The 72,089-nt window shown below is 39.8% G+C and overlaps 1 protein-coding gene across 1 annotated transcript; it reads left to right on the top strand.

Moving 5' to 3' along the window:
- The first annotated feature begins 17,380 nt into the window (after positions 1 to 17,380).
- LOC127647918 (neuronal pentraxin-2-like) lies at positions 17,381 to 52,744 on the top strand. Its single transcript, XM_052132443.1, has 5 exons — positions 17,381 to 18,181; positions 38,228 to 38,444; positions 39,305 to 39,549; positions 48,204 to 48,383; positions 49,323 to 52,744. Exons 1-5 carry the CDS (start codon positions 17,759 to 17,761, stop codon positions 49,548 to 49,550), a joined length of 1,293 nt encoding a protein of 430 aa, XP_051988403.1. The 5' UTR covers positions 17,381 to 17,758; the 3' UTR covers positions 49,551 to 52,744.
- The last annotated feature ends 19,345 nt before the right edge of the window (positions 52,745 to 72,089 follow it).

Below are 72,089 nucleotides of genomic sequence, written 5' to 3'. Positions count from 1 at the left end.
ACCCACTCTGACAGCTTGGACACACCTGTCTGTCATCTACAACATTCCAGAAAAAGCACTCTGAGATTTTACTTTGTTATAGAAGTTACCAGTGTGATTACTGACATGTTCTTTTCATGTATTCTTTAATGTCGGTGTGTGTGTTCGTCTGGTTACAGGTAGGGCTGGGCGATAAAACGATAACGATAATTATCGCAATATAATTTTTACTCGTGATCTAAATGCATGATACTGGATGACCAATGGTTAATTTTAATAAAACTCTAAGTCAGAATATTACATTTTACCAAATAAAATTGAAGTTGTTAATTTTTTTTACATAAATTTAACTTAGTAAATCTGCATCCTAACTCAAGCTAATACTACTGTCAACTCACTGTGAAATATGCGTTTCGAGACAAAACATGTAATATTATTATTGCAGCCTGCACTGCAAACTTGTCAGGGATCAATCAAGCTCGTTTCAGCCCACCACTCAAAGATCACTCTCTCCAGAATATTAAACACACACACCTGGTCATCATCAATTACCTCATCAACCAGCTCATAAGAACACTCACTGCGATTCCAGTCTTTGTCAAGCCTCCAACAGGAACAGACCGTTTCTTCCCGTATCCTGAGAATCCTGTTAACTCTGAACTCCTGAGTATTCTGTTTCCTTACCTGACTCATACTAACCCTTTGCAATATTGTTCTGCCATCTCCAGATCTCCCATCCGATTCCTGAGAGCCCATGTTCGAGATCTGACCAAGTTGCTCCGATCATTCCTAGAAGAGAGAAAGGATTAACGAACTGAGACTGAGTAATTATACTACGATTGAAGTTATCTGGATTACCTGTTGTTCTCCGTGCATCAAGCGATCTTCACTAAATCTGCACCTGAAAATTCACCTTATACTCACCTTACACGATTGTCACCTCAATAAAACTGTATTCGAATCACTTACCTCCGATCTCCTGGTCTCTATCCTGACAAAACTGTGCTGAAGATACGTGCCATCACAGTCAGGCAACACAAACCTGTTTCAAGACTTGAAACAATATCCCCATTAGCACATGCAGAAACTAAGAAATATATTTTTCTATTAAGATATTTATTTTAAGGAAAAATGACAAATGTATTAATGTTCTACCTGAGATTTGTGAAATGTTCTGACAACAAAGAGTAGTTTAAAACCGCAATTAACGCTTTCTGGTTTCTACAACTTTCACTTAGGAGCAAACATCTGCCTTAAAACTTGAAAGAAATAAAAATGTGACATTTATTGTGATTAATTATCAATATCGACTGATATAAAAATAATTTTTTGGCCATATCGCCCAGCCCTAGTTACAGGTTAAGGAACCACTGGCATTATTGGAGATTGACTGAGTTGTCCGTCTATCTGTATATGTGTGGAAAATTACTGTGTTTATCTATTTCTTAGCCAATGAGAATCATTCAACCTGTAAGCAATGACCAAGCTTAGACCTTGGAGATGGTATAACTGCTGTGATCTTTGTAACTGTAAGGGGCGGCCTACTGAACTCCTGTGTGAGTCTTGAAGCTGACTTCTGCTGATGAAACTGCAAACTATCTTCAGTAAAACTTTTCTTTAATTAATTATAATTCTGACTCCGGGTCTTCATTCTTCATATCTGGTTCTGGGTCTTTGACTGTATACCCCTTACAGTACATAATCATTTTGAGTTTTGTAGCTGATTTTTATTTTTTTTTTTTTATTTGTGTAGTGTGTAACTCCAGTTAAAAAATGCTTCTTTATAATTCATTTTTATTTTATTTTTTATATTATTAAAAAAATATTCAATGCAGTGGGGGAAGGAAACCTCTGTATGGTCCTTCTTCAGGAAACTGATCCGTGTCACAACGCAAGAAGGTATGACCACCCGAACGTGTTGGCCAAGGTACCCCCAACACCACCTAACGACATTACGATATGCAAGGTGTCTGTCTATAAGCGCTGAAAGACAGGTAGTGCACATGTATGTTGAAGTGGAGGATACATTGGTTTTTAATCAATTATTCAATTTTTTTTATATACATTTATTTTTTTATATAAAATGTAACCTTTCTTCCTGGAACTAACCTGTTTGTAACTGTCTCTTCCATCTCACCATATAACTGTACGTAAGTGCCAAATACAGCTTGTAACACATATGGGTTTAGTGCTACAGGCTCAAAGCCTGGATGTGCCGTTACACAGCCCACTCCACCAATCTGGTCACACCTGTGTACTACCTACAACATGAGAATTGTTTATTACTACTTTGTTAGGATGATTTATTTAATATTTGGTATGTGGAGGTTGTGTTTTTTCAGGGTTCGTACAAGGTGCTTAAAATGCTTGAACTTGAATTTGACTTGAAATTTATGAAATGGAACTTAAAATATTGAAAGACAATATGTGAAATTAGTGTTTCATTTTATTGATAAAGCAATCTTTTCACACAAAATTATATCTTTATCAGATAGGCTGAAGCTTTAGAACCATTTTGCATGGCTATGAGTGTGATATTGTTCATAAATATCCAAGTATATGATACAGCTTTCATTCTTCAGGTCAACCATATTCATGAGGTGGAAATCTGTTTGAATGTGATATCTTTGTCATAGTAACCTTTCAATTGTTTAAATTTACACAGTCATCTGCTACACTTTATTTTGTACCTTTATTTTATTTTGTTTAATTTGTTTATTTCTGTTTACCTATTTATCTGTATGAACCCTGGTTTTGTGTATAGTACTTATTAACTGGATTTAACACTCTGGTCTTGTCATATTTCATAGCTATACCTTGGGTATCTCCCTACAACAGACATTCTCTACCAGGGAAAGTGGGCTGCAGTGCCCACAGGTGCACCTGTTGAGACAGAATAATTTGTAATTGTAGAGGGAGACTTGAAATAAATGGTTTTCGCTTAATTATTAACACAACATCATACCAAAATTAACCTAAATGCATGGGTTTTAATTTTTTGATAGTTCCGTTAGCATTTGCTATAAGCATTAGCCTAATATAGCCATAATGCTAATGTTTTACCATTCAGACACTGGCCCCATTCTCCCTTGCGCAGCTGCTTCGCTAGCATCGTCGGATGCCGATCGCGATGCGGGAGTTAAAACCGCAGTTTGAGCCAGCGGCTCGAATTGATATGGCTCCGGCCCTGTGTCCACAGACAATTCACCCTCCTCCACTTCAGGTGAAGGTGGGGGAGAAAAGTCCTGACTTCAAAAGACTGCTCCATGGCAAAGCTACTTGCATCACTCCAGTCACTCTCCATTTTAGAGTCTGACAGCAGCTGTCAATTAATCTGTCACTACGGGTCTCAGGTGCACCCTCGGTTCATCCCCAATATCGTCTGCCCACTTTTCCAGCATTGCTAGTGGGTGGAGTCAGACTCTGAGCAGGGGTTTAGTTACCCTTTAACACGTCATCCAAAGGACAGTGCCTTTTTACAGTATAGTGTCCTCATCACAATCCTGGGGCATTAGGACCCACACAGACCTTAGGGTGAGCACCCCCTACTGGCCTCCCTAATATCTCTTCCAGCAGCAACCTTGGTTTTCCCCAGGAGGTCTCCCATCCAGGTACTGGCCAGGCTAAACCCTGCTTAGCTTTTGTGGGCAACCAGTCAAGATCTGCAGGGGTGATATGGCTGCCTCTTCTTGTTTTGGTTGAATGGATCACATAACTGTGTCACATGAGAATAAATATGTTTTCAGATATAGCCATTTTTCCAGTCCAAACTACAATGCGAAGATGGCGTTTTCAAATGTATTTATTAAAGTCTATTAAAGGATTTTGCAAGGGACCCCATATGCTCAGAAACAGCCCTGATTGTTAGTTCATGATGTCTAACACCTTAACTAATACCTTAACCTAACTTGTCAAAAATAACCTTATTTTAAGTGTATGGTGATAGTGGCATGGCTGAGAAATGTCTGTGGAGAGCAAGGCCAGGAGAGGAAGAGCAGTAAGGACTGACACCTGTGGGAAATCACCTCTAACAGCTGTTTTGTGTTGCAGTGAGAGCTGGACAGGGATAAAGGGCCGGAGGAGAGAAAAAGAGAGACGCAGCAGAGTGTTCTGTGTGTTTTTTGTTGTGCTGAAAAGAAAACCTTTTGTAACTGAAAATTGGAGAAATAAAAGTCTTACATTGGATGTTTACCCGGCTCCCACTTCTTACAAAGAAAGCTAGAGACTTATCACAAAGTGTTACCATTATATCATTATAGAAAGCTGTGTCATTTAGGCTATTTTTTTTTCTTATCAATGATGAGCCAAATTAAAAAATTTCAGCCTAAAAACTGATTCACTGATTAACCCTTTTATTAACACATTCTTTTATTAGGCATCTGAGAGCTTTTTGAGTGCAAAACGAGATAGAGAGTGAGACTTGTGTTTTTCGGTTTGGGTGGAGTCACAGGAGAAGTGTTAGCCTCCCGCTGTGTGTCCAAACAAACATGGAAACTGTCACCAAGCATGTGGCCCAAGCCACCCCTCTCTGTATTACTCCCAGTAACAGGTCATTAACTCTAACTCTGCCACTGATACCAGGATGAAGACTGTTGCCACATATCAACAAGATGTGAAGGAAACAAGCCGCAGTTTCACTGTTTGTCCTGGGTGGAAAAAGACGTACATGCAATATTTTGAAAAGCCTCTGTGAACATACTGTTTTAGTTGTCTTTCCAGACCCGTTTTAACCTATTGCTTGCAAACTTTCTGTCATCAGTTTCCAAACATTTATTTATATATATAGTGGCTCCAAAAAGTATTTGGACACTTTGGTAACACTATTGAATCAAACCAAGTGAAATCACATTTCTTAGCCATTTTTAGCAATGACTTTAACCAAATGGTGTCAAGGGAATTTTTGGTGATGTCATTCACAAACAAATTAAATGAATCAGTCATCTCGGTCAGGAACAATCTGCTGACTATCTGAATGAGAGGAGGAACTGCATCTCGTTCAAAAAGAAAAGGGGCCGGATTAATCATGAATAAATGTAAGTGATGAACACACATTACAATGACATACAGACATTACTGAAACTCATAATTATTTTTTAGGCTAGTATTACATTTTTGTTTTTTGTATAGCTTAATATAAATTTGTGCTCAGAATATGATAGACATAATTTATTGTCATATGTGGGGAAAAACGTGTGATGCTTAAACACTCTGCATTGCTGAAGTCTCTAGAATAATTAGACTTGTTCTGGTCATGAATGACAGCTTTTGGTTCAGTGCAATTAATCAAATGATGACCATTTGGCACACTGGCATAACTTAAAGTGCAAAGGCATAACTTACAGAAATGTTTCATGAATGAAACGATGAATGAATCTGAAAAAAAAATTTTGGTAAATGGAATAAAAAATAATCCAGTCACTAAAATTATCCAAAATCACCACCACTACTTTTTTACTGAGCATAATTTTGTTTTAATAAACTTGACTTTCTTAGTTCATTCAACTTTTTTTTTTATTAAATTAAAACTGTACATAGAAATTAATTGACATATTTTCTTTTAATATTATTGACAATCAGAGATGTAGTGTGGGCTATTCTATTTTCAGAGGTCAAATAAGCTGCCATTTGATGGTAAGTGGCCAGTTAACATTCAGGGACCAATGTCTGATATTCAGATTTAAGCTTGTCGGCAAGGCACACATGGGCCTAAACACTTGACTCGCACATCACAACAATGGTGACAATCATCAAACACATCAATAAGTAAAAAGATGAGCTTTGAATAATGGCTATACATACAGTATATAGAGAGAGAGAACTACGAACATCACACTCACGTATTCGGATTCCAAGCATGCATTGCAACATGAATAAATTATGCTAATTGCTGTTATTGTCTTTTAATTCTTTTAGTGTTTGATGCTTTTTCTTATGCTGTTGGTTGTTGTGTTTGTTTTCACTTTCAATTGTTTTAAGTGTAGCCACGTATCAAATGTATCAAACTTTAAAACTTTTTTTTTATTATTGAATATTGATGGAGCAACAGACATAACATAGCAGAAAAGACATAATAACGGAAGATTACTCTCAAGAAAATTTTGCAGTGCGTTGTAACAAACAGATGTTTAGGAAAGATCCGTGGTAGTTTTTGTTGCTTTTTAGTGTTTGGGAGAAAATAAAATCAACGGAGCCTTTTATCCCACAGAGCTTTAAGCCTGTTGTACCCTAAACTGGTAAAAAAAAAAGATTTTATTGTGTTACATTGTATACCGAACAGTTAATTTTGCTGTTTTATTTATTTATTTCTTTTTTAAGGAAATAATCCGCAAATAAATATCTTAATTTACTACAGTTTTGAAATACAGAAAACAAGCATATTTGCATTGGGCCATTGAAACAAATCCTTGCAGTTACAACCTTGCCTTGTGACAACTTGGCCTGCCTCCTCTAACTGCTTGAAGCTCATATAGGATCAAAATCAGAATGAGCTTTATCGCCAAGTATGCTTACAAACACAAAGAATTTGTCATGGTGACAGAAGCTTCCAGTGCAAAGAGAATACAAAAAAATATACATATACAAATATACATATACATTTGAACTATACATATATACTTAAACAGTGAAATAAGAATAAAAAAATAAGATATAACAGATACATATATAGAGGTAACTACAGTAGGGCAATAATGTTGTTCAAATACAGATATACAGTCATGTGCAAGGTGATTTAATGTATAGTGCAGAAGAGGTAGGATATGTCAAATAAATATAAATGGAATATAAATATGAATGAATAGTTGAATATGCACATGATAATATTGCCACAATGGAGAGTACTGGAAGTAGTTTTACCTGTTCATGAGATGGATAGCCAGAGGGAAAAAACTGTTCTCATGCATGACGGTTCTGGTGCTCATTGATATGTAGAGTCGGCCAGAAGGCAACAGTTCAAAAAGGTAGTGGGCTGGGTGAGTGGAGTCCAGAGTGATTTTTAAAGCACTTTTCCGCACTCTGGAAGTGTACAGTTCTTGAAGGGATGGCAGGGAGCAACCAATAATCCGCTCAGCAGAACTGTCCTTTTTAGTTTTCTGACGTCCAATTTCGTAGCTGAACTAAACCAGACAGTTATTGAAGTGTAGAGGACAGACTCAATGACTGCTGAGTAGAACTGTATCAACAGCGCCTGTGGCAGGTTGAACTTCCTCAACTGGCGAAGGAAGTACAACCTCTGCTGGGCCTTTTTCACAATGGAGTCAATGTGGGTCTCCCACTTCAGGTCCTGTGAGATGGTAGTGCCCAGGTCCGGTTGCACCAGCTATACTTATGTTACAACTTGTGGCATAAATGGGCACTAAGTCACAATTTATGCACTACTAAATATTTGAGCGATTAAACTTAGGTAGGACATAACCCTACGGATAGTAAATATATTTACAGAAGCCTCTGACCAGCAAACAGATTAAATAAAAAAATAGACTAATTTAATGACATCAATGAGCTCATGTTTTGGTTGACAGGCATCAATCCTTTCGACATATATGATGATGTTGCATAACAGGCATTTAAATTTACAAGAGTAAACTTTGTGTAAAAAACATACTTCTTCAGCATGAAACCGATCAATAGTGCACTTTCCTGTGTACTCCGACCAGTGTCACGTTTCAACATACGAAATAGATATTAAAATGAATAAATGTCTATTCTTCCAGCCTGTTGAATTATTACTTATTTATTCATTGCCCCTTATTAATTTTAGATACAGTTATTAAATATTGTTATTTACATAGGCTAAATATACCATGAATTAAATATTGTTGTATTACGTATCGTATTTCAGTGGGGATATAATTTATTACAGCTGACAGTTACGTGAGCAAACAAGGTTTGAACATAAACCATAACAAGATCAAATTGAAGTTCACAGCTTTTTAACGCTTCTATGAACAAATTTGAAGGCTGTTTATTGGATCAATACAGGTAAACATCATATTATGCAACTACACATTACTTTACGGAGAGCTTACGACCTACTAGTTAAGCCTTGTCTTAAGATTAAGTGGTGCAACCAAATTAAGCACTGACTTAGTTACTTAGTTAAACTATCTAGTAGTTACAAAGCCCTTAGTGTGAACTTTACGTCCCAACTTATGTGAGACCTTACGCACAGCTGGTGCAATCCTGCCAAGGAACCTGAATGACTCCACTGCTGCCACAGTGCTGTTCAAAATGGTGAGCCGGGTCAATGTTGGGGTGTTCCTCCTGATGTCCACAATCATCTCCACTCTTGAGCATGTTCAGCTCCAGGTTGTTTTGACTGCACCAAACAGCCAGCTATTCAACCTCCCTTCAGTATTCAGACCAGCGCTCGAATTGAGGGGGGGCTGGGGGGATCCAGGACCCCCCCACAAGGCATTAGCTCCACTCGCAGTCGGGAAGAGAAAGCTTCTTTCTGACTTTTTTGAGGGGTAATACTCTCTCTCTCTCTCTCTCTCTCTCTCTCTCTCTATATATATATATATATATATATATATATATATATATATATATATATATATAGATATATTTCTACTATATCTATCCACTCCATGATGGGGCTTTTGAATTCCTTGCATAAATTGGAAATATTTAGGCATAGTCATTGTTCATTATTAATAGACCTGGTTCTATAGAGGCGCTAGAGATCACAATGAAGATAAGTGACAGCTTTTTAGTGATTATAAAGGGAGCGCTTGTTGTGCCCTTTCTATGCCATATATAACCCATTTGAATTTGTATAAACATTTTAGATATTTGTTTTTCCTGCTGCTAAGAGGAGGACCAACAGCCTGCAACGCACACTGCAAAGTTTCGGGAATTACATCCGCATATAAATGCAGGATTCACTCTTGAAATAGCAATGATTGATGTTTTGATAACCATAGCATTGTTTGTTTCTGAATAAAGCAGCTTATTTGAATGAAATGGTTGAATAGTCTACTGACTCACTCACTCATAACAGTCCTTTGCCGCCGCCTACTGACGTAACAATGTAACTGCACTGAAATGGTTGAAAAATCCCCACCAACACTAACACACAGACTGACTGCCTGACTTGTCACAATTTATATTTTAAATATCTAATTAACTAGTTTCATGCATTTAAACAAGTCTTTTGGAACAAAAATGATTATCACAAAGTGTCACATCAATCATCCAGTTGTTTTTAGGGTAGTAAATACAACATTGGTAAATAATGCTAGAATTATTCTGTTGGATGTACACTACTGTCCAAAAGCTCAAAAGTCTCTTCTGCTCACCAAGCCTGCGTTGATTTGATCCTAAATACAGTACGAATAGTAATATTGTGAAATCTTAGTGAGTCTGGAAGCCATCTGATTATTTTCTACTATTTTTAAGACATTTCAATGTATTTTGAAGTCACATGCTTTTACGGGTCTTCAAGTGCCTTATATGTAGTCCCCTGGTATATTTGCCATAGTTGCCCTTTTGGGTCTGCTGCTTTGTCACACTCTAAGTCCAGTATTACTTGGATTAAGCCATTTAAAAAAATAAAAGAGTAGTATCTTATCTCTCTTTGTTATATAACATTGGACTGAAAATGTATATATATATTTTTATATTTTTTGTAAGCCTGTTTTTAATAAATAGTATAGAGTTATGCATATTATGATCAAATAAATATATTGTATATTTTGTATACATTGTATATTGTGAGGCTAACCCCCCAAAACCACCAAAACAAAAAAAAGTCTTATGGTGGGGACCCCCCATAGGACTTGATACCTTTCAAGCACTGATACAGACTCATGAGGCCAATGACAGTAGTGTGGTCTGCAAACTTCAGGAGTTTGACAGAGGGGTCCTTGGCAGTGCAGTGATTTGTGTACAGAGAGAAGAGTAGTGGGGAGAGCACACATCCCTGGGGGGCACCAGTGCTCAGGCACGTGCAGGGGCGTTGGGTGCTTGAGCACCTGCCCCTTGGTGCCCAAAGTGCCCTTTTGTCAAAGAAAAAAATCCTCTCATTTTTTTTTATTTATTAAAGGCCCTTTTGTGAATGCATGCCTATGCCAAATCTAAATATTAGTAAAATGTATGATTCATAATTTAGCCTTAAATAAAATGATCCAGATGATGACCTTTCACCTGACGACGACCTCATCCGACCGGGACTATTCCTCACGCCGCACGGCCGCAGCACGCGCATTTTTTAATTACCGGAAGATATCTTCAACACCGCGACCGCGGCAGCTGGCAGGGCCGTGCAGAGACCTTTGGAGGGGCAGGTGCTCAAAGTATAAAAGGGGCACATGGAACAAGGCTTTAAATAGCGCGGTGCTCAAAATATCAATACAGTAATATATCGTGACACATTCCTTGCTGATTCGCGTATCGATACGGATGATTCTGTATTGATACAGCAGCAAATGAGTCAATATCACTATAAAGTGCCTTTGGTGTCCTCATCAGAATCGCTCAGTCATCATGATCATAATGCAAAATAATGAAATTCTAAGGTTTTATTATAAATGGCCAAACACTTACACACATACAAGTACAATGATAAGTCTCTTGAAATGTGTTTTTCTGATTTTATACCATTTTCTTTGATTGGATGTATGTGATTTTGGCATGTCCCACACGGTACTCAGCTAAATTCATTGAGTCTAAAAAGTGGTTAAATGACATAAAATTAAAATACTTTTTGAATGTTCTTATTGTCCTCATCAAATTATTTAATAAAACAAGTCATTCTGATTATTTATATTTTATTTCCATAATAATATTAAGCATTTTGCATGTGTCCCTGAAATTGCTGTCCACCCTGTCATTATTGGGTAAACGCCCCTTTAAGAAACCAACTGATGTACACAGTGACATCCCCTCCCCCATTTGGTCTTTCTTCAGTGGAGGTTAAAACATCTGCTGCACACACAGTAAGTATCTACACTTCTATTTCCTAATTTTCATCATATTGTGTTTGTAGTTGCGTGTTGTCAAGCTTAATATGTCCACACTGTCATTGTGAAATATTAATTAATATAAAAACATTTCAGAAATTCAAAATATATATTTTAAACATTGCACAGTCAGCTTCAGTCAGTGAATCACTTTGCTAACTGCTACACACCATGTGCTCATTAAGTGCTAACTTTAGCCAAAAATGTCCACCCTGTCATTTTCCACCCTGTCACCAAGCCTTCTAATGACAGGGTGGACATGGTTCATGACAGGGAGGACATTTACAGTTTTTGCCACATTTTGATTTTTATTTAACATATCAGAACAGTAATAACACGTTATAACACATATTATAACAGTAGATTATATACATGTTCCAGTCCATAATCCAACGTACTCCATAAGGGGCTTTTGCACCGCATAGCTCTAGCAGGGTGGTAGGGGTAGGGTTAGGGTTAGGTTAGGGTTAGAACTAATTTCCCCCTGGACCATATTTCTGGTTGCATTTGCACTGGCAGTAGGAATTAAGGGTTTCTTGTTGTTCCTGTTGTTTCTTTAATGTTCCTGTTCTCTTCTAGTTCACCCATTAAAGCATTTGTCCACCCTGTCATGCCAGGTTCCACCGTCATCTTGTTGTCCACCCTGTCATCTTGTTGTCCACCCTGTCATGTTCAACTTTTATGAAAATAAACAAATTATTTTAACTAATTAAGTTAACAAAACCTTGTGTGTAATTTCTTAATAAACAAATGAGGCCCAGTTAGTATTGTTTGAAAGTTTGACTAAATATCTTTGTTGTTAGATTTTATTTAGAAAAGAATGTGCAACTATCGCATATTTTATTGGGCAAAACATATTTAGGCAGTAACTTCATTATTATCAAAAGACTTTTACCATTAACTAAAATGTTTTGTTGGGAAAGGGACACATTATCTTTCTGCAGATCTACATTTTATAATCACTATGCAATGAAAATGTATTTATTCTACTTTGAATTTGTCCATGACAGGGTGGACATATTTTATGGTTTGGTTGTATATTGTCAGCTTGCAGTTCATTTATAAAAAGTGCTGGAGCTTGACCAATATGCATTTCTAACAGCCTAAGGTCTCCTTAATACAAAACATATAAAGTTAAATGGAAAATCTCAGATTTTTTTTGTGGAAATTGTGACGTCTCAAAGGCACTTTATGGTGATTTTGACCCAAATGCTGTGATGCAGTTTTGGAAAAGAAACAGAACAGAAAAGACAATTTTAAGTTTAAAAGTTAAAAAAATATTTTCTGTCCAGAATAATTAGAAACTGAAGTGTCTTAAGTTGTACCAACCTGATGGCTTTTTCTTCTCTGTTATACAGAATAATTAAGAACAGCCGTTATAGTAAAAACTATAGTAAACGTTATAGTAAAATCAACGTGGCCCATGTTTCGTACAGTAGAGTATAGTTTTATTTAATGCCATGTCAGCATTTGTGGCTATTTTGATGGCAAAAACTGAATTACAAAAATACAAGAGTTCCATTAATATAATAAAAACAAAGCAAACAGAAAAAATACAGCAATTTTATTTTACAGCAAATACAACAGATTTTTTACATTAATGTGATACCTGTTCTGGTAAAATCTTACTAAATTCCTTGAGTATGCTGCCTTTGCAGTTGTTGTTGCTGCTGCTAATACTGGAGTTGATCTGAGAGACTGTAGACATTAAAACAACAAACATATAGGAGATATATTAGCTGATTAAACAATTGTTATGTTACCATGACAAGATGTAAAGATTGCTGAGAGTGTTTGGAACTGGCTCACTGACCTGCCAAGGCTGACTGCTCCAAGAAAATAAGAGGGAGATGCTCACAGAGGCTGCTGCACACCAAGAGCTGCAGGTAGAGAAAATAAGATACCAGATTCAAAAAAGTAATATTATCTGAGAAAAAACAAAACATTAATGGGGATAGGATGATGGTGGCCATGGCAGGGGTGAGAGTGAGACACAAACATCTATATAGACAGAGGTGTGTGTGCTTGTCTGTCTACAGTACACAATACTGTGATCATGATTTCAAGTTGCATTGTGACTCTGAGATGTAGTTGGATTTTGATTATGTCTAATCAAAAATATAAATAAAGAAACTAAAATGTGTATGTGTGTGTTCATTCTGTTGGCACCTACTAAAAATCACAGTGTAGCATTAATCTTACCAATAAGTGGAGGATGAGTTGTTGTAGACTTTTATAACAGAAATTTCCTGTTTGCCATGTCCCTAAAAATGTTAATGACATTACTGTCATTTATTGGAATGTCCTTCTCAGTGGCCAACAGAAGAAGGTCAAACAATCTCTCCTCTTTGCAAAGGCTGCGAAGTTTGGTTTTACAAGTTTCAGTTTTGAGAAGGAATGTTCCACAGTTGCTGTGGACACCGGAAGTGTGCCATATGTCTTCAGCAGCAGAGTCATGTTGGGGAAAACTAGATGTGCATTGTTTTCCTTGACCACTGACAGAATAGAAGACACATTGGCTGGTGGTGGGCATGAGTATGACGTATGGAAGTCCGTCAATTCTGTCTGCAATTTGTCTTCATCTTCAATATTGTAGAACTGGCACAGTTTCTTCACAGCTTGGAGTGCTGCTGTTGGAATGCTAGCTGTTTTCCAGTTCTCTGGGACTGTCAGGCAATGGAAGGCATGCAATATTTCCCATTTGGAATTATCTCCTCCTTTAAAGCGTCTCTGAATAGTGGTCTTTGCTGTTGTAGAAAGAAAATATTTTTGTCATTTAAAATATATTTATATTTTAATCCTGTTCTGAATTGTTTTATTTTTATAATGATAATTCAGAGAATGAGAAAATCAGTATAAGCCTTATCAGTGTTGTTGTGATAATTATTTTAAGGCACCTGCCCCTTTGCCCCTTGGTGCCCAAAGTGCCCTTTTGTCAAAGAAAAAAATCCTCTCATTTTTTTTATTTATTAAAGGCCCTTTTGTGAATGCCTGCCTATGCCAAATCTAAGCAGGGGCGTAGCACCAAATTTTGGGCCCTAGGTACAAACCATCTTGCTGGGCCCCCGTACCAAATATGTATGTATAGAAAACTGACTTCTAAGGGGCCCCCCCTGCCTCGGGCCCTGGGTACTCGGTACCCTTTACCCCCCCCAGTCCGACGCCCCTGAATATTAGTAAAATATATGATTCATAATTTAGCCTTAAATAAAATGATCCAGATGATGACCTTTCACCTGACGACGATCTCATCCGACCGGGACTATTCCTCATGCCGCACGGCCGCAGCACGCACATTTTTTAATTACCGGAAGATATCTTCAACACCGCGACCGCGGCAGCTGGTAAGTGGAGATTCATTCCCAGTGAGGTGATTTTGATGTTTATTTACTTATTATTATTATTTTACAAGAACGACGTGAAGAGAGCATGCAGATATGTTGTATATATTGCTGTGTGTAGCCTGTAGAAGTAACGTTACGTTAGCTTGCTGTTTGAGGGAGAAAAGTTTCACAGAGTGACCTCTTTGTGCTTCTCACAACCTCCATAAGCTGCACTATGATTGCCACCACAATTACAACATTTTAATACAGCATCTTGTTCACATTTGCCATACTCATGTTCTCCTCCACATTTCGCACATCTAATTTTTCCTCGACATTGGCTAGCAGCATGACCATACCGTTGGCAATTAAAACATCTTAACGGTGGCGGGATATATTCTCTCACTAAATATGACATGTATCCCATTTGAACCCTGCTGGGTAGTTCTTTCTTGAAGCCTAATAAAATAGACAGGCTTTCTATTTTATCTTTACCTTTTGTCAACCGCTTAGCTTCCATTAAATCATACTCTTTTAAACTTTCCATGATCTCTTCTATTGAGACTGAAGTTGGGATTCCAGATATTACTCCTCTGACCTTAGATGCTGCACCCGGAATATGTGACGTTACCTTGAGTTTGTTGAGTGTGGTTTTCTTGAGAATATTACTTTGTTGTTCCTTGGAATTTGCAAAGATCAGTATTCTCCCATTACCCATGAAACGCGTGTGATTAATCTTGCCTATTTCCTTCTCTATTGCTTTCGTGATATGTATTGGATGTAAATCTGGTCCTCCGTTTTGATCAAACACCAAAATAACTTTCCAAACATCAATCTGAGGCCTCAAGGCCCTGTTACCATCTGTTTTGGTCTTTTTCGCCATAACTACTGATTCTATGGAGTCCCCTTCACTCTCTGATCTTTGTCATACATTCTGCTTGTTGCCATTAACAACCTCATCCCAAAACATTTTACCTTCATCAAGCATGTTATCTAGGTTTAACGATAATAAAGATCCACCAGATGTCTCAGCCATTGTCCAAATTACATTCACTGTGAGTAGTCCGCGATGTGTTTTGAAACAGCGCGCCAAACTTGTGTAACTCGCAAGTCGTGACCCACTAGCCACCGAAAAAAAATCCTCTCGTGACACCTTCCGAGTTGTCCTTCCGCCCTAGCTAGCATTCCAACAGCAGCACTCCAAGCTGTGAAGAAACTGTGACAGTTCTACAATATTGAAGATGAAGACAAATTGCAGACAGAATTGACGGTCTTCCATACGTCATACTCATGCCCACCACCAGCCAATGTGTCTTCTATTCTGTCAGTGGTCAAGGAAAACAATGCACATCTAGTTTTCCCCAACATGACTCTGCTGCTGAAGACATATGGCACACTTCCGGTGTCCACAGCAACTGTGGAACATTCCTTCTCAAAACTGAAACTTGTAAAACCAAACTTCGCAGCCTTTGCAAAGAGGAGAGATTGTTTGACCTTCTTCTGTTGGCCACTGAGAAGGACATTCCAATAAATGACAGTAATGTCATTAACATTTTTAGGGACATGGCAAACAGGAAATTTCTGTTATAAAAGTCTACAACAACTCATCCTCCACTTATTGGTAAGATTAATGCTACACTGTGATTTTTAGTAGGTGCCAACAGAATGAACACACACATACACATTTTAGTTTCTTTATTTATATTTTTGATTAGACATAATCAAAATCCAACTACATCTCAGAGTCACAATGCAACTTGAAATCATGATCACAGTATTGTGTACTGTAGACAGACAAGCACACACACCTCTGTCTATATAGATGTTTGTGTCTCACTCTCACCCCTGCCATGGCCACCATCATCCTATCCCCATTAATGTTTTGTTTTTTTCTCAGATAATATTACTTTTTTGAATCTGGTATCTTATTTTCTCTACCTGCAGCTGTTGGTGTGCAGCAGCCTCTGTGAGCATCTCCCTCTTATTTTCTTGGAGCAGTCAGCCTTGGCAGGTCAGTGAGCCAGTTCCAAACACTCTCAGCAATCTTTACATCTTGTCATGGTAACATAACAATTGTTTAATCAGCTAATATATCTCCTATATGTTTGTTGTTTTAATGTCTACAGTCTCTCAGATCAACTCCAGTATTAGCAGCAGCAACAACAACTGCAAAGGCAGCATACTCAAGGAATTTAGTAAGATTTTACCAGAACAGGTATCACATTAATGTAAAAAATCTGTTGTATTTGCTGTAAAATAAAATTGCTGTATTTTTTCTGTTTGCTTTGTTTTTATTATATTAATGGAACTCTTGTATTTTTGTAATTCAGTTTTTGCCATCAAAATAGCCACAAATGCTGACATGGCATTAAATAAAACTATACTCTACTGTACGAAACATGGGCCACGTTGATTTTACTATAAAGTTTACTATAGTTTTTACTATAACGGCTGTTCTTAATTATTCTGTATAACAGAGAAGAAAAAGCCATCAGGTTGGTACAACTTAAGACACTTCAGTTTCTAATTATTCTGGACAGAAAATATTTTTTTAACTTTTAAACTTAAAATTGTCTGTTCTGTTCTGTTTCTTTTCCAAAACTGCATCACAGCATTTGCTGCCGTATCAAAACAGAATCATCCGTATCGATACGCGAATCAGCAAGGAATGTGTCACGATATATTACTGTATTGATATTTTGAGCACCGCGCTATTTAAAGCCTTGTTCCATGTGCCCCTTTTATACTTTGAGCACCTGCCCCTCCAAAGGTCTCTGCACGGCCCTGCCAGTGCTGATTGTACATGTGCTGAGGTCAATTTAAATCGGCTGAAAATCAGTTTATTTAAGTTTATTAAAAAGCCCCACTCTATAGTCTGCCAAGCGTATTCGACATTCACGGGCGGCTTGTGTATTGTGTATATAATTGTGTGTATAATAGGCTACACAATACACAAGCGTGACTCGTATCAAACGGGAGTAAGTGACGTAGATGAAGCTCAGTCAATCCGCGCGCCCGAAATGCGCGCGCCGGAGTCTCTGTATTAATCCTTTCAGCACCACTGACTGTGTGAAGACAGTTGAAGCGCTCACACTCCTTGTTTGATGACAGAACGCATTGGATTTCCAACCATATTACAGCTAATCTCTCTTCATTTGGACTGCTAATTCTTTTGAGTGATTTTTATGAAAGTGCCCGTGAGTTAAATCCGTTGTGCGCATCTGTGAGAGGGGGATTCAACAGTTTTATTCTTTGAGGAACATTCAGTGACGGGGAGAAGATAGTAAAGTGCTCAGACTAGGTATTTGTCGACAGAAAGCTTGGGATTTCCAACCCAATTGCAGCCAATACACTCTCTACACTTGGACTGGTATTTAAACATATTCAGATGCATTTTATTGGGGAATTATATTCACACCACTTTGAGTGGCTTTTTAAATCAAACTAACTTCAGAACCTCAAGTTGTATGCGTTTTTAAGAAAGAAACGGCCGGTATGACAGCTCTGTTCGTGGCACTGTTGCTTATATTCACGTCAGGAAGCGGGAAAGTGGCTCGCGCGAGTGGCGCGAAAGGAAGCCGCTTCGTGTGCACGGCAGTGCCCGCTGGCACCGACCTCAACTGCCCGGTGGACACGAACAACCGGGTTCAGAGCACCAGCCCGCAGGAGGAAGAGTTGCGGAATACTATAATTCAACTGCGAGAGACCATCCTCCTACAAAAGGAAACTATAGTAAGTCAACAGGGCACTATTAAAGAGCTCAACTCCAAACTCGCGCGCTGCGAGGCTGACGCCAGGTCGCGAGGCAACGCGCGCAGGAAAAACACAATGGGCGACCTGCCGCGCGACCCCGCCGAGACTGTCGAGCAGCTGGGCAAAACCATGCAGAGTCTGAAAGACCGCCTGGGGAATCTGGAGGTGAGCGTGTATGTGTTTGAGTGATGCTGGATAAGAGAGATAACTGAATGCCCACTTAAGGTTTGTGTTGCATTAAAGGAAAATGGAGCTCTAATGATCTGTGAAATTGGCTTCATTCGAGCATGTCAAAACAAGGTCTTCAGCCATGGTAGATGGTGTGGGAGGGACTTTTCTGGATGCATTTTTTATTTTGAAACCAATTTTAATATTATGCCACATTTATTGCAGCGCGGGTCTATGGCTACTGCTGACAGTGCAAAGTACTTCTGTTCTTTTAATGTTTTATTGTTTGTTTGTTTGTTATTTATTTATGTATTTAAATGTCTCCTTAAGATGATTCGCCTATGTTTTCCTCTTTTGTAAGTCGATTTGGATAAAAGCGTCTGACAAATGAATAAATGTAAATGTAAATGGCTGATGTCCATACCAATACATGCAGGGTTTCGATATATCGATATTTACACAAAGCAATTTAAAGGGATATTTGACCCAATTATAAAAAATATTTACTCATTCCTCATGATGTTCCAAACTCTTTCTTCTGTGGAACACAAATGGAGATGTAAAGCAGAATGCAAGCTTCAGTCACCATCCTTTTTCATTGTATCTTGTAGGGATTGGAACATCCAGAGGTTGAGTTAATTATAACACAATTTTCATTTTTGTTGAACTATACTCATCTGGGATGGCGTGAGGGTGAGTACATCATGAGATAATTTTTCTCAGTTTCATTTTTGGATGAACTATTCCTTTAATAATACGAGATGTACACAAAATCGCTGAAATTAAATGAACACTTATTCTCACAATATTCATTTATTACATTTATGCATTTGGCAGACGCTTTTATCCAAAGCGACTTACAGTGCACTTATTACAGGGACAATTCCCCTGGAGCAATCTGGAGTTAAGTGTCTTGCTCAAGGACACAATGGTGGTGGCTGTGGGGATCGAACCAGCGACATTCTGATTATCAGTTATGTGCTTTAGTCCACTACGCCACCACCACTCTGTTTGTGTTGCAATATTCAAAATAATATTTAAGACAATAACAGAAATATGAAAAGAATGTGCATTAGCCTAAATTAGCAAAGCTAAAAACAATTTTTGATTTGGATTTGAAACTGTTACACAAGCAAAACACCAAGTCAGCATATTTTTAGGCTAATGCTGATCATCTCAAAATAGAACAAATATTGGCTGGTTAAACAGGCTGGCTGAAATACAACACAATTCATAATTGAATATAAACCCCATTATGAACAAGAAACAGAACTACAAACTGAACCATAACCCTTATATACAGTACAGTATACTAATATATATATATATATATATATATATGTAACGTTATAACTGCTCGGGGTTCGGTTTGCTTCACAGTTGTTGGGTCATGGTTTGGTATTTAAAAAATCCAAAGTAAAAATATTAAATTTGGTAACAAACACTTTAAGAGATTTCACCATGGTTTTACTACAGTATCCATAGTTTAACCAGGGTATTTGTAGTAAAATCAAAGTAAACACAAAATGAACATGGTTACTGTCATGGTTATAATATATAGTAAAATCATGGTTACTATGGAAAAACAACAGTTGACTGTAATAAAACGTCTAGGTTACTTATGTAACCTCCTTTCCCTGATGGAGGGAACGACATGTTGTGTTGAAGAAGCGACACTAGGGGTCTCTGTTGACAGCCAAATATGCCTCTGATCTATGAAAAAAAGCCATTGAGAATTAGACAGTATTTGCATACCCTGCCCCCGGACATATGGGTATAAAAGCGGGGAAATACATTGAGTTCATTCAGGATTTTTCTGAGGAGCCGGAAATGGTCCAGCTACCACAGTGGCTTGGCTCAGCGACGTGGCCGGGAGGACATAGCGTCTCGTTCCCTCCATCAGGGAACGGAGGTTACATACGTAACCTAGACGTTCCCCGTCTGTCGTTCACTTCAACGTTGTGTCGAAGAAGCGACACTAGGGGTCCAATTTAAATCATGCCATGCGCTTAGCCCCTGCCTAAGGGAGATGAAGGTCCACTCGTAAGGGGACCGTACCGCAGAAAATACACACAGGAGGAGTCCACACAAGAGTCCCGACCTGTGGAGCACCTATTCCAATACAGGGTAGATTTGAGTACCCGCAGTGGATTGGGTCGGCGAATTCCTCCGCTGAATTGCGGACCCATAGGGCTAGGGAGGAGTCATCCAGGGATCCGATTGTACGGGATCTCCTGGGAGAGAAAGCGCACAGTTTTACCTCGGACGAGGGAAAGGGTGCTAGGTGCAAGCGATCCACCGGGACAGTCCGTCAGCATGTTACCGAGTTCTACCGGCTCGGACCTGAGAAAACACGGGACGATACTGACTCAACCCTGAGATTGAAAAATCTCGCAAAGGTATTAGGTGTTGCCAAACCCGCTGCTCTACATATGTCTGCCAGGGAGGTGCCTCTGGCCAGTGCCCACAAGGACACAACACTCCTTGTTGAGTGTGCTTGGACCTGCAAGGGGGAGGGCACGGCCTGGGTGTGATAGGCCAATTAAATGGCGTCCACCACCCAGTGGGAAAGCCTCTGATTGGAGACAGTGTTCCCTTTACGCTATCCACCAAAGCAGACAAAGAGCTGCTCAGAACGTTTAAAGCTTTGCGTGCAGTCCAAGTACGCAAAGCACGTACCGGACACATTTCAGCACTGACTGAGGGACTCGTTGACTTGTTGGTGAGACGTGCTAACATTGAGACTGAGTCTAACTCCATGCCGAGAAAAGAGATGCTCTGAACCGGGGTGAGCTTGCTCTTTTCCCAGTTGACCTGAAGCCCCAAACAGCTGAGATCGGTCGTAAGCCGCTGCCTTTCTTGGGTATGATGAATTAAGGGCTTTAGAAACCCTTCTTCATCTCGGTTAGAGGGACAGGCTCTATCGTGTCTTTGAGTAAGAGAGTAGCGATTTCCATGTGTAGGGATTTGGCATGTTCGCCAACATAAAACATAAAAAGCGACAACATAAAAAGCGGACGCCCTAGAAGGGAGGCGAAGGCCTGGCAAATTGAATTGCGTAACCTAGTCGAATGGTCTGGGCCAGCCAGGGTGACTTTTTGGGACGTGAAAGCCACGCATCCATTCTCCGGGGGACGGGTGGTCCGAGGGGGCGTACCTGGCGGAGCTGCACCCGCTGCCGTCCCCTGATCCCCTTCAATTCTCATTGGCCTTTTTTCATAGATCAGAGGCATATTCGGCGCTAAAGAGAGTCCCCTAGTGTCGCTTCTTTGGTTCCTTGAAAGGAGGGAATGAAATTCTGCATAACATTTAGCTTGTAACAAAGATTTAGTACAGCGTGGTGCCATCTTCCAGGCATTTCCAGCTTGATGCTGTGGACTAGAGGTCGACCGATAAGATAGTTGGAAAGACAAGCCGATAACCAATTAATCGGCCGATAGTTTTTTTTACATTGTTGTGGGAAATACTTAAATATTGTTAGAAATTGTAAATAAATACTGACAATAATATATATATATATATATATATATATATATATATATATATATATATATATATATATATATTATTATTATTATTATTTTTTTTTTTAATACAACAGTAATAGACAACAGTAATACAACAGAGGGTTTAATAGATTAAACCCTCACGCTTTTATTTTGACATTCTAAACTCTCCAGGAAGTCCTGTAAGTGTCAGGCAAGTTAACAGTAGTTTAATTCACTTCATATTCAAATTCTGGTAAAATGCACCTCCGGTGCCGTTCTAAATGCATATTATAAGTGAACCGAACTATTGAGCATCTACATCTGAGATGTTGTTTGTGAGTAGCTGTCAGGATAGAGACCAGGAGATCAGAGGTAAGTGATTCGAATACAGTTTGCTTGATGCACGGAGAACAACAGGTAATCCAGATAAATTCAATCGTAGTATAATTACTCAGTCTCAGTTCGTTAATCCTTTCTCTCTTCTAGGAATGATCGGAGCAACTTGGTCAGATCTCGAACATGGGCTCTCAGGAATCGGATGGGAGATCTGGAGATGGCAGAACAATATTGCAAAGGGTTAGTATGAGTCAGGTAAGGAAACAGAATACTCAGGAGTTCAGAGTTAACAGGGTTCTCAGGATACGGGAAGAAACGGTCTGTTCCTGTTGGAGGCTTGACAAAGACTGGAATCGCAGTGAGTGTTCTTATGAGCTGGTTGATGAGGTAATTGATGATGACCAGGTGTGTGTGTGTTTAATATTCTGGAGAGAGTGATCTTTGAGTGGTGGGCTGAAACGAGCTTGATTGATCCCTGACATTACCCCCCCTCCAGAGTCCGCGCCAGCGGACCCAGTACCCTGACATCGTGGGGGCCTACCTCGAGGTCGTGGAGCAGGCCTTTCAGGATGTTGTTCATGGAATTCAGTGAGTAACATGGGGTCGAGGATGTCCTTTCGAGGTACCCAACACCTCTCCTCTGGTCCATAATCCTCCCAGTCTACCAGATATTCGAGTTGACCACCTCGACGTCGGGAGTCCAGGATCCCCCTTACAGTATATATGGGGTCGGCTTCAATGGGGGGTACTGGGGGATTGTCATCATGAACTAGGTCTGTAGAGGGAACAGGAACAGGTGGACGATGGGGTTTTAGAAGTGAGACGTGAAATGAGGGGTGGATGCGATACTGGGCCGGCAGACGGAGCTGGTAGGTAACTGGGTTAAGTTGTCTTACGATGGGAAATGGACCAATATATCTTGGACTTAGTTTGCGACAAGGTAGTCTTAAACGAATGTCTCTGGTCGAAAGCCAAACCAGTTGTCCAGGCTGATATTCGGGGGCCCTACGACGATGAACGTCTGCAAAGCGTTGTTGACGGTTCAGGGCTTGTAGGAGATGCTGATGAGCTTGGTTCCATACCCTCTCACTGTCTTGGAACCAGGTGTTAACTGCAGGGACTTCTGATGGTTCACCGGACCATGGGAACAATGGTGGTTGGTAACCCAGTACACACTGAAATGGCGTTAGATTAGTGGAGGTTTGTCGAAGGGAGTTTTGAGCATACTCTGCCCATACGAGATAGCGGCTCCAGAGATGTTGGTTAGAATGGCAGAAGGTACGGAGGAAACGACTGACATCTTCGATCTTCCGTTCCGCCTGACCATTCGCTTGTGGATGATACCCTGAAGTTAGACTCACTGTTACATTCATTAATGCAAAAAATGCTCGCCACACCTTGGAGATAAACTGCGGTCCCCTGTCCGACACAATATCCTCCGGAATGCCAAAATTCCGGAAGACGTGCTCCATCAGTAGTTCTGCGGTTTCAAAGGCTGTGGGTAAGTTCTTCAGGGGAATTAATTTTCAAGCTTTAGAAAAGCGATCAATGGTTACCAGGATACACGTATTCTCGTCTGAGGGAGGAAGGTCAGTTACAAAGTCGACTCCAATGTGCGACCAGGGTCGTTGCGGAACAGGTAAAGGCATGAGTTTCCCAGTGGGTAAGTGACGGGGGTTCTTGTTCATGGCACAAAGAATGCATCCTTGGATGAAGGCCTTGATATCTTGTATCATGTTGGACCACCAGTAGCGAGTTTGGAGAGTGGAACAGGTTTTGTTAATTCCAGGATGACCTGTGCCAACAGATGAATGTGCTGAGGAGATTAGAGAGGTACGAAACTCTTCGGGTACGTAAATCTTTTCGGCTGGACACTCTGGAGGACTGGGTTGGTGTTGGGATAATTCTAACAGTTGTTCATTTAAGTCCCACTGAATGGGATTGACAAACATCTTTTCGGGTAGGATATTCTCAGGTTCCTCGTGGGAAGTTTCGGGGGCATGGAGACGAGACAAGGCATCCGCTCGGACGTTCTTCGAACCAGGGCGATAGGAGATCTGAAAATGGAAGCGAGTAAAAAGGAGTGCCCATCTGGCCTGGCGTGGGTTAAGTCTCCTTGCCTCTTTCAAGTATTGAAGATTTTTGTGGTCTGTGAGAACCAGAAATGGATGTTTGGCTCCTTCTAACCAGTGTCTCCACTCTTCTAGAGCTAGTTTAACCGCCAGGAGTTCTCGATTGCCAATATCGTAATTTACCTCTGCAGGAGATAACTTGTGAGAGAAGAATGCGCAAGGCATAGGTTTGGGTGAAGAAGCCGAGTACTGTGACAACACAGCTCCTACTCCCGTAGTAGAAGCATCAACTTCAACAATGAACATTTTTTCAGGATTTGGATGTTGGAGTAATGGAGCTGTGGTGAACGCGGTCTTGAGAGACTGAAAAGCATGTTCAGCCTCAGTGGTCCAGTGTAGTGTCTTTGGTTTTCCCTTGAGTAGAGAGGTCAGAGGAGCAGTTAGCAGGCTGTACTGGTGAATAAACCTCCGATAGAAATTCGCAAATCCAAGAAATCGTTGTAATTCCTTAACAGACTGTGGAGCGGTCCAGGAGGTTATGGCTTTGGTTTTACGATCATCCATCTCTACTCCTTTTTCACTGAGGTGGTAACCGAGGAACTCGACTGAGGTTTGATGAAAGAAGCACTTCTCTGCTTTCAGGAACAGGGAGAATTCACGTAGTCGTTGGAGTACCTGAGAGACATGTCGCTGATGTTCCACCGAGTTTCTGGAGTAGATTAAGATATGGTCTATGTAGATTATTACAAATTGATTCAGGTAGTCTCGGAAAACTTCATCCATGAAACTTTGGAAGACTGAAGGGGCGTTTACCAGACCATATGGCATGACGAGATATTCGTAATGTCCTGCTGGGTTGATGAATGCGGTCTTCCATTCGTCGCCCTCTCGGATTCGAATGAGATTGTATGCACTTCTCAAATCCAGCTTGGTGACTATCTTGGCTTCTCGAAGTTGTTCAAGAGAAGAGGGAACCAATGGGAGCGGATAACTGAACTTCACGGTTATCTTGTTTAACGCTCTATAGTCTATACATGGACGTAGACCTCCATCTTTCTTAGGGACAAAGAAAAAGCTGGCAGCAGCAGGTGAAGTAGAGGCCCGAATATAACCTTGTTTTAACGCCTCTCCAATGTACTGTTGCATGGCTTCTTGTTCAGGGATAGCCAGAGAGTAGATTCGCCCCTTGGGGATGGATTCTTCGGGAATCAGATTGATGGCACAATCCCAGGGTCGATGAGGTGGTAACTTGGCAGCCTTGATGGGATTGAATACATCCGAATACTGAGAGTAGCATGAAGGGATGGACACCAACAGGTTTCTAAGGGGCTTTCAATGGAATTTGAGTTCACTGGGATGGCGTCGGGTAAGTTAGCGATGGACGAGACTGAGGGTTCAACATTCGTGGACGAGCACATGCAACCCCATTTCAATACCTTACCAGATTTCCAGTTGATGTTAGGTTGATGTCGTATAAGCCATGGACGGCCAAGGATAATATCAGTCTGGCTATTCTCAAGTACGAAAGGTTCAAACAGTTCATGGTGTGTGTCTTCAATACAGAGTAGAATGGGTTTAATCTGAGACGTGACGTACCCCTGATTGATGGTTTCACCAGTCATTGCATGGATGGAGTATGGCTTGGTGGTGGTGGATTTCTGGAGTTGGAGTTTCTGACAGAGCTGTCCTGAGATGAAATCTCCTGCCGACCCTGAGTCCACAATGGCTGTAGCAGAGACATGGAAACTCGTAGATTTTAGAATCACTGGTATCGTTAATGGAGCTGACACAGAGACAGACGTGCAGACAGAACTCACAAGCATTCTAGGAGGTCGTGTAGGGCATGAACGAAGAAAATGTCCTCCCATCCCACAATACAGGCACAATTTTAACTCTCGACGTCGAGAACGTTCAGCTTGAGACAGTCGATAGGTATCCACCTGCATCTTCTCTACTGCCACTTCGGAGGGACGTTTATCGGGATACTGAGGTGGTACAAAAGTGGGTTGCTGAGCTTCGCGATAGCAGCCCTGAGATCTTTGGTGCACACGGAGAGCTTGCTGTATGAATTTTTCAACCCCCAGGCTATCATCATAAATTGCGAGTTGAAGGCGAAGTGCAGGATTCAAACCACGTCGGTAGACGGAGATGAGCGCCTTCTCGTTCCACCCACTGGCGGAGGCTAGAGTGCGGAATTCCAGTGAATACTCAGAAACTGACTTCTTGCCTTGATGTAATTGTAATAGTTTATCACTGATGGATGAATCATCTACTGGACGCCCGAAAACTTCTTTGAAATGGTTTACAAACTCCTGTACAGAGGAAGTAACAGCAGATTCCTGCAGCCACAATGTTTCAGCCCATCTTAATGCAGCTCCTGATAGCTGTTGAATAATAAAAGCAACCCTCGACTTTTCAGTGGGATATAACTGGGCTTGTTGTTCTAAAGCGAGCGAACACTGTAACAGGAACCCGTTGCAATCCTCCGCCCGGCCGGAGAATGGCGCTGGACGGGAAGTTGGATTGGCGAAGCAAACCAGACAGGAAGCGGGGTTTGCGGAAGTACTGGGCGCTGGCTGACTGGGATTCACAGCGGCGGCTGTCGGTTGTGCAGGATTATCAACATTACGGGCAGATTCCATCGCGCTGTTTCTTCCTTTTTCAGGTCAAGCCTTCTGTCAGGATAGAGACCAGGAGATCGGAGGTAAGTGATTCGAATACAGTTTTATTCAGGTGACAATCGTGTAAGGTGAGTATAAGGTGAATTTCCAGGTGCAGATTTAGTGACGATCGCTTGATGCACGGAGAACAACAGGTAATCCAGATAACTTCAATCGTAGTATAATTACTCAGTCTCAGTTCGTTAATCCTTTCTCTCTTCTAGGAATGATCGGAGCAACTTGGTCAGATCTCGAACATGGGCTCTCAGGAATCGGATGGGAGATCTGGAGATGGCAGAACAATATTGCAAAGGGTTAGTATGAGTCAGGTAAGGAAACAGAATACTCAGGAGTTCAGAGTTAACAGGGTTCTCAGGATACGGGAAGAAACGGTCTGTTCCTGTTGGAGGCTTGACAAAGACTGGAATCGCAGTGAGTGTTCTTATGAGCTGGTTGATGAGGTAATTGATGATGACCAGGTGTGTGTGTTTAATATTCTGGAGAGAGTGATCTTTGAGTGGTGGGCTGAAACGAGCTTGATTGATCCCTAACAGTAGCGCACCGCCGTGAATGCTAAAAATAGCTGCGGGTGTGTGTGTAAACACAAAGCATTTTATTACTTATTAAACACAGCCTTTTGTGATTAACAGAGCTATTGCACGTCTTCAAGTGGCTGATCACATTCTGGTGATGGGTCTTTAATGTGAAACTAGGGCAAACTAGTGAATTGCAATGTCTTATGCTTTTTTAACGCTTCTATAAGATTCAGTGATATTTTTGTTTGTATTTTGCACTGTTACGCTCGTTTAAATTCTCCAAGAAACTCGTCTCACACACACACACACACACACACACACTGATCACTTGATTATCTAAACAAAATTAAAAAAAATACGTATTACTGTTATGATAAAAAATTTATTAAAATCAGATGCGTTTCTGATTTCTTTATACGTCTCGCTTGACTGCATGAAGATATTTTTCTCAAACCTCTCACTAACTTTAAATATACAACTTAGTTGGCTAAAGCATAAACGTAACTGAATATAAACTAATGCAAATAGATGGTAATACATTTTATTTAAACATTTGGGTAGGACTTGCATGTTTTTTTGTCACATTGTTCTAACCGCTTGAGGTAGAACAAGGGTATGTGTTACAGTTCTCAAGGCAGCTGCCTCAGTTCAACATCATTATTTCCTCCACCATAAGGGTGCAGGACCCACCGATTCTCTGCTCAGAGATATTGAATCTCCTAGCAAAAAATGTGATAGAGATGGTATATGCGGACAATGCCCACAGTGGATTCTACAGCCGCTATTTTCTAGTCACAAAAAGGACAGATGGTTACGTCCCATTTTGGATCTGAGATGCTTGAATGGGTATTATTTCTCAAAAGCAAATTCTGTCTCATGTTCGTCCTATGGAATGGTTTGTGTCAATTGACCAAAAAAAGACACTTACATTCATGTGCACATAGTCTCTCATCACAAGCCATTCCTGAGATTCGCCTTTGAGGGGACTGCTTACCAGTTCAAAGTCCTGCCATTCGGCTGATCCCTGGCTCCTCGTACATTCACAAAAAGTGACGATGCTGTGCTGAAAATGAATGGCGTTCAGGTCATGAATTACCTCGATGACTTGCAAATACAGAGACCTGTTACTTGCACATTTGGGGCATTTGGGAATGAAAGTCAACTGGACGAAGAGCGTGTTAATGCCCAGCCGTGAAAGTTCATTCATCGTCATGAATCTTGACTCAGTCGCCATGCTGGCGCCTGATGGAAAAACGCATTTATTCCATTCACAGAACACTTTCAAGCTAGGACATTTTTTTTAATTAGGCCCTGGGCTTCATGGCCTCTGCAACAGCAGTCACTCAGCTGAGATTAATTCAGTGCTGGCTCAAATCGAACTACCCCATCATTCATGGCGACATTTTTACTTATATCTTGTGGTATGATGCCGCTGTGTAGCTGTTCGTTTTTGTTCAATTTCATGTTTTATGTTTTGATTTCACGTCTTTTATTTTGAAATTTAGTTCCTGTTTCATGTGACTTCCTTGTCATGTGACACTAATGTTTCTTGTGATTTTGTTCTCATTGGTTTTTAATCATTGTCTTGATATCATGTTCATTAGTCTTGTCTATTCATTGGTTCATGTTTATGTGTCTTATCTTGTTTATTAGTTCTGTCTTGTCATTGGTTGTTTTGTTATCTTGTTTGCTCAGTCTCTGTATTTAAGCCCTCATGTTGCTGTTGTCCTTTATAGAGTGTTGTTGTTGAAATGTCGGTTCATGGTTGGTTCCTGTTTATGGTTTCTTAGTCTTAGTTACATCTAGTCATAGTCAAGTCATAGTTCATGTTTGTATTTTGTTTTGTATTATTGTTTTGCTACTTTCACGTTTGCAAGATACGCTTTTTAAATAAAACTGCACTTGGGTTCTACTTCATCTTTGTCATCTCGTCTTGTCTTCATCTGCCCATACGTTAAACTAGGCGGTTAATCCATTTGAAAATGCCCACATTTATTAGACGGATTGGCATTCAATCAAGTATCCAGATGCAAAGTGGTCAAGATGAATGCTTGACGGGTTTCACTTTCTGATCTGAACTGACAACATGTGGCTGTGGCTTACATAAATTGCCATGGGGAAGTTTGATCACGCCCATTGATGAACTTTGCACACCAGCTTCAGATACGTGCAACACATTATAGTCACCCATGTGCTTACTGTGAAGGGGAGCCAGAATGTGTATTCTGCTGATTACTACCAGCTTATTTATACATGATCATCCCATAAGCCACATCCAGTGGTCAACTTACGTGATATAAATATTCAATACCCATTTGGTTAGTGCCATATATTTATGGGTCAATGACGTATAAGGATTTTCAACAGGCCAATTTTAAAATGACCAAAATAAGGATATCTATTGCAATTGCTCAAACATTAAGAATGTTGTGTACACATAAATTCATATTAAAAATTTTAATTAAGTGATTTTAGTGTTTTTTCATCTAGATGAATTCGCCGTGGCCTAGAAAAATGTCATGTGGTGCGACCGTGATTTATCTTAAAATTCATACATTTTCCTTAACCTGAATAACATTTTTAACAAGTTCTCAGTAATATAAAGTGTTAAGAAATAAATGATTTGCATTTGTTGTGATTTTTTATAAATAATGATCTCATATTTTTGTTCTTTAATGTCACAGTCACCTTCTTAAATGTAAATAAAGCCTTATTTTTCCTGTAAATCACATAAAACTGATAAAAATGTTTAACAAATATCATTCACTTAAGCATACTGTATCAGTGATTAATATTTCAGTCACATAAATTAAATATTTTATTTTGAATTGAATACAGTAATTGCTAGGTTTGGTCGCACCACATGATGAGTGGTCGCTCCAAATGACACGAAGACCTCATATAGTCACAAATATATTTAAAGAGATCAATAAACGATAAATTCCATACAAAAAATAGATTTAAAACAGATTTTATTAAAATTTCACAGAATTTTCATGAACACAAACATTTAATAAACATTTTTTTTTTCTAAAACTCATCACAAACATTTATAAGTGCAGCACACATTCATGGCTTTGTTTTGAACATTTCATTTAACTTGACAATCATCATGTTGCTGATGGGTATTTGGAATGTCCACGTGAAAGTGAGGTACATGGTGTTAACTGCAAGCATTTAATAAACCCAGTTATTTCTGAACTTCTTTTGTTGACTGCCCAATCTTGACTGCTCAACTTAGAGTAGCATGATGTTGCTGGCTCAGGTTCTGAGATGACAGCATGAACATCTTTTTTACAGTAGAAAATGACATCTGGAGTTTGTGGCCACATGAATAAGTTCTTTTCACCCACCTGCCGCATGGAGCTAACCTGGACTTCCTCTCGCACAACCTCAAGGACCTGGCCTACATATGGAAGATCATCATAGGTTACGATCACAAACTTGCCACTCAAGTCTTGAAGACTAGCTTGTTCCCTTGGAGGCTCAGGTGCGCTTGAGGGATCCTCAGTGTGCCACATGGTGTCCCTCAGGTCTACTTTCACTGGCTGGTAACATAGGCATGTCTTCATTTCGGCATGCTTGCAGAAGAATGACACCTCCCTATGACTAATTTGTGCAGCTTGTGAAGACAAAACCTGGTGTATCTTTAAGGTGCCCCTCACAGCCATCAATTTGCCTGGAATCAGCTCATCATACTTTTGAATGCTCTCTTCGCTTATCCAATGGTGAGTAATAGTTGACCCTGATTTTTTGGCCAGCATCTCATACAAGTCCAGTGGAGTCTGCAGCTCGCCTCCTCGTTGAACGCAGAGATCTGCATCCCTCTTTACGGCACCGCCAATGCCATCCGGGGCACCCTTTCCATGGGTCTTTTCTGAATAATTCCATGTAACATGCTTGAACCCAGAAAGGAAAGGCACAGTACTGAGGTAAAAGTTTGCTTTGTTCCTGTACTGTGTAACGGGTCCATCACTGATTATGTGTAGAACTGTAATCTGTGGGCAGGTTCCCCGAAACTCTTTCAGTATGGGCTCCAGGATTGCCCACACTGCCCGCTCATGATGGCGGAGGCTGTCTGACAGTGTTGCATTTGGTGCCATGGACTGTGTAGAGGACAGAAGTGTGTATTGTGGCCTGCTTTCGGCTGCCTCCAAAATGATAAGCTTGTATTTCTGTACTCACCTTGCAGGCATAGTTTTCCAAAAAATCAACGTGAAGAACAGTTTCAAATTCAGTTAGATTTTGTTTTAGGTCACAAAACTGTTCTGTTTGGTGGATCCAGTTGAATTGATGTATGGCTAAAGCTTCTAGCTTTTTGTTGAACAGCTCTTTTAAGTTTTAAGTATGTTTTAACATACCTTTCTCTTATCATAGCAAGGTACTCCGCTCTTGCTGCAGGGTCAGAATTAATATGGCGTAGCTTTTTACTTTGCTTGGCAGTGCAAATCTTCTGGTAAAATAGATGAAAACAGTTATAAATATATAAATACATAAATAAACAATGAATGCATAATTACCAAATTGAAATTACATTCTCTAAATTACATTTTTGTATTTTTCTCATGATATTGTACAAAGATAAAACATAAACCATTGTGTCTTAAATATTAGAAAAAATTACTAAAATGACTGCATAAATATCTATTCCAAATAATACTAAAATAAAGTACTTTACGTATATAAATCATTAATTGAATATAAAAGCACAAAAACTGCCAATCTAGGACATATATCTATCATGGAAAACACTGATACCATGGTCGCACCACATGATATTTGGTCGCACCACATGATATTTTCAAGTTCAGTTCAAATTTACAGGCACAGAATTATCCACCTAAATTAAACAAGCTAGCTTCCCACAAAAAGTCACTATGAAATTTATAATCAAAATATATATTTGTAGAAAAAGAATAATATTCAATGTTTTTTTTGAGGTCATACCACATGATATCCAAATGTGGCAACTACATACCAGCCGTTAAAAATGAACTTTTTTTTCCAAATTTGTGAGAGAGTTACAAACCTGCTTGCTGTTTCCATGGGTCCTTGGCAAACTGGTACATCATGCAACTTCCAGTCTTTGAATGGATTTCAACATAAAAGTCCCAAAGTGGTCGTTTCTTGATGGTCGCACCACATGATATTTCATAAAACCGACACCATCGGACAAAGTTTGTTTGTATATTATGATGGAAATATAAATACAAATGCTTTGCAATTTTGTTCAGGACTACAAAACACTTTGGAAATAATGCCGAATAGGGCATAAAATAAATTTGAATAAATTTAGTCATTTCAAAGATGTTTTCAAAACCGCAGTCATGGCCGGACGGTCGCACCACATGATATTTTGACACTTTAAATAACAGAACAATTACAAATAAATAAAGGTTTTTGAAAAGTTAAAGTGAGTACATAAAATAGAGAGGTGCTACATATGGTATCTTTTTATGCATTTAAACCTTTTTTTAACTGAAAAAAATGCAGTTGGACAGAAAATTTAGGCGTCACATCATTGACCCATATATATATATATATATATATATATATATATTCACACATGTCAGTGATTTAAATCATCCTGCAATTCTGCCATGTATATCCATCTACTTATAAATTTGCTTCTCTCGTCTTATTATGACACGAAGTGGAGACTCTGTTAGTGTCTTTTACTACCCCTTTTGGTATTAGGCATTGTTGCACGTGCAAATCAATAGCATGGCGAGATGGGATACATTCCACTAGCATCAGCTAAGTGATGCAGCATTGAAATTACCAACTTGTAATGGAATGATAACGTTACAACTTTAACCACGGTTCCCTGAAAGGATGAAATACTGTGTAAGCTGACCACACTACTGAATCTACAAGGGTTGAGAATCACTGTGTACACTTCAGTCAAATATTCTGAGGAAATAGCGTTGTGTGCCACCATACATACACTTGTTGACGTGCGCGAGGGATGCAGAGCACAATGTGTAACGAGGCAGATGAGGAATGAGTATCTAGAGGCAGCTTTAATAACACAAAAATAAACAAATTAACTCAGAATAAAACAAAACAAAATACAGGGAATTCAAGTACAGAACATGACAGAATAATACATGTAAAGACTGACAAAGAAACCAGGAGATACAAGGACTTAAATACACAAGGGAAAATAAGGAACACCTGTTTAAACAATCAGGGAATAAGGAACACCTGGTGAACCAATCAGGGTGAAACAATCATGAAATAAAACTATGAAGTACTACAAAACTAACAGGAAACTAAACAAAAATTACTACATAAAAGTCAGGACAAAAACAGGGAAATATATGACAGAGCCCCCCATATAAGGAGTGGATTCCAGATGCTCAACAAGAAGAAAATAAAATTGTCCATGGGATGAGGAAGAGGGGGAAACAGGCAGTTCAGGGGGGCACATGGGGAAAGAGGAGCAGAGGAACATGGCAAAGTCCGAGAGACTTGAGGCTGAGGCGGAGCCGGTGGAATGGAGAGCCAGGGCGACACTGTAGGCTCAGAGGACATAACTGGAGCCAGAGGGCTGAGGTGGAGTTTGAGACCAAACAGGCCAGAGCAGATCAGGCAGATAGCCAGGAGACCAGGGAGACCAGAGCAGATCAGGCGGGTGGCCAGGAGACCAAGGAGACCACCTCAGGTTAGGGACTAGGTCAGGAGACCTGGTAGGCGGCCACAGGGTCAAGACAGGGTCAGGAGGTCTGGGAGGCGGCCGCAGGGCCAAGACAGGGTCAGGAGGCCTGGAAGGTGGCCTCAGGGTCGAGTCAGGGTCAGGAGGCCCGGGAGGTGGCCGCAGGGCCGAGACAGGGTCAGGAGGTGGAGCTGCTGGAGGAAGAGTCTCTGGAGGAGAAGGCTTGGACAAGGGAGCAGTAACTTAGAATAAATCAAAACAAAACACAGGGAATCCAAGTACAGAACATGACAGAATAATACATGTAAAGACTGACAAAGAAACCAGGGGAAACAAGGACTTAAATATACAAGGGAAAAATGGAACACCTGTGGAAACAATCAGGGAATGAGGAACACCTGGGAAAACGATCAGGGTGAAATAATCATGAAATAAAACTATGAAGGACTACAAAACTAACAGGAAACAGGAACAGGGAACTAAACATGAATTACAACATAAAAGTCAGGACAAAAACAGGGAAATATATGACACAAAGCACTATCTGCCAATTAAAATAGACAACATACGTATTGCAAATCTAAAACAAATACGTTATATAAAGAAAATACAGTATGTCATGTACAGTGCAAAAATTTTTTTTTTCCTTTGTATGTAATGGCAGAAGAGGATATGTTAGATAATATAATGCACATAATTATTGCTCATTGGGGTGGCTTTAACTGTTTATGAGATGGATAGCCTGAGGGAAAAAACTGTTCCTGTGCCTGACGGTTCTGGTGCTCATAGCTCTGAAGCGTCAGCCAGAAGGCAACAGTTCAAAAAGCTAATAGGCTGGGTGAGTGGGATCCAGAGTGATTTTTACAGCCTTTTTCCTCACTCTGGAAGTGAATAGTTATTGAAGGGGGGGCAGGGGGCAACCAATAATCTGCTCAGCAGTCCGAACTATCCTTTGTAGTCTTCTGATGTCTGATTTCGTAGCTGCACCAAACCAGACAGTTATTGAAGTGCAGAGGACAGACTCAATGACTGCTGAATAGAACTGTATCAACAGCGTCTGTGGCAGGTTGAACTTCCTCAGCTGGCGAAGATAACCCCTAGTGTCAGCTAAAAGTAGCGCAGCATTAAATGACCCACTTGAAAGGGAACCATGGTGACTACAATTACTATAGTAAAACCATGGTTACTATATGGATACAACTGTTCTATTGAATAAAACCATGGTTAATTGTATCAAAACATGATTTCTGCTAAGAAAACCAGGTGATAGTAGTTACAGTCATGGTTACTACAATATTACATAGTAAAACCATGGTAAAGTTTCGTGAGGGTTCTTAACTAAAAAACGTTTTCTCTAATTACTAAATCAACATTTTAACTTAATACATGTATTAACATAAATTGCATTTCAAATTCAACTCAATGTTAAAACAAAGTCACTTTATTTATTTGCAAATGTGAAAAGTCCGGAGTGGTCTTATAAGGAACATGTGTACATGTGTTTCACATGTGTTCTTAATAAGCCCACTATGCTTTTAAAATGGCATTTTTTTTTTTTTTTTATATATATTTTATTAAATGAACACCTCTTTATAATTTTTAAATGAAATAATCAGTTAATGAAATACTTAAGTTCTGAATCCAGAAAGCTTTAATCATATTTGCACAGTCCTTATCATTTATTGTCTGCCTATTCATTTTCACCCTGCGTTGAAATTAGATTCAGTATGAGTTAGAGTTGACAATAAATTATATTAACAGTTTTTTTATATGAGGTTCAATGGGTTTTTTGCTCAGTGGGTTTATTAGGAACAATAGGGGTCAATGGAAAATAAACCTCAATAATTCATAGTCAAGATAAACACATAATATTTTTTAATGATTAAAAAACACAATATATTACAATGTAGAGCATGTTTGTTATTGATAAATAAAATAATTATACTGCTTTTAAGCTTTGCGGAAACAGTCAATTCGAAAGCACTGTTCCTTATAAACCCACATGAAAGAAAGTTATATTTCTGTATTATAATTACAGACAGAAAACAATATCTTGTTTGAGCTCAAGAAGCTTCTTAAATATTTTTATTTAATGTGATTATCAGCAGTTTGCATCTATTTTGTGAACAGCGCTCGACAGTGTCTTGCATTTGATTTATGAATCTCTTAATTTTAACATTTTCCTCACTCCTTACCCAGTTTGAATATCTGACTCTACAAAAATAGTTTTTTTAGGTCTTCAAAAACAGTGCAAGTTTTGGAGCAACTTACAAAATTGCCACTGAACAGCGGTAGCACATGTTCCCAAAACATTTCAAACAAGAACGAAACATTTAATTGGCTTCATATAAAAAGTACAATTATACCAACAAATATGTGCATTTCCTCTGTAACAACTATATTTTCTCTTGCTTTCTGTCTTTTTTATATTTCAAAATAAACAGTAAGTGGGATTATATGGATCGTAGGGCCAGTCGGGTCACTTCCCCTAGATACTGTACATATATGCCCGAGTTATAAATAAGTTATTTACATACATTTTATACAAACATGCATGCTGTACCTAAACAAGGCTCAACGCTAAGGATTTTTCTACTGGCCTGACTGGACAGTTCTAAATTGTAGTGTGCAAGATAGCTGTAAATACAGCTTTTTGCCTTATGTAACCCCATATAAGCGCTTTACAGACATCAATTCATAAATACATGATATAACCTCAGCCGTCCTGCCATTTACACATGTTTTTTCCGCAAAGAGATCAGTGTAGCTGGGGATGGGTTTTTGGTCATCCGCTTAGTCATACTGTCAACTTTTGGGCCACGTGTAATGTTTTCACAACCAGGATCAAAGATTTAGTCACTGATATAAAGATTTGGTTGTTGGCTGAATGTAAAGAACATATGAATTCCTGAGAGAGTAGACCATGCTACTAAATTGGTTGTGACGTGTAATATACATTAGGTAGACGTTTGGCCTAATCTATGAATTAAGAATGTTCATATAAACATGAAAATAGGCAACCCAAATGAGACCAAAACTGACAGATACACAAAATACCTTTACAGTGCAAAAATTAGACATGTAACCGTTGTGTTATGAGGATGATATAAAGTAGACCTTCGAGCTGAACAGCCTTGATAATAGTAATAATAGCCATCGTGATATTGCTTCTTTTCTTATCAGATGCCATTAACATGTCGAATTAATGTTTAAGTTTTGTACTTACATTTAGAATACCGAGCTGCTCAGATTTCCAGCCACGTGTATAACCGGGATTTAACAAAGTTTATTATTTTTCATCAAACGCTTCATATCTATGGGTAAAAAATATGCTTTTTTATCTTGGGAACAGTACTAGCGCTCTGTGCCTTTATGAGTGCTCATTCACTTCAAACAGCATCTAATCTGCACTGAGAGAGAAGCACGGAGAGACATGGATTTACAGTCTGATAGAAAGAAGCTATTGATTTCTTCTGTTCTTATGTGTGGATTAATAATTATCACCAACATGGTAAAATGAAAAAATTGGGGTATTTCCCACACTGTGAACATGGAATGTGCAGAGATCATTAAAATGTTGAGTAAGACATGAAATCACATTCTGAAATTCAAGAAGTGGGTTTTTTCCCCCTACAATTTTCAACACGTTAGTAATAGATGATGCAAAGACACTTGGAGCAGAATGAGGACGGTTCTCGGAGAGCGTGCTCAATGTCTGAACACTCTTGTGTGCTCACGCGACTGTGCCTTGCCACGTCCAGGATATTACGTGCGTGCTCAATATAATAATCTTGCTCACTTGTCTCCGAGTGCTCGGGTAGAAGACTGTGTTCACTCTTGTCATTTTTGCACTAATGTTAAGCACAGCACTGGCCCAATCGAGCAAGTGGTAGTTCTAGCAACTTGCCCGAATCTCTCTCACAGAGGCCCTGGGTCATCGGGCAGTCCTTATTGATGAGCCCTGCTAAATTATATTATTTTCTCTCCCATCTTCTGATGCAGGGATTCCCATTACCTGTTAGTTCTAGTTTGATTGATTTATAAATGTATTATTTTAAAATGTAATTAAACAGTAGATATATCTTTAAAAGACTATCTTTGTGATTTAATAATTAATGCATCAGAGTGATAATTCAACATTGACATTTCTATAACACTCTCACAAACCCCCTGCAGTTGAATGGGAAGCCACCAGTTGGGAAACCTTGCTCTAATGTATAGCTATTATCTGTAACAGCAATAGCTGCTAGCAAGTCAAAGCAGACTGAAGTTTTGGCATCTCTCATCCTGCAGCAGCAGTTGCGTACAAATGCATCAGGTGGACCATTTCCCAACGAGCTGAAAGACCTGTTGAAGCGCCGTCTGAGTGACCTGGAGGGCCAGCTGCTGACCAGAGTGGCTGAACTTGAGGAGGAAAAGAGCCAGCTGTACAACGAGACTGCCGCTCACCGCCAACGCACCGAGAACACCCTCAAGTCATTGCTGGAAAGGATCACTGAGCTGGAGAAAAGTATGGCACCTCTCAGAGGTTAATTATTCGATCAGTCCTTCAAGTCCTGTTTGTTTATAAAAGTCATGACACATGAGACCGAATGTATCACTTTTTCTTATGTGGTGCCTTCTCAGATGAAAAGGCCAGATTAGACCAGCATTAAAATCAAAAGCATCACAAGCTTTAATTGATCACAGAGACCATTGGTGCCAATGGTTTCTATGATCTATTTAGGCTTACAATACTTTTGGGGAATGCTGCCCAGGCTGGTTTAATAGGGTACAAGCTGGTTAGTGCTGGTTTGGTGCTCGCCTTGCAGAATAGCCAAGATGTTCACTAGCAAAATCCATTTGTTGGTGGATTTTTTTACCTATTGGTCCCAAACCAGCTAGTACTTATTGCTATTTTAAAATGTTTTAGGACAAAACAAATCTAAAACTGTGGCAGGATGTGTTGGCTGCAACACATGGAAAAATGTCTGCATGTAAATGATCTTGCTATTTACAGACATTTGTTGGCCTTCCACTGCTCCCTTTGGCCTTTTTGGATGTGGGATTTATAAAGGCCCCATCTGTTAGCATTGGATGGACAATCCCATTCCCCTGTTTTCAGTGTTCAGGGCAGCCCATGCACAAAATGAGCTACATTTGCAAAGACCAGTGAACGACAATCAACGTTTGCATCAACATTTTACCATACATAGCCCCAGTACATTATTTCATATTAGACCAATTATATGGATCTCTCAGTTCATTAACTGAACCAGAAAGCCTTACACAAATTCAGTTTGCTAAGATCAAATTAACATCATCTTAGGTCAGCACACTTTGTATCTTTCTGTCCTTCAATTCAAACCTCTCTCTCAATTCTCTTTAAAGGTAATAGTGCATTCAAATCACCAGAGGACTTTAAGGTGTCTCTGCCTCTGCGCACCAACTACCTGTATGGCCGCATAAAGAAGAATCTGCCAGAGATGTATGCCTTCACTGTGTGTATGTGGCTCAAGTCCAGTGCCAGTCCTGGAATCGGAACCCCATTCTCTTATGGTGTCCCAGGACAGGCTAATGAGATTGTGCTGATAGAGTGGGGAAACAACCCCATAGAACTCCTTGTCAATGATAAGGTGAGCTATTTGTAAACTTTTTTTTATGATTTATTGTCTGTTTAGGGAAGACCTTGAAGTGTTGTGCCTAAGATTTAAATGTCTCATAGCTGCAGAACTATTAAGTCTCAATCAACATACTGGACCCAACTCTTTACAAATACAAAAGCTTAATGGTTGGGTTGGGCACCCTAGTTTAATTATTGTGCTTGCAAAGATAAGCATTACCATTATGATTGCTCGTTCTTAGGGGAAGTTTTTTTATTTTTAATTTGGCGTGTAACTCGTCCTGCACCGGTTGTGTTATCTACATGCAGGACACATCAAATCGTTCAGCTCATGGAGCAATGCGCTATTACGCTTATAAGCAATCACACATATGATTTTCACCTGGTGGTCCAGAATACTTTATTATAGAGACTTGATGGTAAGGTCTTTTGATTTGGGCATAAGCAATAAACTTGCAAACACCCAGAAAACCCTAGCGTCGTCGCATAGATTTTTGCACAGGCAAGAACCATGCCCACTTTCCATCAAAATAATTCCATCTGAAATAATTTTGCTTACCCTCGGAATAGTTTGTGTTCATAGGCGGAAATTGTGGGGGGTCGGGGGAGCCATCTGAGGGTTGTCCCCCCTAAAATATCATTAAAATATGTGTATTGTAAATAATATAATGATATACTCTTAAAATAATTGTTTAAGACATAAAATAATACAAATGCAAATGGGGCAACAACAAAAAAAAACTTGGTGTCCCCTTCAAAAATTGCTCTTGAGAATTGTTATGTTTATTGTCCCCCCCAACATTTTGATGAAATTTTCGCCCGTGTTTGTGTTATCTCGCAATATGTTTTGCATCCCCTCGCAATAGTTTGTGTTCCTTCAAAATAAATTAACCACTGTTTTACTGTAGTAACAATAACTGTAGTAACCAGGTTTTTGGCATAAACCATGGTTTGGAAACAATTAACCATTGTTTTACTATAGTAATATCGTAGTAACCATGACTGTTGTAACCAGAAGAAATTATAAATTTAATGCAATTAACCATGGTGTTACTACAGTAATATGGTGTTAATATTGTAACCGTGGTTAATTTTGTGGTTACTGTAATTTTACTTCAAAATACCATGGTAAAACTTTGGTTAATGTAGTAAAATCAAGGTTATTTTTTTTTCTAAGGTAATGTTAAGTTTTGGTTCTTAATGTAGTGTGTCTGTGGAACTCTAAATAAACACAATAAACACTCTGATGTGATGCCCAAATACTGTATACTACTATTTAAATACGGGTACAAATAGTATCTACCATTATTTGCACCAGGGTTGGGGTGAAAATAACATTTGCCAGTAGCAAATATCCTCTTCCAAAAAACAAACAAACAAATAATAAAAAATAAAACAAATCCCCTCCATGTACTCTAAGGGGCTCCATAGAAATGTAAAATGAATGATGTACAGTGCAAAAAAAAATAAAAGCATGGTTTGTTGTTGAGCTTGTTGATATTATCTTAAAAGAAGCAAAAACATGATATTGTATAAATAAATTGATATTTTGATAGGTCTGTTTAAAATCCTGCTGGTAATGATATTTGAAATTAGAACTTGTGACAGACCCAAGTGTTTTGTTTGGTTTTCTTAACCTTTTTTTCTAATGTTTGTAATTACAGTACCTCTAAAAGCTGGTTTTGTCACAGAATAAGAATATGAAACTGAGCTGCTTGTCTTTGGGGACAATTTGCCTCCGATATCTAATCTGTAAATGAGGTTAGCGTGTCTCAGTAGCCATGGATGCTGCATCTATGGATCTTTGCTCAGGAGATATTTCCATCTCTGACTTTTTGTGGAGTGTATCCTGAGGGCCTTTAGAGAGTGAAAGAGCGATTGAGGTATGGGAACAGAACGAATGAGCTAGGCTGGCCTTCCCCTGATACCTCACTCAGGATGTGTCAGTTTGGCATTGTGGTTATTGAGAGAGGCATCTTGCCCTGCAGCCCAGCACAGCATGCATTATTCATGTACAGCATGTGCGTATAAGTGTGTGTGTATGTCAAACAGGAAAGAACAAGAAGTGAGAGAGATGCTACCATGCTGAATGTGATTACCTGTCGAGTGTGTCTTCAGTGCATTTTCCCACTCCAGTGAATACAGCACACCTGAGTGCATACTTTGTTACATCTGTCTGAATGTTATTTTTTTTTTATACTTTTTGCATGTCTCTCAAGCACATTAAAGATATGCTGTCAAACTGCAAAAGCTGTCAAACTCAAAGCATGTCATCTACAAGAAGAGTCTAGCTTTGTCTTGCTTAGCATGCAAATAATTTTTAAGAATGTAGAGCATGATATATCCACTTAAATAAAGAGGAGTTCATGTTATGATGAAATATGAATAAACTGTATGAACATGAAGATTGTATGACTATAGCTCATAGTGTTGGTGATTTGAGCAAACCCATAACCCCTTAAGTATTACGCTTTGGTATGTTACTTTTCCTGCACCATTTGCATTATAGTCATGAATCTCAAATTATATGGTAGAGGTCTGCATTCCCACGGGACCTGATAAGATTTATTTTTTAAATGTCAGAGTTAAGGCGGTAGCGGTACTTCCAATGAGTGGTGTGCATGAGCAAAAATCTGATGCGTATATATATATGATCATGTTCACACATACACTTGCACCATGCCTTCCACTGGCTGAAGCAAACACTTACAAGCAACATATTTTAGGTGTTCTAATAATTAGATGATTGAAGAAAATGAGAATTATCAACTTATATAGCATATTTAATTAAAAAAGCTAACCTGTCAACATTAAATTAATTAAATAAATACAACATTTATAGTTAAAAAACAACTTGATGAACCTCTTAAACTGATAATAAGATAATCTTTGATCTCACGTATCTGGGTACTTATGGTGGGAAGGGCCACTGTTTTAGAGCTTGGATTGGACTGATCACTTAGATTGACAGGTCTTGATTTACCATCCGCACAACTGAAACAGTGTTTCATAATAAACCAGAAATTATGTTTCTGGTTTATTATGGCATTTACAAATATAAGTAGATCTTAGGTTCAGTTAAACCCACTGTAATGAAGACTCAGGTTGGTTGGGATCCATCAGCGATTTATTAAGGTAAGCAATGTCAGTACAGGCAAAGGTAATTGGCAGGCAAACAGGAATGTACAGGCAGGCAGAATCGTGGTCAAACAGGCAAGGAATCAGGGCAGGCAGTAATTATCAATGGTAGAGGGACAGGCGTAAACTCAGTAAATGCAGGCGGCAGACAGACTTAGACGGTATAATCAGATAAGGGTCAAAACACAGAGAATCAGGAATAAACAAAGATAAACGCTCAGAAATGCAGCCGGAGCAAAACAAGAGTTCGCAATGAATGAACATGCAAACACTGTTTAAGTAGTGTGAAGTTAACGACAATCAGCTGGAGCGTAATCACGGCAGGTATGTGGGTTTATGGGAATTATAGTCTAATGGTCAGTACTCGGGTGAAACCGATCTCAGGTGGCCGGTTGAGGAGGCGCCTTCACCGGCATTCGTAACAGAGCCCCCCCCCTGTGAGCGGCTCCTGACACGAGGATGCGACCGACGTCTGGGTCTACCTCGAGGTCGAGGGGCCGGTTTTGCCGGGTTGATCCTGTGGAATTCCGAGATGAGGTTGGGATCGAGAATGTCGTTGGCTCGGACCCAGGATCTCTCCTCCGGACCGTACCCCTCCCAGTCCACCAGGTACTGGATTTTACCTCGGTGACGTCTGGAGTCCAGCAACCCTCGTACCAAGAAAGCCTCCACACCGTCCACAGTTATGGGTGGGGGGGCAGGGTTCGTCTCCTCCTCCTCAGACCCCGGACCACCGGCCGGTTTCAGCAACGAGACATGGAAAGTAGGAGAAATACGGTAATTAGCCGGTAGTTGGAGACGAAATGATACAGGGTTCATTTTTTTTAATGATTTTGAAGGGACCCACATACCTGGGGCTGAGTTTCTTGCAAGGTAAGCAGAGGTGGAGGTCTCGAATGGAGAGCCAGACCCACTGTCCAGGACCATAGTCAGGGCAAGGACGACGATGTCTGTTGGCTTGTCCCCTTGATCTGTCTAAGGCTCGTTGGAGGTGGACGTGAGCCTGGTCCCAAACCGCTTCGCTGCGTTGGAGCCAGCTGTTCACCGCGGGGACCTCTGAAGGTTCACCGGACCAGGGAAACAAAGGGGGTTGATACCCTAACACACACTGAAACGGGGTTAACTTGGTGGAGGGTTTGAGGATGGAGTTCTGGGCATATTCGGCCCAAGGAAGGAAGCGAACCCAGTCAGTTTGGTTATTTTGGCAGTACATGCGAAGGAACTTGGTGATTTCTTGGTTGAGTCGCTCTGTTTGACCATTAGATTGCAGGTGGTAACCAGAAGTGAGGCTGATGTTAACATTAAGTAGACGGAAGAAAGCGGTCCACACCTTGGAGGTGAACTGAGGGCCCCGGTCCGAGACGATATCTTCGGGGAGCCCATAATAGCGGAAGACGTAGTGGAAGAGGTGTTCTGCTGTCTCGAAAGCTGTTGGGAGTTTGGCTAGGGGAATTAGGCGGCACGCCTTGGAGAACCGGTCTATGACGGTTAGGATGGTGGTGTGCCCTTGCAAAACTGGTAGGTCAGTCACGAAATCCACGGCGATGTGGGACCAGGGTCGTTGAGGTATGGGAAGAGGTTGAAGTAAGCCTGCTGGGGGTTGTTTAGGGGTCTTTGCCCTATTACAGGTATGGCAATTGTTCACGAACGTGGATGTGTCGTTCTGCAGAGTTTCCCACCAGAATCGATTCCTGAGCAAGCGTATCGTAGCAGTGATACCTGGGTGTCCGGAGTTCGTGGAGGCGTGTACCCAACGAATTACCCTCTCCCTCAGGCTGAGCGGAACATACACTCGGTCAGGTGGACATCCTGGCGGGGGTGGATTGGTTGCATTGGCCTGAGAAATTTCTGACATAATGTCCCACTGGACCGGGGCTACAATCAGGGTGGATGGGATGATGGGTTCGGAGACTGGATGCTGAGGCGAGGGGTCGTGCTGGCGGGAGAGCGAGCCGGGAAGATATGAAATGGAGAAGTCGAACCGAGTGAAGAATAAGGCACATCTGGCCTGTCTGGGATTGAGCCTTTTGGCGGAGCGTAGATATTCGCATTTCTCGGCCTTGGCATACAATTGGTGTTTGGTGAGTCGTTTCAGAACTGTTCTGACCTGTATGATGTGTTCTTCGAGAGAATTCGAGTAGATTAAGATGTCGTCGATGTACACTATCAAACACCGGTTCAGCATGTCTCTAAAGACGTCATTAATAAAAGACTGGAACACGGAAGGGCTATTGGACAATCCGAACGGCATCACGAGGTACTCATAGTGCCCACTAGTGGTGGAGAAGGCCGTCTTCCATTCGTCCCCCTCCCGAATGTGGATTAAGTTGTATGCGCAGCGCAGGTCAAGTTTGGTGTAAATCTTAGCTGCTCTCAATTGCTCAAGGGCTGCGGGAACTAAGGGTAGTGGGTATCGGAACTTGACTGTGACGTCGTTCAAGCCGCGATAATCAATACAGGGACGGAGGGTCCCATCTTTCTTGCCCACGAAAAAGAATCCGGCAGGTGAGGTGGACGGGCGGATGAAACCCTTAGCTAGCTCCTCCTTGATATACGAGTTCATCCGATTTCCTTGACGGAGTGAGAGCAATTGTTCACCGGCGCTCTTACCGCATTCAGGATGGTCAAACACCTCGGATAAGCGTTGAATGAAGGCATCGAAAGTAACGCGGAGCAAACCCTGATTGGTCCAAACAGCGGTGGCCCATTCCAGAGCTCTTCCCATGAGCAGCGAGCACACCAAGAGGATTTTACTCTCGTCGGAGGGGTAGTGAGCGGGTTGTTGGCTCAGGAAGATCGAACACTGCATCACAAAGCCTTTGCATTTGGAGGGAGTTCCGTCGAACTTCTCGGGGAAGGCTAGACGAGGGCTGGCAGCTGCACTGTATTGAGACAGCGCAGTGGTCATTTGGCTGGGTTGAGGTGCCGCGGGTACGGACTCAGGTGCGGGTTGGTGCAAACCTCGTAGGGACCTCATGGCCTCCTCCATAAGCGAGGTGAGATTGCTGAGCTGGTGTTGATGCGAAGCCAGCTGGTTTGCTTGAGCGGAGAGTTCCTCCGAAACTCGAGAGAAGATCGCTGGATCGGTAAATGGCGAAGTCTTCTGTAATGAAGACTCAGGTTGGTTGGGATCCATCAACGATTTATTAAGGTAAGCAATGTCAGTACAGGCGATGGTAATTGGCAGGCAAACAGGAATGTACAGGCAGGCAGAATCGTGGTCAAACAGGCTAGGAATCAGGGCAGGCAGTAATTAGCAATGGTAGAGGGACAGGCGTAAACTCAGTAAATGCAGGCGGCAGACAGACTTAGACGGTATAATCAGATAAGGGTCAAAACACAGAGAATCAGGAATAAACAAAGATAAACGCTCAGAAATGCAGCCGGAGCAAAAACAAGACTTCGCAATGAATGAACATGCAAACACTGTTTAAGTAGTGTGAAGTTAATGACAGTCAGCTGGAGCGTAATCACGCCAGGTATGTGGGTTTATGGGAATTGTAGTCTAATGGTCAGTACTCGGGTGAAACCGATCTCAGGTGGCCGGTTGAGGAGGCGCCTTCACCGGCGTTCGTAACACCCACAGATCACTTGTTTGGAGAGTTTTTTAGACTTTTGAAAAAACCTTTTTTGAGATAAAAAAATTTTTTTTTGCCCAGATACAGTTGACATGATTGTAGTCATCATGTCAAGCATGAATAATTAACAAAATGAACATGACATGTAAATGTTTGCATTTTTGAGAAAATCAAGATTATGCGTGGTTAGTACTTTAAAGTCACTGAAATTAGACCATGAAACACATAAGAGATTTTGTAGACTCCAGTTTTCACTCACAAAATTAACTTTTGTGAGACACTTTGTGTTCGAAAGTCCGTAACGGATCACGTTCTTCTTCTGGGGTAAATTCACAGCGTGTCTTCTTCCAAAAACGATAATGAGCTCAAACGGGAAAACTGTACTTCTTGTTGGTTTCATACGAATTACACAATCAGAGAATATTTGTTTTCGATTTAAATTGGTTCGTAGACAATTCAAGCTTTCTATAGACATATTTTTCATGTCTGCGAGGCAAGCATTCGCTGATTTTCGGTTCATTTTCATGATGCCCTCCAGACAGAAGTTCACAGAGACCGAGACAGCAGAAAGCGCATCCTGTATGTCTTCTTTATTTTACAAAACCACAACATTTTGCTGTTATTGTGAGTGTACAATAATAAAAGTTAACCCTTTATAGTTTCGAATAATGTCTGTGATAGTGATGATAGTGGTTTAATTTTACAGCAGTGACAAACAATGTAGAAGTTTAGGGCAAACATTATCCTTACCTGGCTGTCACAAATGAAGGCTGGTCAGGTAGACTCCTCAGGGCACTCGTTCTAAGTGCGTCAACTGTGTGGAGGCTGTGACAAAGAATGTCAAAGAGGGGCAGGGGCTCGTGTGGTCTCTCAGAATTACAACTTAAATGCAGATGTCAGGCACACGTTTAATTAAGAATTGATGTCAAAGTTCAAATTTAAACAAAAACTAAAATATAAATTATAAAATAAGAAATGACTTGCAAAACGCGCACTTATCTAGTGAAAGAGGGTGGGTGCTTGAGCACCACTCGGGGTCTATTGACAGTCGAAGGCGGCATGAAATTTGACAGTGGCTGCGGCCTCATAATTCTCTTTGCAGGAAATATGTACAGTATATATATATATTTTATCACCCTGAAGGGGTTTATTTTGCGATAACAACTGGCTGACTGTATATTATTCCACATATTACACAGCTTCTAACCAAATAAATAAATACATGAACATAAAATATTGATTTGCATTGAAATTATATAATTTGAGAAGAAATAAATTGGAATTGGAACAGCTGGAATCAACCTCCGGTTTGCGTCAGAGTTCTGTTGTTGTTTATTTTGTGAAAATGACCGTCTGACTCCTCAATATTCAGCCTATTACAAAATTACTTGCCAAATAAATACATTAATGCACATGAAACATTCATTTGAGTTGATATTATTTTATTAGCTTACTTGTAGAGATTGCACAGTGATCTGAGAAGTTCTTTATAGTGGCATGTAAAGGCTAAGTGTAAAATGTCTGTTTTAGCACAAATGTTGATTGACAGGTGAGTGGGTGGTGCTTTGCTGCTGTCCGGGATGCAACAGGATGGATTAGCATTTACACCTCATATGCGATGTAATCACGTGTAATTTTTCACTATCTCATATGTGGTGTTTGTGATCCATTCACAAAAGGTTTTAGACCCAGTTCACACCTGTATTTAGCGCTGACCACTTGCGATCGAATCACCAGGAAAGCATCTTAATACCAGGTGCGAATGGGGTCCAAGGCATTTCTGAATTATGTCTGTAGGGAGAATAACTTTAGGCACTAAATAACTCTGGTTATGAGACTGTGCTTACTTCCTCCTAAGCCTACTTCGTCTACTTTTTTATGTGAAATACACAACGTTTAGGATAAGTTTCCAAAGTAATAACAGACAATGGTTTTGTCATTTGTGTCTCAGGTAGCTCAGCTTCCTCTATCTGTGAGTGATGGTCGCTGGCATCACATCTGCATCACCTGGACAACCAGAGATGGCTCCTGGGAGGCCTATCAGGACGGAGAGCGACTGGGGACTGGAGAGAACTTAGCACCCTGGCACCCAATTAAACCTGGAGGAGTTATTATCCTGGGCCAAGAACAGGTGAGTGTATCACTTGAGGGAGAGAGATTGTAAAAGAGCAGGCTTCTCACAAGGAGGACATGGAACGATAATAAGAATCCTTCACACGCAATGATGAGAAGACGTCACCTCTCAGCATCTCTCCCAGTATGCAGGCAAATGAGAGCTGAGGGACATGGTGATTACTGAGGGATGTGAAATATAACACAGATTGCAGAGAGTCAGTAATCTGCTTGTCACCTGCAAACAGATTCAAATTAATCTTACAATGAGCTACTGTGACAATAGAGTGAATATACAATGCTTAATAGTGCATGAAATCTGTGACCTAAATAGCCTGAAGTGATAGAATAATGACTTTGTCACATGTCAACAGGTCTATGCTTTCCAATATAAGCAAACTATAGCTCTATTCCAAACCCCTAGCGAGCTGCCCAGCAAACCAACATTGTTAGTAGTCATAGCTGACTCCTGATGTGAAACATAATGCTGCCTTATAAATAAAATCACTTACTAACCTTATGTTGGATGGTTACTAACCATCCAATATGGAGTTCGGGTTTCGTTGTCATGGCATGTAACATATTTGATATAACTTCACACAGATAATGTTAGTAAACGATTTTTACACTAAAATCATGTTAACATGTATAATGTGTAATAATGTTTTATTTTATGTGTATTTTAGCATCAATGGACTGGCCCCATTCACTTCCAATTTAAGTGCCTTACCGTTACCATGATTTTTAAGATTTAAATAAAATAAGGCTGGATCTAAATATTTTGGTGATAATCAACATTATGCCAGAAAAAGTTAATTGAGCTTAACTTGTATTGAACCTGCAGACAGTGAAGCAGCTCACTAGGGTTTGGAACAGATCTTATGAATCTCATTGGCTGCTGAGTTTTCAAACAGCGAGAGTCAAAGATGATGTTTAGTAACATACTGTTGCTTCACAGGACATCGTAGGTGGGAGATTTGATGCCACTCAGGCTTTTGTAGGAGAGTTAAGCAACTTCAACATGTGGGACAGAGTCCTGCGTCCCATAGACATCTCTGCCATGGCCAACTGCTCCACCTACATGCCTGGCAACGTGGTGCCGTGGGTTGATGCCAATGTGGAGGTATTTGGCGGTGCAACCAAAGAAGCTCTTGAGATTTGTGAAGACCGTCTCTTCGATTCGTAAGGACATGTCTGTACATTTGGAAACATTCTCGTTTTAGAGGTAACCCACATCCCAATCTCACTCTGGGATCTTTACAGAGCGACAAAGGCAGTAAAAAGAAATGTAATATTTAAAACTGCGTTTTCACATAATGGATTATTTGATCCTCTATTCTACTTTACGTTTGAATATTATTTTGCTGTCAGCTTGGCCAATGCATAAAATCATTGTGATTTATTAAAACAAATAACTCTGCAACTCTGGCTGAAGAAAAACCCTCTTGTTGATAGTAGATATGCTTTTCTCTGTGTTGCATCCTTCAGAAACATCATATCTCTACAAACATATTGTCATTTTTAAGAACTACAGTTAAAAATGGATTTGCTTTGCCATTTTCACAAAAACATTTGTCATGTTCAAAAGCATACAAAACATTGGAGATTTAGGGGTAGAATCTATAGTTTGTACAGTATAGCAATCATTATATCTATGGAGAGTCCTCTTGAGGATAGCCGCACTGACGTGTGTGTGTGTGTGTGTGTGTGTGTGTGTGTGTGTGTGTGTGTGTGTGTGTGTGTGTGTGTGTGTGTGTGTGTGTGAATGATCCAGAGATTAGTGGAGGAAGCATTCATATTTTTTAAATCTACTTTAATACTGGTATCCCTGAACATCTCGAGCAGATTTGTCATCAAGAAAGGCTAAAAGCAAAACAGTAAAGCTGCCAAGAACTGGCCGACAGCTCCCAGAAGGCCCACAGGAACTGGGCAGACTGGATTACTGGAATCTCTGGCTGAAGGGGTTCACCAAATGAAGCTAGTTTGAAATTGTTTGATTTTATTCAGTTTATGAATTCCAAATGTTTATGAAGGATTTTGACAAGTGCAGGAACATGGTATTATGAGATTAACTGTGATAACTCGACATTGGAATGTGTGTTATGCTTTTATAATAATGTTTTATTTATATAATTATATAAATATGTGTACAGGATGTGTGTCATATTTTTTTCAATAACTTATTTAGACCCTTGCACAAAGCACTGGAAAAATTAGTGTGACTATTTTCTATGGAGGTGAAAAAGAAATGTTGATAGGCACTAAATTGGTTGACAGCATTTGCTTATGTTTAGAGCATGACGAAAGAAAGTTTGATTCACCTGGCATTGGGATGCTAAGTGTGGGTGAATTTCATGAAACATCAAGAACATGTCTGGGGTACATTTTACTGCAAAATAAAAATACAAAATTCTATTTTGCATAAGGAAATTGTGGTATATTTTTAAGAACCATTATAATGTTTTGCAGAGTGACCAGTGTTGGTTAAGTAGCTCAAAACATAATCAACCACAAATTACTAACTACTTCTTTAAATTCACTGATTACTTCATTTAAAAGTAACCACGTTACTAATTACTTTATTTTTAAGTTGCTTTCTAAAACACTTATCCACTCAACGAATTGAAAAGGATTTCTATATATTCCCTTTGTTCAGCCAACACCTAATGTGACATGGACATGTTTTTGTGAGATTCACTCATGTACATTACTGAATTTATTTGATTTGTGCTTGATCTATTTAGATGACTTTTTCAAATTGTACATTTGTGTTTAATTAGAGTAGTGCAATATACTGTATATGAGACACTTTATTTAAATGGGTCTTCAGCATCGTTTCTGTGTTTTCATGACCAAATGCACCACTGGGCCTGTTGGTCTCACTGTCTTGCTGTGTTGCTTGGATTTTTCATTTCAGCATTCATCTTTTTGTGCACAAAGGCCAGATCAAAGTCTGTGAAATTCACTGTAGAGTGTAGTGTTACACACACTACACACTTCATAGACACTTCATAATAATACGTTTGTGAGTTTCCCTTGGTGACACATGTGCTTTATGAGGACTGCTCTTTTGAAATGCACTGGAATGATATAAAAACTAATTACTGTTTATTCCTTTCATTTGAATGTAATCTACTGCTATTTTGTGACATAAATGTACCTAAAAAAATCTCTTATGTAAATGCATTTGTATCTGTTATGCTGCCTTCAAGTCATGTCAGAATAATTGTATTTACGAAATGAGAGACCGTTAATATAGCAATGACTGAGTGAGTACCAGTGCAAAACTCAGTTAAAGGATCATGGCATAAGATAATTCATATTGTATTTGTAAATGTTGACTGTTCAGTTTTGATTGTACACATTTTGTGTAATGAAGAATATTATGAAGTTTGCTAGAAAACAGCTGGTTTATGATGCGACAAGCTTGCTTGACAAACTATATTTATTACCATTCTCTTTTTCATAATTCTCATGAGAATACAAAAGCATAAATTACTCACCAAATTTACATCTATTGCTCTTCATTTTGTTGCACTACTGTTAAAAGTTCTTTCTATCTTCCCTGTCTTGTCAGAAAGTGAAAAAGAAAGAAATCTTAAATTGCTAACATGGCCTCATAGAGTCATGCTATTATACTTACTGATTTATACATGGCTCATTGTACATTTTGTGACAGTTTCCTGTTAAAATAAACAATACAACACGATCACAAATAAAAAGGCAGATTATTGTCTCAAAAATACATACTTTTCATCCTGCTCCACACACAGTTCAATTTTATAACATCTGAACACTTTTAAAAAGCCCATGACTTGTAAGGCAATGCATTTTAACGTTTGTGTTATGAAACCAACTACTTTTACAAGCTTATGTGCGGTGATTAAACTGATAGGGTGTTGTAATTGCAATGGAACGGATTGGAAAATATGAGTCAGTTTTGCTCTTTATGACACTTGCGGTTAGGTTTAGGGTAGGAAGGTATATTTTATTCATTTAAAATTCCATAGAGCACTAACCTTGGTAAAATTACAAATCTGTTTGTAAATAAAGGGTTAGGGTCATTAGACCCATTAGGCTTAGTCATTAGATCTTGCTGGAAATTTCCATTTTATGCTGGAAAATATCACATGAATGCATGTCATAATTCCAATTTCTAAACTATAAAGTTACTTCCTTTGAAGACTTGAAAGCAGCATTATGGCAGAATTCCTACGTGTGTATAATGTGGTCTGATTTTGTGTCAGAATGTAACTTATTATATTTTTGTCCTAAAATGAATGGCCTTTTCTGAGAACCGATTGTGCATTCAGGGTTTGACCCCTAATGTGAGACAAAATGTGAAAAGGCAAGAGCAAGGAAAATAATGTATGAAAAAAAATGGGTTCGATTTGAGATCTTTCTGTCCTCATATAGATCAAACTGGAAATTTTGTTCAGCATGGAGGAGAGGTTGAATGTTCTTTTTCGCCCAATAAATGATTCTAAAAACCATCAATCAGACATAAATGTGTTTCTGCCAACATTATGAACAATTTTGAACAGCACACTATATAGTATATGTGAATTAATTTAAGCAAAGTGAAGTTAGGCCCATGGATGAGTCAATAAGCATCAACAAAGATGGTGAATTTTCACTCAAGTGATTGGAATGCATCACTAGGATCTCTGAATTAAGGCACACTATTCATCAACCAGGTATAAGGAAATTGTCTTGTGGAGGTGTCTTTATTCAAGACATGTCTAGACTTTCCATATTGTCTGATGCATCACTTCTCAGGTCACACAGAAGATGGGTTTTGTAAAGAAAGCATTGTGTTGTTTCTCTTATCACGGATGTGTGATTCAGCACTGTTTTTGTTTTACGCAAGCCTTGAATAGGCATAAATGGCAGCTTTTCTGTACTCTGTTATGGATTAAATTGCTTCCAACAGCTGCAAACCCTTGCCTTGGCAAGCCTCCTTGTGAAAATGAAAAAAATTGTCGGATTAAGATCAGAGCAATGTAGGTCGCACTTTTCCAGGGCTCCCATAGTTTTCATTTTCATTTTTGGGGTTAACATAGGTGGTAATTAATGGGTTTCTTTTCCCAAGATGTCAGAGTGTAATTGCTTTATCACTTTAAGGCAATTAACCATAGCAGACTGTATATTATGTGAACAGTAAAAACAAAAACTGACAGAAAGAAGATATCAAGCACCATGAGTATCTGACAACACAATCGTTAGATTCAGTAAAGGGGAAATATTAAAAGCAAAGGAAAGGCACAAGATTTTATTATCTCAATTGTTTCTCCTAGCTGACCAGATCTGATGGAAAGCAAAACTCCTCCAGAGTTTCAGCAATGTCTCAAGCTGTGCTGAAATTTGCCAAGATGCCATCAAGTCTATCATCAAAATTCTCTTATCATAATTTCTCATTAAATTATTACAAGACCAAATGATCGTAGCTATGTGATCCACATTCATTTTAGAGTTTTACTCTTACCAAGGTGCAGTAATGGGGGTGGGGGGGGTATGTTGGGTCGATTGTAAGGGCCCTGGATAGACAGAGTGTGTGGGATCCCCCGTAAAACATTCAGTGGTTTATCCCAAAAGTGCTATTTAAGTGTTAAACGCGCTTCTCTTTTGTACAGCAACTTCTGCTCATCCAGAGTGCAAAACAGCACGGCACAGAACACAGAACCTTAATTAAACCGAGACTTTTTTATTGCAACCTATTTGTCATTATGATGCTGTCATTACCACAACATTAAAAAAAATAATATTTTAAGTATTTCTACATCATGGCAGTAACACCTTGGTACTGCCTTTAATTTTCACAGATTTTATTTCTAAAAAATCATTGGACAACTGTCAGGAATGCAGAGGCCAGACCCAAATGCAGAGTTAAGAAATAAAAGACACTTCATTTAATAACACAAAAATAAATAAAAAACTAACTTAACTTCCACAAGGGGGAAAACAAACAAGGAAACAGGGACCAGGACCGATCGGACCAAGAGGGATGGGAAACCAGACTGATAAGAAACAAACTAGACAGGCTGGAACACGAGACCAACACTGAACAAACAAGACGAACTGGCTCTGGACAGCAAACACGAGGAGACTAAATAGGGAGAGAAATCGACAGGTTAACAAGACTGGGCAGGTGTGACTAATAAGCTAATAATGGGCAAACAAGGAGGCGGGGTATGAAATAAGACAGAGAGACATGCAGCAATACAGAAACAAACAAAGCCATGTGCTCTCACAAGACAACAAAACACTTGAATGGCATGAGCACACATCGTCAAGACAATATGGCAATATACACCCATGCCAACTGACAAACAAGACGAGAGAATGCGTAGCAACGGCAAACAAAGTGATGCCATGCATTCTCACACTAAATGAAACCTGAGCGTACATCTCGAGGCCAACCTGTGCGAGAGTTCAGCCACACACCCGACACCTTACATCAAAGTGACCAAACCTCAGGACAACATGAAGTCAGCTCCTGATCCAGGCGTGCAATGCGTGAGCGAAGCGAGGCTCACCCATATTCGTGAGAGACAGAAAAACTATTGCTGCAAGTGCATGCTGCCAAAATTACATAAGTGCGATGCACCCACGTCAATAACAGACAGACATGGAGCATGAGTGTCTGGATCCCGACACCGACCGAAACTGAACCAGACAGGAAGTCAGGACCCAGACACCATACTCCAGACATGAAACAAGACAGACCGAAGAGCGCACAGCAGGGAATACAACCAAAATAATGCGCCCAAACAAAGACAGATTCGCACATTCACAAGAGAGTCGAGGTCCGCTGTATGACGTAGGCGTAGCGTAAGCTCTTGTGAGAAGCGATGAATGCGGAAGCGCAGAGAATAGAGCAAAATTAATTAGCATTATGTTACAAATTTTGTCAATATAACTTAACTTGTATTGAACCCAGAATATTACTTTAATGGCCCAAAAAACATAAATATTCCAAATATAATTTCTCACTTGATTTTTTTTAATTTTATACCAGGATATTTCCTTATAATTTCATATTATTATTGTCTTTGATAAGAATCCCTCCAATACATTTTCTTCCGAGGTGCTATAGATCAATTCTAGATGTGCTATTTACGTAAAACACAAAGCACAAACCGGATCTTGTTTTTTAATTGTAATGAAAAATGCAGAAAAATACCTAATAAATAATGCAGATATCCAGTCTCCTTTGGGCACATCAGTGAGGCTAAAAAATGCAATAAAATACAGAGTCTTATTTCAAACACTGTACAAATTGTGCAGTTTTAATTATTGTTCACTTCGTTATAAAATTCCTTAAGCAGGACTTTATAAAAGAAGGATAAACACAAGTTCTTGCTGTTGCCTAGAGGTTGCATTCAACTTGGAGAAGCTGTGAGAAGCCAACTAGTAATTAGAAGCAGAGTTTCTGTTTCTATTCATTAGTTATGGGGGCAAATTAATATGCCACTGCTTCAGTTTTGCCCTCAGATAAAATGATCTGGGAGTGAAAATTTGGCTAACTAGCATGTGCTTCTCTATAATTACAGTCAGAGAGAGAGGGTGTTGAACACAAGGGTGACCTCTTCCAGGCACACTCAACAGTCCTCCAACTCATTCATATTTCATGAAAAACTACTCAATGAACCCCCTTCAGCTGAACAACTCTTCATTAAATTATAATACCTGAATGTCATAGCCTTGTTTGCCCACCATTTCTTCTCTACAACACACAAAGAAACGTGCTTTCTCTCTTTGGTAACAAGCTTCACCAAAAGCGTCATCCTTCTTTTTATTTTTATTTTGTTACGTAATTTATGGTTTTGATGTTTGTTGCTCCCCTTAGGTGTTCTCTATTCTGTTTCATGTTCAACTCATCCTCGGTACATCAAATCAATCCAATTGATCTTTTTCCCATCTACGCCAAGTCAAATATGAACAGTTTTAGGGTGAATCTCACAAAAATGTCCATGACACATTTCACCCAAATATCTAAAGAAAAACCTTTAAAGAATAGAACACTCAAAAAAATGTAATTCTCTCATCATTTACACACCCTCAATTTGTTTCAAACTCATATGTCTTTCTTTTTTTCTGTGGAACATAATCAAATATATTTTGAAGGATAAATTATGATTTACAGTGTTTTTTTTTCCTTAAAATGCAAGTCAATTGGGTCAAAAAATGTGAAGCTCAAAAAAGCACATAAAGGCAGCATAAACGCAATCCATATGACTCCAGTGGTTTAATCCATGATTTATGAAGTGATACTATCTCTTTAAGAAAATATATTTCTTAACTTAAATCTATGTGAAGGACCATTAAGATGTGTTGTGACCATGGATATCTATCTATCTATCGGCATGTTTAGTAATGTAACCTCCGTTCCCTGATGGAGGGAACGAAACATTGTGTCAATGAGTTGGCACTTTGGGTCCCACTGTGGGTTCACTCTTGGGAGCCCAGACATCTCTGATATTTGAGAAAAGGCCAATGAGAATTGGCATGTGGAATTTGCATGCCACTCCCCCAGACATACGGGTATAAAAGGGGTTGCTGCTTGCAAACACCATCAGGTTTCGCATTGAGGAGCCAAAGATCCAGCCATTTCAGCGGTTGGTTCAGTGTTGTGGCAAGAGGGACACAATGTCTCATTCCCTCCATCAAGGAACAGAGGTTACATCAGTAACCATGACATTCCCTATCTGTCACTCACTCGACGTTGTGTCGATGAGTTGACAATAAGGGGCCCAATGGAAAACACCTCAAGAGCTGAACCGAGTTACGCAGACTGGCGGTGCGAGACGGGCAGAACTCTGTGGCCTCTGTGGCCTCGTAGCCAGCGCAGCAAGCCGTCATATAACAACCCCCAACACACTGGCAGGCATGAAGCTGTCTCCTACACCTTGGGGAGCAGCTAACTGCTCAGAAGTTTAAGGACTGAGTGGCCCAGCCATAGCCTTCTCTTTATTGTTCTCCCCAAAAAAAGGAAGGAAATCTTCAGCTTGGGGCCATATAAGGTCCATGTTGGGGGTGTCCCTCCAAAGAGTTGGACACCGCGGAGACCACACCCGGTCCCGAGAAGGGGGCAGACTTCTAAGTGGAATACAACACACGGTCTTACTGGGTCGGAGCGGAAGCACGTCGTGCAGAGCGGCGCCGGGTAGGTCCTACCAATGGAGGGGAGGAGTTACTACAAACATGGTGACCAAGGACAGAGGGCCCTCTGCCCATGGAAGACATGGTTTACCAGTGGGGAAACAATTTTGCAGAATATACATCACACGGGTTTACCTAAGGAGACAACCAGCACATGTGGAGCACTTACCTCAGTACGGGGGCCTAAGTGACGCATGTACTGGGGCAGTGGCGAGCCTCTCCGAAGACTTGTCGGCCGCTGGGCTAAGGAGGAAGAACGTCCAGGGTTCACACTTTTTTGCGAACGCAACTGGGAAAAGAGCGCACGTCTTCATCCCAAGGGAGGGGGAAAGGTGCAATGTGCAAGCGGTAAACCTGGCCAACTGACCCAAACTTACCTATTTGTGTCACCTGATAACACACGGGACGATACTGCTCAACCCTGAGGTTATAGAACCTCACAATGTGTTAGGTATTGCCCAGCCCGCAGCTCTACACATGTCTTCTAGAGAGGCACCGTGGGACAACGTCCAAGACGCCGCTACACCCCTGGTAGAATGGGCTTGCAGGCCAGCAGGGGTCGGCTCATGCTGGGCATGGTATGCCATAGTAATGGCATCCATGACCCAGTGAGTGATGCTCTGTTTGGAGACAGCGCTTCCTTTCCACTGTCCACCCAAGCAGACAAGAGCTTCTCGGAGCTTCTAAAGGTATGCTTGTGATCCAAGTAGATGCAAAGAGCACGCACAGCAACGCCAAGGCTGGGTCTGCCTCCTCCTGGGGCAGCGCTTGCAGGTTCACCAACTGATCCCTAAAATAGGGATCCCTAAAGGGAACCTTTATCATTTAGCCCAGTCAGGGTCTCAGGATGACATGAGAGTAAGCCGGACCGAACTCCAGGCACGGTTCACTGACAGAGAATGCCTTCAGGTCTCCTACCCTCTTGATGGAGGTGAGCACTGTCAGGAGGGTGGTCTTTAAGGAGAGCGCCTTTAACTCAACTGACTCAAGGGGCTCGAAAGGAGATCCCCGATGGTCCCGAAGGACCACAAAGAGGTCCCATGAGGGAATGAGACGTGGCCTAGGGGAGGGTTTAAACCCCTCGAGCCTCTCAGGAACACAAGGATCAAGTTATGCTTCCCCAAATACTTACGTTCTACTGCATCGTGATGTGCCGATATAGCGGCTATACACACATTCAAGGTGGAGGGGGACAGCCGTCCTTCCAACTTCTCTTTCAGAAAGGAAAGCACTGATCTGACTACGCATATCTGAGGGTCTTTGCATCGGGAAGAACACCACTTAGCGAACAGACGCCACTTCAGGTCAACAGGCACCTCGTTAAGGGGGCCTGGCCTGAGTGGCCGTGTCTACCTCCGCGGGTTGTAGGCCATTTAATTCTTCCGCGTCCCATCTAAGGGCCAGACATGGGGATTCCAGAGGTCCGGTCGCTGGTGCCAGATGGTGCCCCATCCCTGAGAAAGAAGGTCCTTCCTCAGGGTAATTCGCGAGGATCATGAGGTCCAAGTACCAAATCCGGGGGCCAATAAGGGGCCACAAGGACGACTTGCTATCTGACTTTGCACAACTTCTGTGCAAGTAGGCTCACTGGAGGAAAACGCACACTTGCGTAGTGGGGCCAGCTGTGCGCCAGGTTATCTGTGCCAAGGGGAGCCTCAGTCAGAGTGTACCAGAGCGGACAGTGGGAGGATTCTTAGGAAGCGAACAGGTCTACCTGAGCTTGGCCGAATCGACTCCAGATCAGCTGGACCGCCTGAGGGTGGAGTCTTCTTTTCAGAGAGAGAGCTGAATGGAAAAGCAGGAGGAATTCAGCTCTGAAGAATAAATCTAAGTGTGTGTTTGCAAGCGGCACTCCTTTTATACCCGTATGTCCGAGGGAGTGGCATGCAAATTCCACACGCTAATTCTCCTTGGCCTTTTCTCAAAGATCAGAGATGTCTGGGCTCCCAAGAGTGAACCCCCCAGTGGGACCCCTAGTGTCAACTCATCGACACAACGTCGAGTGAGTGACAGATAGGGAACTAACTATCTATCTCACTCTCTCTCTCTCTCTCTCTGTGAGTGCGTGTATTTGTGCTTTTTTTGTGCTATTTTCTCTCTTTTTTTCTCCCTTTATGTTTATCTGTTTGATTTATTATTGTTTTTTGAACATGGGCTGCTTTTTTGCTGCCTGCTTTCAAAGGAAGCATGGTGGCCCTGGGTGGGAAGGGTTTAGAATTCTCACATGCGTAATGGAGTTAAAATAGTGTCCATAGCGAGTGTGGAGGATTACTGTCTGGGTGAGAAGTTGTTGGCCATCAAAACATACTCTCTGCATCCAGTATGAATAACACCAAAACATTTTGAATTCGGTGGATATAGCAAACGAGGTGATTGAGGGAGGTATAATCATTGATGAAATTCTACCTCTGTCCTTACCATCTAAAAAAGTTACAATCTCAAACGTTCCTCCATTTGTCAGTATTAATATACTGATACAAGCACTTTCCCATTATGGAAAGTTGGTTTCACCGATCAAGATCCACGATCGGGTGCGATTCTCCTTTATTGAAACATTTAGTTTCTTTTAGGAGATTTGCTTACATGATTGTAAAAGATGATGCTGAATTGGATTTGGCACTTAATTTCCATTTGGATGATTTTGAATATGTAGTGTTTGTAACTACAAATAAAATTAAATGCTTTGGATGTGGTAAAACGGGGTACTTAATCTGCACTTGTCGGGACAAATCTAAGTGCAACTCAGTTGGAAGTTGTATGGATAGTGCAACTCAGTTTGGTCAGTTTGGCCGAAGCAGTGCCGACCGCAGAGGAGGAACCTGTTGGGGAAGGAATGTCTGTTGTGGAGGCCTGTGGAGGCTGGATCAACCTCAACAGAAATAACAGATGAAGGTAGAGGAACATCAAAAACTTCTTTGAGTCCAGAGACCACGTTGTTGAACAGGTTGAACTAAATTTAGAAAACATGAGGGAAGATGATGTTTCTGAAATGGAAACAGAGCATATTGTTTTCAAAGTACCAACAAAAAGAAAAAAGTAGCTCAAAGTTCTTAAAATAAGTTTTTAAGACCATATTGAGTCAGAAAGTGAAAGTGTATTGTCTGATTCAATTTCAGCGATGTCACAAGAGTGTCTGCACAAGCAGAATCTTGATGATTTGAAGTTGATGATATTAATCTGTTTCTCAAGGCCACAAAAAACTAAAGATGTGTGATTGTAAAGGAATATTTTCCTGATCTAAAGCTGTTCTTTGACACATCCAAAAGTCTAACGACAGAAGGGTGTTTTCAAATAAAGAAATTTACCGCTTGAAAAAGATTGTGAGAAAACTCAGCACAGAATTAAATGATAATGAAGACTAAGAATATTAATAAGATGTGTTTGTTTGTGTTTTTTGTTGGTTTATTTATTTTAGTGTGGCTGAGGTTGCCTTGTTGAATAGTGCTAGAAATTATAAAAAAGGGCTGAGCTGTATGAAATTATTAAGCAGAAAAAATTAGATGTCACTTTGATTCAGGAAACACATAGTTGAAGAGTTTTTGAAGGGTAGACTTTTAAAAGTGAGGCACAGTTATTAGTTAGTTTTTATTTGTGTATGTCCCCAACTCAACAACTGAGATGTTGTATTTAGATACATTATGTTCCATTTTACAAAGTGTTTCTAATGATGAATATTTATTTTTGGGAGGTGATTTTAATTGTACAGAAAGTAATTGTGACAGAAATCATATTGAACCCCATATACCCTCAAGAAAATGTCTCAACATAATCAACAAGCATGAGTTAAGTGATGTGTACTTGGGCACATATGCGTGATAACATTTTATCTCTGGAGAGATACATTTTTGTTTTTATAATTAAATGGATGAACTTGTCACTTTTCAAATGAAATGGTGTAAAAATGAGACTCGGTGTTCTGTTGTTGATGGAAATATTTTTTTTTTCTCTTACTAATGTAGAAGGGGGAAAAAATATTAATTTTTTGTGAGTTTTTGTAAATCTTCGCAAGTTATTGTGTTTTTAATTGTTGCTGGACCTTATTGTAATAAAGTTTGCTTTCAAATTCAAACTCTCTCTCTCTCTCTCGCTCTCTCTCTCTCTCTCTCTCTGTCTAGTGCATGCTGGGAGTGCTGGGTGAGAGTGGTGGTGGGTGCAATTTTGAGCTGGTGAAGTTTCAGCTTTGTTCTATTTTTTTACTGTGTTTTCTTTTGATTGTCGCATGGTTTGTATAGGTTTTTTTATTAACTTTTTGTTTCGTGATAGCGTTGTAAAAATTGTGCAGGAAGATAGTGTCTCACGAGGAGATGCCGGCTTTATCCTTGCGCAATGGTTTTTGATGTGTACCAGAAGACGGAGTCATGGTTGAGGATGTGCTTATTTCGATTGGGGGAGCGGTTGGACATGAAAATATTGTGTCTGCTTATTGAATGAACAAGGCTGTAGTGGTTTTCATGAAAGAGCAAAATCTTGCTAATCATTTTATTGAGAATGGCCTTGAAATAAACGAGGACTTTGTTCAGTTTGCCCCACTATACACTTGGGGGGTCGGGGGTGTTCGCTGTCCATTTCTGCAAATCTCATGTTTCTTTTTGTGTTCGTCATGACGGAAGAAGTTACATTGTTTATGCAACAACTGGCAATTTATAGTGCTTTGAATGCAGCAACTTGGGTCATTAAAGGATTGCTTGCCCACAAAGAGAATGGGAAACAGGAAATTGGCATACAGTTCCCGTTTTGGAAGATGTGGTGGAGAATGAGGTTCAAGAGGAAAAAGCAGGTTCATCTGAGGTGAGTAGCTGTGGCGCAGCACCATCCGCTATAGCTGAGTTAGAATCTGATATATTAGTAAAGAATGTTAATACAGACAACACAGGTAATAGTGAGAATGAGTTTCAACAATATGATGATATTAAAACAAATGTACTCCATATTAGTGTTGATGAACAATTGCAGGATGTTAATGTGGTAAGTGTTGTGGCCAGTTCTAGTAAGAGCAGTGAGATTGGTTGCTCTCAGGAAGAAATAACCTTAAGTAATGATATTAGTGTGAGGGATGATGTCATGTCTGATGAAAATGTTTCTCTCATTGATTTTGAGTGTGGTTCACAGGGAAGTTCTGTGTGTGGACCTGAAGGATCTTCTCAAGATATGTCCTCTAAGGATTCTTCTTTGTATACCTTTGAGGAAATAAACAGTTTTTAGTTTAAATGTTTGGCAAACAAGGATCCTTTTCGTGATGTTGAAAAATTTGAGAGGTCGGTGACTGCTCTTCAGAAGTCTGTGGGTATAGATGTGTTGAGTGAAAAGAAACGGTTTCGTTTAAAAAAAAACGTTATAACTATTAGAAAATTTAGACCAGTTCATGGTCGAAATTGACCGACAATAGGAAATGTATAGAAAAGACTAAAAACAAAGCAATTTTTTTTTATTTGTCAAATACAATATATAAATCAGCAACAATGCAGAACAAACACACACAAAAATAAAAGAGTGACACTACCATTATTGTTATTCATCTCAGCAGGAAACCGAGTGCATTAGGGAAGAAGGTATTGCCTCAAGTGAAGGAGTTCAAGTACCTTGGGTCTTGTTCACGAGTGAGGGGACAATGGAGCAGGAGGTTGGCCGGAGAATCTGGGCAGCGAGGGCGTTATTGCTCTCGCTCTATCGCACCATTGTCACGAAAAGAGAGCTGAGCCGGAAGGCAAAGCTCTCGATTTACCGGTCAATTTTCGTTGCTCTACCCTCACCTGAAGGCTGGGTCATGACCGAAAGAACTAGGTCGCGAGTACAAGCGGCCGAAATAGGTTTCCTCAGAAGGGTTCTTCTCCCTTAGCGGGCTTCTCCCTTAGAGGAGCTCAGTCATCCGTAAGGAGCTCGGAGTAGAGCCGCAGCTCCTTTGCGTCGAAAGGAGCCAGTTGAGGTGGTTTGGGCATCTGGTAAGGATGCCCTCTGGGCACCTCCCTAGGGAGGTATTTCAGGCACGTCCATCTGGGAAGACTCACGACTAGGTGGAGAGATTACATCTCCACACAGGCCTGGGAATGCCTCAGGGTCCCCAAGTCAGAGCTAGTTAATGGGGTTCGGGATAGGGAAGTTTGGGGCCCCTTGCTGGAGCTGCTGCCCCCGCGATCAGACTTCGGATAAGTGGTTGAAGATGGATGGATGGATGTTATTAATTTACTTTGATTTATTAAAATGGTTTAAACAATGTTTTCCATGCTTGTTCAATGTACCATGAATAAGTAACGAACATGCACCTGTAGAACGACTTACAGACGGTAGGCAATTAAGGTCATAGTTATAGAAACTTAGGACACTAGAGACCTTTCTACTAATTCTGACAAACACCAAAAGAAAGATGCGCAGCGTCCCTGCACTTCATTCGAAGGAATGAGCATTACACAGAGGCCTGTACTCTGGAGCGTTTTGGAGGTGGAAGGTCCGTCATGGTCTGTGGAGTTGTGTCACATAGGTCAGTGATATCAGGCACATCGAAAATATTCTGTGAACTTCTGCATGCATGTATGCACACAAAAGTTTCCGATCGGATGTTTATTTAATTTAAAAGCTTCATGTAACCAGTCAATTTTAAAAATCTTGTCTTAGCGCAGCTATTGATTGACAGGTAGTAGCTACTTTCACCCAATTACTCACCCAACTTTTTTTTACCAGACTAGCACTTGGGTAGTAAATAAATATATAATTGATGCCTTTCCACTGCAAATAATGGATGCTACGCCCCTGAATGTAGTAGCCTACTTATAAAACATGTATGAAATATGAAGGATAAAAATGGACCATGATGGAAATTTTACAACTCAGTCCGTCAGAGTGACAGATAAAGATTTTTTCTCGCACAACCTCTGACTCAGTAGTGTAGTCTAGGGCATACGCAGGAATATGCCGTTTGCCCACCTAACTTTTTTGGGATTTTGCTTATGCCCACCTTAAATAAGTGATGAACCGCCAGAACAACTGGGTTAGCTTTTCACCCAGAACATTTTAAATCTACTAACGCGATGCCACAACGTCACCGTTGAGTTTTTTTTCATGCTGACCAAGCGTCCCTGGAGTAACCAGAATTTGCACTGTAATTTTATTTCCCTGATAAACGTAATATATATACATTTAAAATTAACTAATGCAATTCAACTTTGTGAAAATACTGCATGTGATTGCACCCGTGCTAGTTTGTGATGCTCTTCGTAGTTGATGGACAACAGTGTCCCGTAATTAGCCTACATGAAATGTATTTATTTTTATTTGTTGCCTTTTACTGCTGTCAGTGGTGCATTTTTCTCATTATATCAAATCATTAGGGGGCCAAGCAACAAAGCTGCTGGAACACTATTGTAATTGTACTGATTTTCTTCTTTTTTATTTTGCCCTAAATGTGTCTGGGTGTCAGAGACCGTAAGTTGTGGAGACCAAATGTGCCAGGATGATCCCAAATCCACCGCACTAAAAACGCACACCCATCTGACCCTAGGTGGCACTATAATAAACACTTTTATGTTTCGGCTCACATCTCTGCAACCATAAGGGCTGAAATCGAAACGATCTTTTCCTCTAATTCCTTGAGTCAAGCTCTAAATATCTATCTCTAATTTCATTTCCGTCTATAATTGTTTTACGGCATTTTAAAATGTTTTACTTTTTCAAACTCCTCCAACACCATTAGTCCGACCGGCATACAATTTGGTATACGTCATCTACAGACACTCCTGACAAAAGTTATCAAAAGAATTTCGATACGTCAAATTGTTCTGAAGATATTATCGATACAATTCCTTAATGCGAACAATATCTACTCATTGCAAACTCCAAATGTAACCAAACTCTGTGCACATAGTCAACAGGACGTTTAGAAAATGTCAACAAAGTTTTGTACAATTCTGCGCTTAGGGGGTGCTACAACAAAAAAACTGTCATTACTTTACAGCCGTTTGAGCAATACAGTTTAAATTAAATATGCATCTTCTTTGGTTCAAATTGTAACATATTCTTAAAAAATAGATTCGACAAATTAACAAAAATTGCTGCCACCGGCCAATCAAATTTCAGCACCTTATAACTTTTATTGGGAATGGCCGAGGGTACTATACACAAGCAGGGTGTCAACTCAAAGCCGCATATAACAATCGGCCACACTGTGGTTGTATAATTAGCTACATTGTGTTTTTGCTCAAAACTTTGGAACCATATAGGCTACAATACACATGTATAGCGTCTCTGAATCCACCAGTGCCCTACAATGATATGGTCACTTTATTTTCCATTTCCGCAATAAACCTTTTTTACTATTTAGATTTATTCGAAAAACATACTTTTTCAATCTCGTCCTAGGCTGTTTGCCCAATTATCACAAAACTTGGTATATATCATCTACAGACCCTCCTGACAAAAAGTTATAAAGAACTTTGATGCGTCAAATCATTCCAAAGAAATAAGCAAATATGTCTTGGTATTAACTACTAATTAGCTTGAATCTTGTGAGTACAATTTTCAAACTTTTGTACAAAATGTGTACACATGGACAAGAGAACACTCGGAGGTAACATAACGAATTTTGTTCATTTTTGATGATAGGGGGCACTATAATTTTAAAAATGTACCAAATAAAAATAACAAAAATAAAAACACAAAACAGCAGTCCACAGCATCCACAGGATCTTTTCTGTCAAATTTGATTGTTTTGGTCATCTCGCCATATGTGCTTGGAAATATATATATATTTATTTATTACACATTTTACATATGAATGGTATATGGATATAAATATATGAATTTTGAAACCGTTGCATGTTTTATTTTACAAATGCTAAACTTTGACAAATAATAGTTTGATAATGTCCAAATATATATCCAAATGCAAAACCTGTTATCAAATTTAGAATTAATACATAGTTGCATAGAACACTACTGCCATCTACTGGCTATTATTGTCATAACATGATTTTCAAGACTATTGGGGCAATCTGCCCCAATACATGACACATTCTCTTATTATCTTCATGTTTGAACTTATAGAAGTGTAGGTTTTTACTGTTTTGAAATGTTACTGTTGAAATTAGTTTTGCAAATGGATATACTGTAACTTTACACAGAAAAGGTTTGTAAGCAATTTATCACACTAAAATCATGTAAAAATGCATATTTTTCATGTCATACTTTTGAATGTGAGTATTTTAACATTTACGGATTGGCCCTAATTACTTCCATCATAAGTGACTTACTGTAATATTGATATTTTCTTTTTTAAAGAAAAGGAGGGACGAGTCAAAATACAGTTTTTTAATGGTAATCAACATTATGCCACTAATGCTGTTAAATTTTTTTAACCCGGAATATTCCTTTAAGGTTCTATTTCTTCTTGATCTATCCCATATAAACGACTTTTGTTTTTAACCTAATGTTTCAGTCATATTAAATCATATTTTAACTTGAATAAAACCAGTTAATTTAGAGGTTACCACATGAAGCACATTTTTTAGGTTACTTGACAACATAAATAAATCAATGTACATGTGTGCAATGTGCACAGAATGACAAACTTCTGTCTTGCAGTGTGAGCTTGGCCTTAGTGATGTCAAACTCGGCAAGACCCCACGAGAAGGCAAACACACAATGAGGGACACACGGTATGGCCTTGCCTTGCAGTTGTATTCAAAGCCATTCCTCACTGGCTTTAGAGAGATGAGAATTAGACCTTCATGTTTCTATTGATGAGAAAATTAGGAGAGGTGTACTCTAAAATATAATAATACTGCTAATTGACTCCAAAGCAAAGACAAAGTTAAAAATATCTCCTCATTATTAATACGTTCTGCCCTCAGGCTCCACAAAAAAACAAAGCTTTAGTGATGTGTTGTGGCTAATGGGAGTTCAAAGGAATTAAATTGTGCTAGTAAAGCTCAAACATAGTACATTTTAAACACACTACACTATTGTAATTATGGTAACAAAGAAAAGGCAGTTGAAGGTGACTTTGTGACTGTGGAGAGATGAATATCAATGAGAAATCTTAATGTTTCTGCCCACAGATTGCATAAACCGTTTAAAAACTTAAATTGAGTTCATTTGTGTTTGTGTTCATTATGCTGTGCTTTCTGCAGGATCTCAAATCATAAAACTAAACTACTCCACTACACCTGCCTCTGTTGCATATCACAATTTCTTTTATTGTTCATGATCAAAAGCCAAAGTTATTTTCAACAGGCTGCCCAATGGGTGCATCTGGCTTGCCTGCCTTTATTTTCTGGCCTGAACAAACCTATTGTATACTTACATACTCAGCGCAACAGTCTGGTTCCAGAAGTAAAAATCCCATTCATTTTCCATAGTGGAACTGGTCATTAAAAGGTTAGTTCACCCAAAATGAAAATTCTCTCATCCTCATGCCATCCCAAATGTGTATGACTTTCTCTATTCTGCAGAACACACAGATTTTTTTATGAGAATATTTCAGCTCTGTAGGTCCATACAATGTAAGTGAATGGAGGCCAAGATTTTGAAGCTCAAAAAGGCAGATAAATGAATCCATATAACTCCAGTTGGTTAATCAATTTCATCTGAAGTGATCCGGTTGGTTTTGGGTGAGAACAGACCAAAATATATCTTTTTTTCACTTTAAATATAACTTGGCAATCTTGATGTCAAGCTCGATTACATGTGCTATAGAGGCACTCTCCACATGCATCAAGCACTAAGAAGTGTAATCAAGCGTCAAATCCTAATCTTGCCTAGAGACTGCAATGGCAAGATGTACTGGGAATAAAGCCTTATATTTTGGTCTGTTCTCACCTTTCTTGTCTTGTACAAAAAGTCTTGTGCAATTTTTTTTGTCTGATTTTCAAATAATTTTTTCACATTTTTAATCAAAATGTGTAAGGTTGTGATTCACCTCAGAGCTGGTTGGTTTGGTTCATGACTTTGAACTCTTTTATGCAGTAGCAGTTCTAGTTTGTTTGGCACCCTGGACAAAACCCGCATCAAGCCACCAAAGTTGTTGACCGGTGTGCTGCCGCCGCCTCATGCCACCCCCCCCCCCTGCAAGATGCCGCCCTGGGCGACCGCCCATGTCACCCATGCCTAAATCCACCACTGCTTTTAGGAAACATTTTATGTAATCACCATGGACCAAAATAATAATTATAATAATAATAATGGGTGAAATACTTCTAGACACCAAGATGTCTGAAAAAGTGGGCGGGCACTATTGTGCTTTATTGGCCCCATAAAGTCATGTGTGAATTAATCTGTGTGCTTTTAATTTTGCGTCATTATCGCAATTCTTTTTCTTACAGTTTAGCTTTGATACTTTAGATTGATTTCAGTTTGGTTTTCGTGCAAGTCATCACAGACAAAATATCAGTTTCATATTAAATCATCTATTTGGTAGAACCTCTTGGACCTCATTTTTAATACAACTGCGGTAGTTTCAAAATATGTTTAGGCTACTTTTTGTTCAACACAAATACTATGTATTATTATTATTATTATTTTAGAAAGACTAGCTACATTGACCTTATATATGGCATTGCACTGTAAAAGTTAGGGCAAGATCATAGGGTCTTTAAAGTCTGAACCAGGATGTGAGCGGGGCCTGGCGGTCACACGCACTCCCCTCCTAGGTTCCGGGATGTGGGGGTGGTACCTTCTGTGGCGGCCTGCCTTCCTAGGGGCCACAGCGTGTGAGGGGAAGGTGGCTTCCTAGCCCGTCAGCCGGGATGTGCGTGGACCTCCCGGCAGTGCATCTAACTCGGCCAGTACCCTAACCACCCTGCTCCTGGACTTGGAGGACACCAGTCTCAATAAGTCAGTCTAGATATAAGCCAGCTCCACGAAGAGATGCATGCTCTACCTTTTAATGGTGGTGGTGATGAGGCTATATTCACATCAGGTGTGCCAATCCCATTGTGAGCCTAGCTGAAGAACGGCCCTCAGAGGTGTGGCGACGATGACGAGAGGGAGGGGCAGGTCATTCTGCCACATATAGTTCAATTAAGTTGTCTAAATAGGCATAAACTTTGAATCTGGCATCTTCTGAATCTCGAAAATAAATGAACCGTTATTCTCCATCTCTTGTGGGGACGTTGGTGTCTCTCATGCATTCACCACAGTTACAGTAACTACATTTACATGAAGACTAATAATCCAGCTGATTGCTCAATCACAATGAAAATTATTCATGTAAACATCTAGAAAAAAACATCTAAAAAGCTCAAATAAATGTTTTACTCAACTGAACAACAGCAACTCCCATGTTATCTGTCATGCGGCTCCTTAAAGGGATAGTTCACCCAAAAATGTTATTTATCTCATCATTTACTCACCCTCATGATATCCCAGGTGTGTATGACTTTCTTATATTTATAAGAAAAATAGTAACATCTTAGCCCAGTAGGTCCTTAAAATGCAAGTGAATGGTGATTCACTCTCTCATGGACGTAATTTCTTTGAAGGTAATAATTTCACTATTATTGTCCTTTTATTGCAGTAAAAACTAACATTATTTGAGAATTTGATTAAGGTTGTAACAATCCTGATCATGATCCAGTTATGATATTTTGATGCATTATGATGTATGTGTGGCAATGTATGGCAATATGTATGAAATCCAGTGTTGGGTAAATTTCTCAAAAAAGTAATCCACATGTATTTCAATGTGTTTAACTACTTTTTGACTTAAAAAGTAATAAGATATTAGTAATTAATTACTTTGTAATTAGATTACTCCCAACACTGATGGTATCGCGAAGGGCCGTTTCTGAGCATTTGGAGACCCTAAGCAAACTCCTGTTTGGGGGCCCACCTGCAATCCCATCCCGCCCGGATCATTGCATGCTCCCTTCCCTCTCGGGCCACAAGGGGGCCCCCTACACCTGTCTAATTGAGCCAGAACAAATGCCTGAATCTTACTCACAGCTTTTAGTATATAAAAAAAGAGAGAGAGCTTGTTTTGTGGGGGCTCTTGGTGGCACCGGCTTATACTGCTTATAGCTGGAAACAGCCCTGGTATCGCAAGGTATTTGATGATACCTAGCTCAATAATATACAATATTCTAACTGACATTGTAAAAAGTTAACTAAATCAAACCAGCATAATATTTGGTATCTTAATTGACGATATCGGGGGGAAAAGGAAAGTGGATGCAGAGGTAAGTTTACTTTTATAACCATTGTGTCAAGCATGAAGCACACCTAAAGGTTCTTAATCTCTTTGGGAACTGCTTTGCATAATTTGTTATGTAATTTACTAGCATCCTTAAACAGGGTTGGGATGGTTACTTTTGAAATGTATTCCACTACAGATTACAGAATACATGCTGTAAAATGTCATTTGTAACATATTCTAAAAACTTTGGATTACTTCTTCAGCACTGGTTGATTTGTTCACTTGTTTTGACTATAAAAACTCACATGTTAAAAATACATTCTCTGAAAAACCTAAATATATTATACAGTGTTGTTTCTAAAACAAGATTAATAAAACTGATCTTGTTTTAAGGATTTTTAGATATTTTTTTTACAGGAAAACAAGACAATTTTTTTTATCAAGAATATGATTTTTGCCCTTATATCAAAGGTGTTACTAGAAAAAATGAACTATGATCCAACGTGAATTTTCTTGATAAAAAAAATGAACATGCCTGGTAACGTGCATATAAAATGGCTAGAAAAAGCTAAAGATGACAATTTACACAAGGATTATTTATATTTCTTCTGCTCCAAACTTACTTCAAACGTACTTCTCTGTCTGCTTGTATGAATGTAACACATCATAAGAAAGTGTTTCACCGCTGTTCAAATGCACTTTGGATCATTTATATGTATAAATGTTTTCCATCTGAAAGGACTAAATATTAAATTAAACAAATGACAATAAAATGCAAAGTAATTTCTTCAGTAATCAAACTACTTTTTGAATGTAACTTGTCTAATTATCAATTATTTAAATTGTAACTGTAGTGCAATACAGTGCAATATTTTGTATTTTAAATATGTAATCCCGTTACATGTATTCCGTTACTGCCCAGACCTGTCCTTAAATGATGATGCAGTTTTTCTAATTGATGTGGCTGACCTGAATTCCCGTATTCCTAAACTTCAAAGGAAAATAACAAATTATGCATATTATACTGAATGATGAGGTTGCTTTTGAAATTAAACTGACCTTGTTTGCTTCATGAAATCCAAATTTTGTTACAGCAAGATTTTTTTTTTTTAGCCACCCCTTCAATTCACAGATGCAAAGTTCTTGAAACCCATGCTGATATTCCCAGAGAACTGTATACAAACATGTTTCACAGACATGTTACTAACTGAAATGGAATAATGTGTCCTTGATCAAAGGGGGGGGTCAAAAGTAACAGTCAGTATCTGGTCTGGCCACCAGCAGCATTAAGTACTGCAGTGCATCTCCTCCTCATGGACTGCATCATATTTGCCAGTTCTTGCTTTGAGATGTTACTCCACTCTTCCACATTTGCTAGGGAATGGTCCTAGCCCTCACCCTCTGATCCAACAGGTCACAGACATGCTCAATGGGATTGAGATC

Source organism: Xyrauchen texanus, chromosome 8 (genome assembly GCF_025860055.1).
Source record: "Xyrauchen texanus isolate HMW12.3.18 chromosome 8, RBS_HiC_50CHRs, whole genome shotgun sequence".
Classification (NCBI taxonomy): Eukaryota; Metazoa; Chordata; class Actinopteri; order Cypriniformes; family Catostomidae; genus Xyrauchen; species Xyrauchen texanus.
The sequence above is the reverse complement of the archived record's forward strand: the minus strand, read 5'-3'. Positions and strand labels throughout refer to the sequence as shown.

Bases quoted from the DNA above. Each gene is read 5' to 3' on its own strand.
- LOC127647918 (XM_052132443.1), top strand. From the start codon at position 17,759: ATGACAGCTCTGTTCGTGGCACTGTTGCTTATATTCACGTCAGGAAGC. The intron at 38,445-39,304 runs GTATGGCACCTC...TTCTCTTTAAAG, and splicing joins GATCACTGAGCTGGAGAAAA to GTAATAGTGCATTCAAATCA. The intron at 39,550-48,203 runs GTGAGCTATTTG...TTTGTGTCTCAG, and splicing joins AACTCCTTGTCAATGATAAG to GTAGCTCAGCTTCCTCTATC.